Here is a 70993-nt window from a genome sequence, read left to right as displayed (position 1 = left end):
TGCAGACCAGATACCTCAAGACATATGACTCTTGGATTAAGTCCAGAGGGAACAGAAAAACATCTTGAAGGCAGGATGTGTGCCTGGAGGTGGGAAGCCATCATTAGACTGTTTCATGACCTGGAGTCTCTGAAGCAAACGTTTTTTGTATCTGGGACTTTGTTATTTAGACAGCAACCTAAATTATTAGTTAAAACTAAGTCTTAGTTAATCTTCATGTCACATTCCTAGCCTATCTTTAGCAGCCATATGGCTCCATATCCTTCTGAGAGCATGTTCTCCCTTGCACGTACTCCCCTGCCTGAAAACATATAATAAAGCTGACTTGATCAGTGTGGGCACCTTCACCTCGGAGCGGTGTTGGTCCCCTGACCCTCGCTTTCAATACTTGTGTCTTTCTCCTTCTTTCTCTGTATTGTGCTTTCGGGAAACCCTGGCTTGTTGAGCTGGACTCGACAAGTGGCGGCTAAACAGGGACCTGAAAGTGAAACCATCCTATGAGGCTCAGCTCAGAGCAGCAGAGAACACGGGGAAATCCAGCCAGTGCGGCAGACTGAAGTACTTGGTAAGTACACCCCCGTGGGTTTGTCAATCAGGGTAACAATGGGGGCAAAAGCCTTCTAAGTATGCAGAATATACGCAGGTCTTAAAGACTTTGCTGAAAAGCTCGGGAGTGCAAGTCTCTCAGTCTGTTGTTAGACTTATTTTCTGCTATTGAAAAACATTGCTATTGGCTTGATCCGGCGAAAGGAGCTTTAAGGTATAAAGAATGGAAAGAAGTAATGCATTGCTTGCGGCGAGCTTATCAAAGTAGAGGAAAAATACCCTTGTCAGTATGGTCATTAGGAAAGCTCATTCTCATGGCTTTGGATTCACTACAGTCCGGGGTCTCCGAGTCTGATGATTCCACTTCTCAAACAGAGACACAATTAGAAGAAGAGTTACATATATATGACAACAATGATTCACAGGAGAAAAAAACCTTTAAAAGCAAAAATTAAAGGAGGGAAATGTTATGGAAGTAATGAACAAATTTTGTTTGCTAGAACAGCTCGCCCATCTGCACCCCTGGCTGAGCCACCTCCTTTTGATCCGGAGACTCCTTGGGATAATGGCTTTATGTTAAAGCCACAAGTAACCGTTCCCAACCCGATCTCTCCATTTCATAGGGGAGTTCGTATGGCTCAGTTACAAGGTGATGAAGATGCTTAACTCTTCCTGTAATAGTGACACATGTTCCACCCAGACCTCAATTCCCACATAGATGATTAAATTATGATTATAACCCTTTACCTTTCGAAACTATTAAAGAGATCAAACAGGCTTGTACTCATTATGGAACTAATTCTCCTTATACTATGGGATTGATTCAAGGTTTGTCACAGGCAGAAAGATTGACCCCTCATGATTGGAAGATGGTTGCTAGGAACTGTTTAAATACTTCTGAATTTCTACAATTTAGGACATGGTGACAAGATGAGGCTAGTCAGCAAACTCATAGGAATGCAGCCGCCAATCCCCCCACCCCTAGCCCTGTTAACATTTCTTTAGAACAATTGATGGGATCTGGTGCATGTTTTGGAATCAGGCCCTTAACAAAAGAAAAACCAGAAGGTTTAACCACATTAGTTAATGAACAAAAAGAATTGGGACATGTCATAGAATTTACTAGCCTCTGGAATTCCCCTGTTTTTGTTATAAAGAAAAATTCAGGAAAACGGAGAATGTTAACAGAAGCTATAATTGAATGGGTATTTTTACCTCATAAACAAGTAAAATTGCTAACCACCTATATGGATATGATCAACAAACTGATTTTTAAAATACGTAATCATACTCAACATCTTTCCGGATATGATCCACATAATATTATAGTCCCTCTTTCAAAGGAATAAATTGAAATTTATATATGCAAAATATTGAAAGGCAAATTGCTCTCTAATTTTATAGGTAATATTGATTGTCATTTTCCATCATCTAAACTTATTAATTTTTTAAAAAATTTTTATTTAATAAATGGTACAAAGCACAATGCCAAAAACATCAACAGTTAAAATTTCACCAAATGAAAAAATACTATAGAATACACAGTTGTAAAAAGCTCCATTAAGTTATTTTACAACTGCCTCAGGCTGCAAAAAGAAAAAAAAACCCAATGCCATACCTAAGTTATCCCTCTCTCAAAATAATGCCATTTATGTTATTTATTTTCCATCATCTAAACTTATTAATTTTCTAAAAAAAAATACCCTGATACTACCCAAGATTACTAAATCAGACCCTATAAAAGATGCTGATATTTATTTTACAGATGCAAACAAAGATTTTAAATCTGGATATTTCGGCCCTATAGAAAAAATTTGACAATCCCAATATTATTCTGTACAAAAAGCTGAATTAGATGCTATTCTTACTGTTTTGACAGATATAAATGCCCCCATTAATATTGTTTCTGATTCCCAATATGCTATAAAAGTCACATCTCGGATTGATTACAATCCCTACATCCAATCTAATAATATATCAAATATTTAAAAATTAAATATTTGTAATTAAAAAATTACAATCAGTAATAAATAATAGGACTTATCCTTTCTATATTACCCATATTCATTCCCATTCCCAACTTCCTGGACAATTAGTGGCTGATAATGAGACAACAGATATCAAACTTATCTCTTTTATGACACCTACTCAATTCTGTCAATTAACTCATACAAATGTAAAAGGATGACAATATAAATTTCAAGTTTCACGGCAACAAACATCGTTGCTGTGACATCATCCTACAGTGCCCTACATGTCAACAAACTAACTTCACCCCATCTTTACCAGAAGTCGTTAATCCTTGAGGATTATACCCCAATGTTATATGGCCAACAGATATAACTTATATGCCATCTTTTGGAAATTCTGGACTGATTCATGTATCTATTGACACGTTTTCAGGAATGCTTTTTGCTTTACATCATGTAGGAGAGACTACTCTCCATTGCATTTCTCATTTTAAATAAGCTTTTGCATATATGGGACTCCCCAAAACTATAAAAACAGATAACGGCCCAGTGTATAAAAGCCATACTTAAAAATTATTTTTTGAAGATTGGTCAATTCAACATATAACTGGAATTCCCCATAATCCTCAAGGTCAAGTGACAGTAAAAAGAGACCACCACACATTAAAACAAACATTATTAAAATAAAAAGGGAGAGAGAGGTATGGATCAGGGCCTAACTCCCCTAAAAATAAACTTGCTATAGCCTTTTTTATATTAAATTTCTTGGATATTAGGGGAAGTAATGAAAAGCCAGCAGCCGAAGTACATTGGGATGAAGTACAAACATCTCATGAAATAATTGGTAAAAAAGAACAAACACAGTTCACCAAAAAATAATGTGGAAGGATGATAAACAGTGGAAAACAGGGCTTATGCTTAAACAAGGACAAGGTTATGCTCTTATTTTGACAGAGGACAATGAACATCTGTGGATCCCAAAATGAAAAATCCGGTATTGAAAAGAAAAGAACATGGTTTGACATAGATCCCCTGTTTGAGCCACCAATTGGAGCCATGTCTCAATTAATACTTATACCAGGTCCATCCAAAACTAGACACAGAGCGTCACTCTACTAACATGGGGACAAATAAAGAAGCTATATCAAGAAGCTGAAAAGATAGTACATAGGCGAAAACTTCCTAAAACACCTGACAACCTGTTCTTGGCCATGGTAACATTGTTAACAATGGCAGTAAGTGTACAGGCTAATTCCAGTTATTATTGGGAGTGAGCTTCCCTGGTGGCTCAGACAGTAAAGGTGTCTGCTTGCAGTGCGGGAGACCTGGGTTCAATCCCTGGGTGGGGAAGAGCCCCTGGAGAAGGAAATGGCAACCCACTCTAGTACTCTTGCCTGGAAAATTCCATAGAGGGAGGAGCCTCGTAGGCTGTTACAGTCCATGGGGCCGCAAAGAGTCTGACGTGACTGAGCGACTTCACTTTCTTTCTTTCTGTGTTCCTAACCCACCTCAGATATGCAGATGACACCACCCTTATGGCAGAAAGTGAAGAGGAACTCAAAGGCCTCTTGATGAAAGTGAAAGAAGAGAGTGAAAAGTTTGGCTTGAAGTTCAACATTCAGAAAACGAAGATCATGGCATCTGGTCCCATCACTTCATGGGAAATAGATGGGGAAACAGTGGAAACAGTGTCAGACTTTATTTTTCTGGGCTCCAAAATCACTGCAGATGGTGATTGCAGCCAGGATATTAAAAGACTCTTATTCCTTGGAAGGAAAGTTATGACCAACCTAGATAGCATATTAAAAAGCAGAGACATTACTTTGCCAACAAAGGTCCGTCTAGTCAAGGCTATGGTTTTTCCCGTGGTCATGTATGGATGTGAGAGTTGGACTGTGAAGAAAGCTGAGCGCCGAAGAATTGATGCTTTTGAACTGTGGTGCTGGAGAAGACTCTTGCGAGTCCCTTGGACTGCAAGGAGATCCAACCAGTCCATTCTAAAGGAGATCAATCCCGGGTGTTCATTGGAAGGACTGATGCTAAAGCTGAAACTCCAATACTTTGGCCACCTCATGTGATGAGTTGACTCACTGGAAAAGAGTCTGATCCTTGGAGGGATTGGGGATGGGGGGAGACGGGGACGACAGAGAATGAGATGGCTGGATGGCATCACTGACTCGATGGAGGTGAGTTTGAGTGAACTCTGGGAGTTGGTGATGGACAGGGAGGCCTGGCGTGCTGTGATTCAGGGTCGCAAAGAGTCGCACACGACTGAGCGACTGAACTGAACTTAGTACATTTGGTAATGAATCTTTGATTTTGCATGGGGTAGGATTTGCCCCTCCCTTTCCACATCTAGTCACCATCCTATTCATAAGGAGATCTGGAAAATACCTATGGCTTTGAAAACTCTTGAGACATGGAATGGTTGATATACCAAATATATTTTAAATGATCCTAAAACAACTTTTCCAAAAAACTCTACTCATAATATCCAAGCTTGTGTTAGACTTCCTTTTGTATTCATGGTCGGTCCAGCTAATTATGATAAAATTACAGGACTTATAAATTGTTTACAGTGTTCCTTTTACTCATGTTTAAATAATACTATCCCATCCAGAGACAGCTTACAGAGTATTTACATTCTTAAAACTAGAATGGACATTTGGATACCAGTAGATTTACAAAGAATCTTGGCAAGAAAGTCCTACACTGTATGCCATTGACGAGATTATTAAAGGTTTAAAATGTGCCAAAAGATTCATTGGAGTGCTTACGGCTGCTATTTTAGGTATTATGGCTATCACTACCACTGCCACGGTGACTGGAGTAGCTTTACATCAATCTGTTCAAATAGTACAGTTTGTACAAGAATGGCATAAGGATGCTGACATTTTATGGTCCACTCAACAAAAAATAGATGGAAAATTAGCTTCTCGGGTGGCTGATCTCCAACAGACAGTAATACTATTGGGAGATCAACTGGTTAGTTTACAGAAGCAGCTAAGATTAAAATGTGATTGGAATTACACCTCTTTTTGTGTTACAGCACATAAATTCAATCAGTCAGGTTTAATTGGGACAAAATCAAGCAACATTTATTAAATCAAGAAAATATTTCTCTAGATATTCAAGATCTACAACATGATATATTAAAAACCTTAAATAAAAAGTTGGATATAATTTCTGGATCTAATTTCCTTGATACTAATGGTATATCCTCTCTGCTGCTGCTAAGTCGCTTCAGTTGTGTCTGACTCTGTGCGACCCCATAGACGGCAGCCCACCAGGCTCCCCGGTCCCTGGGGTTCTCCAGGCAAAAACACTAGAGTGGGTTGCCATTTCCTTCTCCAATGCATGAAAGTGAAAAGTGAAAGTGAAGTCGCTCAGTCGTGTCTGACTCTTAGCGACCCCATGGACTGCAGCCTACCAGGCTCCTCCGTCTGTAGGATTTTCCAGGCAAGAGTACTGGAGTGGGGTGCCATCGCTTTCTCTGATATCCTCTCTAAATCCTCTCAAACAGATCAAGGCCTATGGATATTGAATTATGTTAACCTGTGCTATAATTTTAATTGTTTTGTTTTGCTTTTGTGTAGTCTGGAGAAGAACAGTGAGATAACAACATCACCAACAATTAGCCTTTCTTACAATTACTTCGCCTGCTGAAAAACAAAAAGGGGGAGATGTAGGAAGCAAGTACCAGGGAGAAAAAGCAGACCCCAGGAAAGGTGTGCAAAAGCATTCAAGACATACAACTCTTGAATTAAGTCCAGAGGGAACAGAAAAACATCTTGAAAGCAGGATGTGTGCCTGGAGGTGGGAAGCCATCATCAGACTGTTCCATGACCTGACATCTGAGTCAAATGTTTTTTGTATCTGGAGCTTTGTTATTTAGACAGCAACCTAAATTGTTAGTTAAAGTAAATCTTTCTTAATCTTCATGTCACATTCCTAGCCTACCTTTAATAGCCATATGGCTCCATATGCTTCTGAGAGCACATGTACTCCCCTGAATGAAAATCTAATAAAGCTGACTTGATCAGTTTGGGCACCTTCACCTCGGAGCAGTGTTGGTCCCCTGATCCTCACTTTCAATTCTTGTGTCTTTCTCTTTCGCTGTATCGCGCTTTCAGGAAACCCTGGCTTGTTGAACCAGACTTGACAGGTACCTTGGGGGAGCCACTGCTGCTGGGAAAAATGATGACTGCAAGGACTGTGGGGTGAGATGCCTCCTTCTGAGTGCTCTGGAGTGCTTACAGAAAGAAAACACGCTCAGCCCTTTAACATCTCAGCTCAAGTCCCAGTCAGAGAACTAGAGAGGGTCGATGACAGCCCCTAAAGGTATCTCAGATCCATAAGAGTTACTAACTCAGACACAGGATTTCATTGTGAAGGTTGCAGAATTTCATGTAGATTGAGTTCACAGCTGATGTCCCTCAGTGAAAGGATTGGGGAAGTGTCCTCAGGACTTGGAATTAGGACGTTCAGGTGGACGCAGATGAAACTGAGAATCTTAACTCCTAAGTCACTCTGAGCCTTCCCCTTCTGTGTCTGAGATTAGGTTTCCTTTGCTTGAAATCCCTGTAATACCCTCACCTGAGACAGGTGACTGAAGGAGATACCTATACTCTTCAAGACCTACCTTACTGCTCTTTGCTGCCACTAGACCCATAACTAGGGTCAGATCCAGCATATTCCAAGGCAACAAGTACAAATTCTGAACCTGGAAGAAAGAATGTATAATCCAAAAGAACTACAAGATTTTTCTAATTTATACAGGCAGAAACCTGGTGAATAGATGTGGGAATGGGATTCTAGGAGCGTTAGACCAAAAAAGGCAGGATATAACAGGCCAAATGCACTGATATGGGTATACTTATCAGGGATTCTGGACTTAGTTAGCTTGTGTAAGAATTCACTTACTTGGAGAACTTGGACTCAACAGTGACCTACAAATAATGAGTTTGAGATCCCAGAACTTCCCTGGGACAATGTAGAGAAAGGAATTCAGAGACTTGGGGAGACAGAAATGTTGGTAAACTTGTATGTATGACCTTGGAACTTCCCTCACCCACTACCCCCAGTGCTGTATGGTTCAAGAGGGCCCAGAGGACACCCCTTCCCTGAGATACTGAGCAATACATTAGTGAGGAGATCACTGATATCCTCAAAAATCTCTGTGGTGGCTGTTCTCTGGGGGCTGGTAGGATGGCAGAAGGTGATGCCACTGAGATGAGTTCATGGCTTTTGGTGGGGTCTATAGGATCCTGGAATAGCGAGGGCCACATGGCAGTGTTCAGTCATGAGGGATAAGGTGGATGCATTTACAGCACAGCAGAGACAAAATGGAAATCACAATGTTTTGACCCACAGGGATTTTTGATAGTAGCTGTGGTGGTTAATTTTATGTGTTGACTTGGCTGGGTCACCAGGTGCCCAGATATTTGGTCCAACATTATTCTGGGTGTTTCTGTGAGGGTGTTTTTGGATGAGATGGACATTTGGGATGAGGTGGGCTTTGAGTAAAGCAGACTGCTCTCCAAAATGTGGGTGGATCTCATCCAGTCAGCTGGAAACCTGAACAGAACAAAAAGACTACCCTCATGCAAGAGAGCATTCTGGAGATGGCTGTCTTTGGACTGCAACTGCAGCACTGGCTCTCCTGGCCCTATGGTCTACTGGCTCACCCTGTAGACTATGGACTTACCAGCCTCCATAACTGTATGAAACAATTCCTTTTCATAAATCAATCAATCCTACTGATTCTGTTTCTCTAGAGCACCCTGACTAAAACAGCAGCTAAATGGTATGGTACATCTAGGAATGGAATAGATAGTCTTCTAAAGCACTGCTTGATCTTTGTAACAGAAAAAGCACAAGGTCTGATGCCCAGAAATCCGACTGAAGTCACTATGGAGAGACTCAGAATCTCTCCTCCAGTTTCTAGACCTAAGTCAGTTGTCAGATCCAGAGCCCCTTGTTTGAAGGACATGTTGAGTTCCCTTAAGAACTCCACAACAAAGCTTCCCTGGTGGCTCAGTGGTAAAGAATCTGCCTGCCAATGCTGGAGATGCAGGTTCGACACTGATCTGGGAAGATCCCCCATGCCGCAGAACAACTAAGCCTAGAAGCTGCAGCTGTTTAAGCTTGTGCACCCTAGAGCCTGTGCTCCACAACGAGAGAAGCCACTTCAGTGAGAAGCCCTCACACTGCGAAAAATAGCCCCCACTCTCAGCAGCTACAGAAAAATCCGTGCAGCAGTGAAGACCCAGCACAGCCAAAAAAACTTTTTAATTAAATTTAAAAAAAACTGCCACAACACTGCCACAAGTATATACTAGAGACTTCCTTCAGTACTTCCTCAGAGACCTGTAGTCTTTAATAGGTGACTTAGTATTATGAAAAAAGGAAATCCTCAGATCTTTTAGGGATTAAATAATAGGCACTCTCCCTGAATTAAGGCTAATTCCTGGGGCAAAATTCTACAATGGTCCTCCAGTTGCAGTGAGAACTGGTGGTGGTCAGGTAATAAGTAGAGTATTGGCCCAAGCTAAAATTACAGAGAGCCTAGTAGGTCTGTGAACCCAGTGGTTATATCTCTAGTTCGTGGATATGTAATTGGAATAGACGTACCAATTCCTGGCAGAATCCCCAGATTCACTCTCTGATCCATGGAGTGAGGTCTATTATGATAAAAAGGGCCAAGTAGAAGTCCCTAGAAAGTCCCTGCCCTATCAGGGTGTGTGTGTTTAGTCTCTCAGTTGTGTCCTACTCTTTGCCACCCCATGGACTGTAACCCGCCAGGCTCCTCTGTCCATGGGATTCTCCAGACAAGTATACTGGAGTGGGTTGCCATGCCCTTCTCCAATATATCTTCCTGACCCAGGGATCGAACAAGAGTCTCCTGCATTGCAGGCGGATTCTTTACCATCTGAGCCACCAGGGAAGCCCCTCCCTACCAGATTAGTAACCAAAATCAGTAACCACATTCCTGGAGGAAAGTGCAGAGATTAGTGCCACTATCATAGGCTTAATTGGAGAAGGCAATGGCAACCCACTCCAGTACTCTTGCCTAGGAAATCCCATGGATGGAGGAGCCTGCTGCGCTGCTGTCTATGGGGTCGCACAGAGTCGGACACGACTGATGTGACGCAGCAGCAGCAGCATAGTCTTAATATGTATCACATCCCCATTTAAATTCACCTGCTTTTCCTGTGCATAAAGTTGTTGGATCTGGACAATGACTATGGATTACTGTAAACTGCACAGAGTATGACTCCAATTGCAGCAACTGTTTCAGATGTGTAACTCTACCAAAGAGAATCAGCATAACCCTTGGCATATACCAGTAGTGATCTGGCAAATGCTTTATCCCTCTATACCAATTTAACTCAGATGACCATTATATCTACTACTGTGGGCAAGAATCCCTTAGAGGAAATGGAGTAGTCCTCACAGTCAGCAAAAGAGTCCGAAATACAGTACTTGGATGCAATCTCAAAAATGACAGAATGATCTCTGTTCGTTTCCAAGGCAAACCATTCAATATCACAATAATCCAAGTATATTCACTGACCAATAATGCTGAAGAAGCTGAAGTTGGATGGTTCTATGAAGAACTACAGGACCGTCTAGAACTAACATCCCCAAAAGATGTCCTTTTCATTATAGGGGACTGGAACGCAAAGGTAGGAAGTCAAGAGATACCTGGAGTAACAGGCAAATTTGGCCTTGGAGTACAAAATGAAGCAGGGCAAAGGCTAACAGAGTTTTGCCAGGAGAACACACTGGTCATAGCAAACACCCTCTTCCAACAACACAAGAGAAGACTCTACACATGGACATCACCAGATGGTCAATACTGAAATCAGATTGCTTATATTCTTTGCAGTCAAAGATGGAGAAGCTCTATACAGTCAGCAAAAACAAGAACAGGAGCTGACTATGGCTCAGATCATGAACTGCTTATGGCCAAATTCAGACTTAAACTGAAGAAAGTAGGGAAAACCACTGGACCATTCAAGTATCACCTAAATCTAATCCCTTACAATTATACAATGGAAGTGACAAATAGATTCAAGGGATTAGATTTGATAGACAGAGTGCTTGAAGAATATGGACGGAGGTTTGTGACATTGTTCAGGAGGCAGTGATCAAGATGATCCCCAAGAAAAAGAAATGCAAAAAGGCAAAATGGTTGTCTGAGGAGGCCTTACAAATAGCTGAGAAAAGAAGAGGAGTGAAAGGCAAAGGAGAACACCCACCTGAATACAGAGTTCCAAAGAATAGCAAGGAAAGATAAGAAAGCCCTCCTCAGTGATCAATGCAAAGAAAGAGGGGAAAACAATAGAATGGGAAAGACTAAAGACTCTTCAAGAAAATTAGAGATATCAAGGGAATATTTCATGCAAAGATGGGCTCAATAAAGGGCAGAAATGGTATGGACCTAACAGAGGCAGAAGATATTAGGAAGAGGTGGCAAGAATATACAGAACTGTACAAAAAAGATTTTCATGACCGAGATAATCACGATGGTGTGATCACTCACTTAGAGCCAGACATCCTGGAATGCAAAATCAAGGGGGCCTTAGGAAGCATCATTATGAACAAAGCTAGTGGAGGTGATGGAATTCCAGTTATTTCAAATCCTAAAAGATGACGCTGTAAAACTGCTGCACTCAATATGCCAGCAAATTTGGAAAACTCAGCAGTGGCCACAAGACTGGAAAACGTCAGTTTTCATTCCAATCCCAAAGAAAGGCAATGCCAATGAATGCTCAAACTACCACACAATTGCACTCATCTCACACACTAGCAAAGTCATGCTTAAAATTCTCTAAGTCAAACTTCTACAGTACGTGAACCATGAACTTCCAGATGTTCAAGATGGATTCAGAAAAGGCAGAGGAACCAGAGATCAAATTGCCAACATCTGAAGGATCATGGAGAAAGCAAGAGAGTTCCAGAAAAACATATACTTCTACTTTATTGACTATGCCAAAGACTTTGTGTGGATCACAACACACTATGGAAAATTCTTAAAGAGATGGGAATACCAAACCACCTTACCTGCCTCCTGAGAAATCTGTATGCAGGTCAAGAAGCAACAGTTAGAACTGGACATGGAACAACAGACTGGTTCCAAATTGGGAAAGGAGTACGTCAAGGTTGCATATTACCACCCTGCTTATTTAACTTAAATGCAGAGTTCAGTTCAGTCGCTCAGTCGTGTCCAACTCTTTGCAACCCCATGAATCACAGCACGCCAGGCCTCCCTGTCCATCACCAACTCCCGGAGTTCACTCAAACTCATGTCCATCGAGTCAGTGATGGCATCCAGCCATCTCATTCTCTGTCGTCCCCTTCTCCTCCTGCCCCCAATCCTTCCCAGCATCAGAGTCTTTTCCAGTGAGTCAACTCGTCGCATGAAGTGGCCAAAGTATTGGAGTTTCAGCTTTAGCATCAGTCCTTCCAATGAACACCCAGGACTGATCTCCTTTAGAATGGACTGGTTGGATCTCCTTGCAGTCCAAGGGACTCTCAAGAGTCTTCTCCAGCACCACAGTTCAAAAGCATCAATTCTTCGGTGATCAGCCTTCTTCACAGTCCAATTCTCACATCCATACATGACCACGGGAAAAACCATAGCCTTGACTAGACGGACCTTTGTTGGCAAAGTAATGTCTCTGCTTTTTAATATGCTATCTAGGTTGGTCATAACTTTCCTTCCAAGGAGTAAGCGTCTTTTAATTTCCTGGCTGCAATCACCATCTGCAGTGATTTTAGAGCCCAAAAAAATAAAGTCTGACACTGTTTCCACTGTTTCCCCATCTATTTCCCATGAAGTGATGGGACCAGATGCCATGATCTTCGTTTTCTGAATGTTGAGCTTCAAGCCAACCTTTTCACTCTCTTCTTTCACTTTCATCAAGAGGCCTTTGAGTTCCTCTTCACTTTCTGCCATAAGGGTGGTGTCATCTGCATATTGAGGTTATTGATATTTCTCCCAGCAATCTTGATTCCAGCTTGTGCTTCTTCCAGCCCAGCATTCCTCATGATGTACTCTGCATAAGTTAAATAAACAGGGTGACAATATACAACCTTGACGTACACCTTTTCCTATTTGGAACCAGTCTGTTGTTCCATGTCCAGTTCTAACTGTAGCTTCCTTACCTGCATACAGGTTTCTCCAGAGGCAGGTCAGGTGGTCTGGGATTCCCATCTCTTTCAGAATGTTCCACAGTTTATTGTGATCCACATAGTCAAAGGCATAGTCAATGAAGCAGAAATAGATGTTTTTCTGGAACTCTCTTGCTTTCTCCATGATCCAGCGGACGTTGGCAATTTGATCTCTGGTACCTCATGCAAAATGCTGGGCTGGATGAAGCACAAGCTGGAATCAAGATTTCTGGAAGAAATATCAATAACCTCACATATACAGATGACACCACCCTTATGGCAGAAAGTGACAAAGAACTCAAGAGCCTCTTGATGAAAGTAAAAGAGGAGAGTGAAAAAGTAGGCTTAAAACTCAACATTCAGAAAACTAAGATCATGGCATCCGGTCCCATCACTTCATAGCAAATAGATGAGAAAACAGTGGAAACAGTGAGAGACTTTATTTTTGGGGGCTCCAAAAATCACTGCAAATGGTGATTGCAGCCATGAAATTAAAAGATGCTTGATCCTTGGAAGAAAAGCTATGACCAACCTAGACAGCATGTTGAAAAGCAGAGACATTACTTTACCAACAAAGGTCCATCTAGTCAAAGCTATAGTTTTTCCAGTGGTCATGTATGGATGTGAGAGTTGGACTATAAAGAAAGCTGAGCATCGAAGAATGTATGCTTTCGAACTGTTGTGTTGGAGAATACTCATGAGAGTCCCTTGGACTGCAAGGAAATCCAACCAGTCAATCCTAAAGGAAATCAGTCCCGAATATTTATTGGAAGGACTGATGCTGAAACTCCAATACTTTGGTCTCCTAATGTAGAGAACTGACTCATTGGAAAAGCCCCTGATGCTGGGAAAGATTGAAGGCCGGAGGAAAAGGCGGCAACAGAGAATAAGATGGTTGGAGGGCATCACTGTCTTAATCGACACAAGTTTGAGCAAGCTCTGGGAGTCAGTGATGGACAGGGAAGTGTGGCGTGCTTCAGTTCATGGGGTTGCAAAGAGTTGGACACTACTGAGTGACTGAACTTAAATCAATTTCAATGAATACCACAAGGAAGTTGTTTTCACCTTGCAGAACCAAGAGATCACTTTCACAGTTCTGCCCTAGGGCTACATCGACTTAATGTCTGCAATAATCTAATCTGCAGAGATTTTGATGATCTTGCCATTTCACAGATCATCAAATTTGTCCCCCTCACTGATGACTTACAGAAGGATCTGTTAAGAACGCAGAAGAAACTATTTTAGATGCCTTGCTGCTGCTGCTAAGTCACTTCAGTTGTGTCCGACTCTGTGTGACCCCATAGACGGCAGCCCACCAGGCTCCCCCGTCCCTGGGATTCTCCAGGCAAGAACACTGGAGTGGGTTGCCATTTCCTTCTCCAATGCATGAAAGTGAAAAGTGAAAGTGAGGTTGCTCAGTCATGTCTGACTCGTAGCGACCCCATGGACTGCAGCCTACCAGGCTCCTCCGTCCATGGGATTTTCTAGGCAAGAGTACTGGAGTGGCTTGCCATTGCCTTCTCTGTTAGACGCCTTAGTAAAATGTATATGTGTCAGAGAATGGAAGCTAAACCTCATAAAAATTCAGGGACTCATCCACTTTGGTGAAGTTTCTAATGTGCTAATGGTCTGGAGTATGTTGCAATAGTCTATTCCTTTTTTAAAAAATTATCTTAAAAAAATAAAAAGCAAAAAATTGTCTTTTTTAGTTGAAATATATTTTGACATAACATTGTAAATTGGGATTTCACTGGCAGTCCAGTGGTTAAGACTTTGCCTTCTGATGCAATCAATCCCTGGTAGGGGAGCTATGATTCAGTATGTCTCTAGGCCAAAAACCAAAACATAAAACAGAAACAATATTAACAAATTCAATGAAGGTTTTTAAAATGTTCTACATTTTAAAAAAATCTTAAAAAAATAACCTTGTAAGTTTAAGGCTTACAACATGGTGATTTGACACATTTATAAATTATGATTGCCATTGCAGTGATGTTAGCACTTCTGTCCTGTCACATAATTACCATTTCTTTTTGGCGGTGGAATGATTAAGATCGAGTTGCTTAACAAGCTGATGATTGTAACACAACACTGCTGTCTGTATTGCACTAGTCCTTTCAAGGGACCACTCTTGCCACTACAACAGAGGCACAATGCTTGATGGGCCTTTTTGGTTTTTTCAGGCAACATATAGCACATTTAGGTGTTATTCTGACCCACAACACTGCCCGGTTGAGTGGAGACCTGAGTGCCAAAATGTTCTGCAGCAAGCCCATGCTGTAGTGCTTGCTACTCCACCACCTGAGACCCAGCAGATCCAGCAACACCTGAATGTGGCAAATAAGGCTTCTGTGTGGGTTCTTTGGCAAATGCCAGTAGGGGAATGGGAGCATAGACCCTGAGGATTTTGGAGCAAGTCCACACCTTCTCTTTATTTTCACACCCTCTTTTGAAGATTGCTAGTCTCCTTTTGAGAAATAGCTCTTGGTTTGCTACTAGGGCCTGTCAGAGTGAACACTTTACCATGGGATTGGGTGCTGTGTGATCCAGCAAGTCATAAATTGGAGTGTGCACAGCAGTCATCTCCCGTGAGCTGGAAATGGTATACAAGGGCTAGAGATCAGGCAGGTTGGGAAGGCATAAGCAAGTTGCTTGAAGAGGTAACCCAGCACCTGTGACAATTACTCTTCCTGAAAGCCTTCTTTTCCTCTCAGTCTTTAACTCCTGGCTGCGTGGGGAGTTCCTTAGGACTAGCTGACTAGGACGGAGAAGGCAATGGAGACCCACTCTAGTACTCTCGCCTGGAAAATCCCATGGACAGAGAAGCCTGGTAGGCTGCAGTCCATGGGGTCGCTAAGAGTTGGACACGACTGAGTGACTTTACTTTTGCTTTTCACTTTCATGCATTGGAGAAGGAAATGGCAACCCACTCCAGTGTTCTTGCCTGGAGAATCCCAGGGATGGGGGAGCCTGGTTCGCTGCCATCTATGGGGTCGCACAGAGTCGGACACAACTGAAGTGACTTAGCAGCAGCAGCTGACTAGGAAGAAGTAATTTAGGTCTGGTTTACAGTTTATTCTGCCCAATATGCTAGAATCAGCTGATTGCTGAAAAAACTTCTGTAGAAGTACAATTCCAATCAGGTATGTCTGTGAAAGATTCTACTGAAGGGAATCTTCTCAGGGAGCAGGATTTTGAGCAGTACATTTGATTGTCTATGCTATCTAAATTGAGCATGATCCAGAAGTATGGATCTAAACTCTAGTATTCAAGGTCAGTTACTCGTGTTTGGTTGTTTTTTTTTTTTAATATTTATTTCGCTGCACCAGATCTTAGTTGTAGTACACAGAATCTTTAGTTTTGGTATGTGGCATCTAGTTCCCTGACCAGGAACTGAACCCAGGTCCCCTGCATAGGGCTTCCCTGGTGGCTCAGATGGTAAAGAGTTTGCCTGCAATATGGGAGACCTGGGTTCGATCCCTCGGAGAAGGCAATGGCAAGCCACTCCAGTACTCTTGCCTGGAAAATCCCATAGATGGAGGAGCCTGGTAGGCTGCAGTCCATGGGGTCGCTAAGGGTCGGACACGACTGAGCGACTTCACTTTCACTTTTCACTTTCACACATTGGAGAAGGAAATGGCAACCCACTCCAGTGTTCTTGCCTGGAGAATCCCAGGGACGGGGGAGCCTGGTGGGCTTCCGTCTATGGGGTCACACAGAGTCGGATACGACTGAAGTGACTTAGCAGCAGCAGGGTTCGATCCCTGGGTCGGAAGATCCCCTCGAGAAGGAAATTGCTACCCATTCCAGTGTTCTTGGTGGAAAATCCCGTGGACAGAGGAGCCTTGCAGGCTACAGTCCATAGGATTGCAAAGAGTCAGACACGACTGAGCGACTTCACTTACTTTCTTTTTTTCACCCCTGCATTGGAAGCATGGAGTCTTAGCCACTGGACCACCAGGGAAGTCTCACTCATGGTATGATGGATGGTGAGGGTCTTGGAAAGAAAAGACTTAGAAGACAAGTGACAAGATGGTCTGGGGGTGAGATATATGGAAGGACCTCTCAGTAGGCAGAGTTGAAGGTAATTGTGCTCTGGGAGAATGTTCACCAAAGGACTGTGCAAACATGAGAATACACTCTGAAGACATACAACTACAGGGAACACAATTAACCAAAGCCCTAGCTACTGCCCTCCGATGCACACCACTGCACCTGGGCTGGCTCACACTTCCCGTGAGCTGTTCCCAGCAAGTGACTGAGAGAGGCAGGGATACTCTGTTCAGTTCAGTTGCTCTGTTGTATCTGACTCTTTGTGACCCTATAGACTGTAGCACGCCAGGCTTCCCTGTACATCACTAACTCCCGACTCAAACTCATGTCCATCGAGTCGGTGATGCCATCCAACCATCTCATCCTCTGTTGTCCCCTTCTCCTCCCGCCTTCAGTTTTTCCCAGCATCAGGGTCTTTTCTAATGAGTTGGTTCTTTGCATAAGGTAGCCAAAATATTGGAGTTTCAGCTTCAGCATCAGTCCTTCCAATGAATATTCAGGGTTGATTTCCTTTTGGATGGACTGGCTGGATCTTCTTGCAGTCAAAGGGACTCTCAAGAGTCTTCTCCAAGACCACAGTTCAAAAGCATCAATTCTTCGGCGCTCAGCTTCCTTTGTAGTCCAACTCTCACATCCATACATGACCACTGGAAAAACCAGAGCTTTGACTAGATGGACCTTTGTTGGTAAAGTAACATCTCTGCTTTTTAATATGCTGTCTAGGTTGGTCATAGCTTTTCTTCCAAGGAGCAAGCGTCTTTTAATTTCATGGCTGCAGTCACCATCTGCAGTGATTTTGGAGCCCCCCAAAATAAAGTCTCTCACTGTTTCCATTGTTTCCCCATCTATTTGCTATGAAGTGATGGGACTGGATGCCATGATCTTAGTTTTCTGAATACTGAGCCAGCTTTTTCACTCGCCTCTTTCACTTTCATCAATGGCAGGCCTATTCCTGTGACAGCTGCCTTTGGCTCAACGACTTCCTATTGGCCTTGCTGAACCTACATTATTGAAGAGGAAGCTCTCAGTAATCAAGAGGACAAGATGATGTACATTAGTCAGCCTTTCTCCAGTCATCCTAATCCCCATGGGCCCACGTAAAGCAATGGCCACATTGGCCAGAATGGAGGATCAACATGGACTTCCCTACTCCCTGTCCCACTGAGGGCCTGAGCTGCCAATTGTAGAGACCAATACTTAGCCCCAGACATGGGCACCTGGTGGTAGATTTATTACATTAGATTCCTTCTATCATGGAAGAGGCAGCTGCTTAGTCTCACTGGAAAAAGACACACCATCTGGATGTAGCTTCGCCTTCAGTGCCTCTGCCGGCCTTACAGTGTCCTTGTATCCTGCACCACACTGCACCTTATCAAGCAGCAGCAGAGGAGTGTTAGTCTGCTTGGGCTGCCATAAGAAAATACCATAGACTGACCGGCTTAACCAACAGAAACTCCTCAGTTATGGAGGCCAACAAATCCGAGATCAAGGTGTGGCAAGATAGGTTTCAGTCTGACCTTTCTTGGCTTGTAGGAGGCTGCCACCTTTCTGTGTGCTCACATGACTTCTTTGTGTGCCAGAGATACAGAGCAAGACTTTCATAAAGGCATTAATCCCATTGGGCCAGGCTTCCACCCTCAAGACTTCATCTAAACCTAACTTACCTCCCAAAGGCCACACCTTCAAATATTACGCATTGGGGGTTATGACTTCACCATATGAATTTGGGGGTGGACACAGACATTCGTAACAGAGTGTGGCAACAGATTGACACCTATGGAATTTATTGGTCTTGTCATGTACTTGATCACTCAGAAGCACCTAGTCTGTTAGAATGACAGAATGACCTACTTAATACTCAGTTACTTGCAACTGGGAAAAACTAATCTAAAAGCTAAGGTTCTTATAGGATGCAATTATGCTTTGTATTGGTCACCAATGAATATACTTTTTTTATCCACCAAGCCAGAATACATTAGTCTCTGGGAATCAGTGGGTGAGCACCTAATAATTCACAGAATTTTTGCTTCCCATTGCTGTGATTGTGGCTCCCTTGCTTCCCCTGGGAGGAATGTTTTCACCAAGGGACCTAACACTGTTTCTACTGAGTTGGGAGTTGAGACTACTATTGACCTTATTTGGCTTGTGCTGTGGGGGTTAATGCCAGTGGGCCTGAAACTGGTCTGGTCAAGGCATGGCGTATCCTGATAAATAGTGTTGTTTTGTAACCATGTATCTGAGGAGTTTTAGGGTGGTTTGCACCAATATATTTTAGTGTCTATTTTAACAGTGAGATAGATGATTTATACCTGGAGACTTCTTTTTGCCCACTCAAGCCCACACAAAAAAGTTGGTTGTTGGGGCTAGTTTTTAGGCAACAGAATAATTAAATTGCACTGTTACTAAATGTGAGAAGTTAAGCCTTCTGTTTCCTCATTCTGGGGAGAAGGTAAAGCATTTTTATTTGTACAGAGGACAGTTACATCTTAAGAGAACCACAAAGCTTTGTTTATTGTATAGAGATTCAATTATGGATAGAAGGATGAGCAGCCTAAAAGATGGGCTGTGCGGGTTACTAAGCTATTGTCTTTCAGCTTCAAACCCACCCTCTCTGCTTCCTGTCATTTGCTTTGTCATGCTGGGGCTGGGATCTCACAAAGTACACTTCTTTATCACCCAGCTTTCTGTTAGGCCCTGTAAATATGGGGTAAACACGAGACATGGTGGAAATCTAGAGGAAGGACGAGGGACTTGCTTCTTCCTCTTTTGCTTCCGATGCTGACGATATCATCTGTGCAGCGATTCTTCACCCTGGCAGTGAGTTGGTTTAGGAGCAGCAGCTGGTTTAGGTTTGCAGTGTTTTCTGGAGCCAGCCTCATCATACATGCTTAGAGACAGCAGCACCAGCAGGCTGACACCCATTCTTCAGACTTTTGAGCTCCTAAGACATTAATACCAGTCAGGGCCTCTTCCTCAGGCCCTCATTTCCAAGGGACCCCTCATTCAAGCATGAGTTTTAACAATGTCAGCCTCTTTTCTTCTTTATCTGGCCCTATTGATGCTCGCTGTTTTGTGCATTTATTATCTCTGTGACACCTCAGTATCCCCTTTTGGCTTTCCAGTTCTCTAGTAGCAGGTCAGTGATTCTTCATTGTAGATACTATTTAAAAATTGGTACAGTTTCTGTTCTTACTGGACCCTGCTGGATACAGGGACACCTATACACTTATATAAACAGATGAATATAGCAACATGTTAACAGTTTTTGAATCTAGAAAATAACCATATGGGTGTCCACTGTATTACTCGTCCAAATTTTTGGTATGTTTGAGACCTTTCATAATACAGCATTAGAGATAAAGGTCTCTTGAGTATTTGGATAAATATCAGTACCAGAATAAAAAAGTAAACCTGATAAAGGGGAAAGTGTCCAAAATTCTAGGTTATGTCTTTTGTTAATAGAAGGAAATGATACACAGGAACTGTGACTGCTCCAGAAACCAAGCTGATGCCATTACCAAAAAGAAAAAAACAACAAAAAGTCTATTTCTCTGTTTATATCTAGGAAAGGGTCTACTATGTCATACCACCAAAATTCAAAAATTAAGCAGATGAAATAGGACCTGTGTAGAAAAAAATTGCGGAGAAGGCAATGGCAAGCCACTCCAGTACTGTTGCCTAGAAAATCCCATGGATGGAGGAGCCTGGTAGGCTGCAGTCCGTGGGGTCGCTAAGGGTTGGACACGACTGAGCGACTTCACTTTCACTTTTCACTTTCACACATTGGAGAAGGAAATGGCAACCCACTCCAGTGTTCTTGCCTGGAGAATCCCAGGGATGGGGGAGCCTGGTTGGCTGTCGTCTGTGGGGTCACACAGAGTCGGACACGACTGAAGTGACTTAGCAGCAGCAGCAGCAGCAGAAAAAAAATGAAAAGGTTCCCTAGGGAAAACTTGTCCAATTGTTTCATCTTATAGGGAACATGTAAGAGTTGTCCAAAATTCATAGTAAAACTAATGGAGTCAAAACTTTCCTGTTAGCCATTCATAAAAGTAAGACTGGAAACCAAGTATATGAAGTCTCTCGGTTGCCTGTGATAGGAAACTGCAGAAGAGGGAATTAGTTTATAGAACTAAAAAGTTAAAAAAGTATAATGCATTTAGGTGTGGAAGCAACGTCCTAAGGAATCTCTTTCCTTTTCTTGGCTTTGTCTCTGCTGGCTTCACCCTCTGGCAGGGAAGTTGACAACTGGAAGCTCCAGACTCACATCCCTTTTCCAAAGATGTTGAAAATCAGATATTTGGGGAAATTTTAATAAGAGTAAGTTTGCTTTTAACCAGTCATGCACTAAGAGTGACATCTGCTGGTCATAAAATTATGTCTTTATACATCTTGACTTTTTGCAATTATCAATGATCTCACATTGTGCAAATACAAGAAAAGCAATTATTTTTTCCTTGGAAGAAAAAGAAACAACATATAGGACTTAAATCTGCCAATATATGTACCACTGAAGACTTTTTAAATTAAAAAAAAAATTCAAGTTTTCATTTTAGCAGACACTGCAGTCTCTTCCATTTCATTAGAGGAAAATGAACTGCTCTAGAATTTAAAAAAGAATGAAGAACTTGGTTAGCCGCTTTAAAATGTCCTTTGGATTTTTGTTACAGAACAAATTAATGAATTTAGTCTAAAAGAAAATTCTAGTGGACTAACGGCTGGCTATCATAAGTCATTTGCTTTTGGCATTTCATCCTAATCTTGCTATTGTATTGTTAGGTCCCAGGCTTCATTCATGCCTTTGCTCCCATCCCTACTTTGTTCCTATCTTTAGATATGCATACATATTAAACTTCATATATACTCTTCCAGAATTTTTCCTGTATTAGCTTTGGAAATTTCTCCCACTGTTCTTAATGTTAGATTATACTAGGAAAAATTAGGACTTATATTTTCTGACTAAAATTTTTATAGAAAAGAAGGGGTGTATTTATATTCATTGATAAAAGTATTTTGGTGGATAGTGATAAAGTTTAGTTTTGTGTAGGAAATATAAATTTCAATTTGCATACTCAAGTGGCATCTAAACTTGACAGACTTCACTCCCCTTCAAGTTAAAAAATTTCTTTTCAAAAATGCTATGATTACCCACTTTATAAACCTTGTGGACACCCCTGATTCTTTCCATGTGAGAAATTCCTAGAGGGAAAAAATCCTCAATCAAAAGGGCTATGAAGAATCAACAGAGGAAATAAAATTAATACTGCCATGACAAAAAACTGGAAATAGTAGGAGATGGATGCTTTAGAAATTCAGTTCTTACATATTTTCTAGAGGAGTCAATATATAACTCTGACTCTTCTAAGTCAAAACTGGCATATATATATTTGGTGTAACATATTACTTAGATATTTTGGGGGGACTATAAATTGTTAAAATAGCAATTGTTAACTGGGTAGGAAGGGGACTTTGGCTTTTCATTATACGACAGATTTCTTCTCCAGCCTTGAGCATACAGTGCTTGGATAAAACTGTATGATTTTTATTTTTTAAATAAAAATCCTAGTTTCTTTACATTTACAAACAAATCTAGCCAAATTATCATCCAGGAAAGTATATTAACCTAGAGTCCCATGGGGACTTTTTTTTGGTGGCCCTGAATTACTACAGTGACTTCATGTTAACTTCTCTACTATTTATATTTTGATCCATTCAAAAGTTTTGATCTTAGAAAAATACATATAGCATAAGGTATAAAATAAGTGAAGAAACTGGGGCAAAGGACAACCAAGTGTAGGAAAAATAAGATGAGGTGAGAGGGCCAAAGAATCCATTGGAACCGTCTGGAAAGCTGGTTGAGAATGAAGCTCCTTGGACCGCGCCAGTTAAATTAGAATCTCTTGAACAGGGCTCTAGGATCTCCTCTTTAGCTGCTCCGATGACTTGGAGTCTAGATGTAACTTAAAAGAAGACAAGGAGGGACTACCAAGATATCAGGATGTTTATTAGTGTCATGGAATTTAGAGCACAGAACCAGAGGAATGGACATTGAGACTAACTCCAAATAATACATTTAAAAATAAATCTTACATTAACTAGGATCATCCTTTCTTTCACTATAACATTTCATAATCCTCTTCTGATAACATTACCTCCCTAAAACAACCCTTAAGGACATGGGAGGACTCAGTATGTCGTTTCATCCTTTGACTTTTAACGTGAGATGGTGTGTTCTGGGAGGTCTTCTCTTTTTCTTTTGGCTCTATTCATAGCCTATTATACCAGGTAGCTTGGATATTCCAGTGCTTGGGTATCTTTTTTATATGTATCACATCAAAAGGTTAAACAGATACTTGGAAGAATCCTATGTATTAGTAGCAATTAATCTTTTCTGCTGCTTGTGCTCTTATTCTCAAAACATATTTTCACATCTCACATGAAAATCGAAAGTTAAAAATGCTAAACTTTAAACATAGGATTTGGTATATCATAAATATAAAAGAGAGAGAATTATAGCTTAATTTTACAATGGACTTAAGAATATGTTAAAAATTATACACAAAACATTTGTCATTTTACAGTGACTTCTGCTGTAGCTGTAGTTTTTGTTCAATGATATCTGAGAAACGAGGAACTTTTTTTGAAATAGCCACACGGATGTCATCACTCATATTCAAGCAGCTTCTGGACTTTGTTTTAAAATGCAAAAGTGATGAAAATCCCAACTCACAAAGGTATGTAGTTGCAAATGGTATAAGGATTTCTAGCGCTGTCTTTGCCAGGCTGGGAAACACTGTGAATTGAGCACACCAGAAATCCTCAAGCTTCATTGTCTCAAATTCCATTAGGATTTGGCCACTAGCTCGTAATTCAGCAAGATAATTTTTCACTAAATAACCATCATCGACAAAGTCCAGATTAAAAAGAAATGGATCCAGTATCCATTTACTTGCCTCATCAAGATCTCCAACAGAGAAATAGCCATGGAGGAAGCTGCTCAGCTGTTGCAGGTGCAGTGTTATTTCAGCTGCGATGCATAAAGCTTCATTATCAGAAACAACAATTTCTTCAAGAAAAGGAAAGTTGGTAAAATTTCTTTTCTCAATCCGCTTTAGCCAAAATGAAAACTTCCTGACAAAGGCAGACAACTTCTCTCTAGCTGATACTGTGTTCATTCCAGTCCTTTGCATAGATGCACTAAGTTCATTTAGGTGTTTGAATAAATCTGCAAGGTATGCGAGGTGAATTTTAAACTCTTTGTTTTCAAAGCCATCAACTAAATTGCTGCTTTGGTGGTGAAGAAACTGATTTATTTCTTCATGCATTTCAAAAATATGAGTAAGTATCTGGCCTCGGGAAAGCCACCTCATTTCAGTATGGAAAAGGAGAACACTATACTCTATTCCAATTTCTTCAAAAAAAGCCTGAAACAGGCGATGATTTGGAGCTCGCCCTTTGATAAAATTTATTACCCTCACCACAGTAAAAAGAGCATCCCTCAGTTTCGTAGGCAATGTCTTTGTGACAAGTGTATGAGGGTTCAACAAACAATGTGTGATCACGATATGAGGTACCTCTTTTTTCACACAGCAAACAAACTCCGAATTTTCTCCTAGCATGGAAGAGGCACCATCAGTACAAACAGAGCCGCATACATCGAGTGCTATCTTATGTTTCAAAAAGAAGTCTCTGAACAGGTTAAACACATCTTTTCCCTTCATTGTTAATTGCAGTGGTTCACAGAACAGGAATTCTTCTACAATCTCTCTCTCTCTTATGTATCGCACAAATGCCATCAGCTGACTGCAGTCATCCATGTCTGTTGTCTCCGCAAGCTGAATACCCACTTTAAGAGGACTGGCTTTGATATCTTCTAGAACTTGCTGTAAGATATCCTGGCTCATTTCATCAATTCTAGAATGGATCACATCATCTGATAAGGGTACCTGCTGAAGCTTCTTTTGTGCATCTGGTCCCAAAACTATTTGTGCTATCTCCAGTGCACAAGGTTTCACTAATTTTTCAGCTATTGTATGAGGATTCTTCTCCTTGGCACATAAATATGCAAACTGATATGATGCCTGTAGTAAGGCATCTTCCTGAGATGCAACTCCAAATGTTTTCAGGGTTTCACTCTGATCAGCTGGTGTTGGCACATGTTTCAGGCTACTGAGATCGTGCCCACCTATACCACCATGCTGTCTGTTAAAATGGTCAGACAGTCTTGATGGTCGGAGGTCAGCATTTGAAAATACCGAGTTACACAATACACACTGTGGGCGCTGAGTTCCATCAATCTCTGTCATACAGGTGAACCAGTAACGAACATAGTCATCGTCCCATTTGCGTTTCTTCGACATGGCACCCCAAACTTCTCACGCAGTTTTCCACAGATGTTGAAGATTTTTGCTTGGAAGTAAAATATAACCCAGACATTAAAAACCAGTGGCTAACTGAATGAAAACAAAGCCACTTCTCATGCCATCCTGTCATCTGTGTACATGTCAAGAAATATCCTGTAACATGTCAGTTCAAAGTAAGCCATGACAGTATGACAACTTAAATTAAGCAAACTCACAGCTAAAGCCCTGGAACAAACACTTTGCCAGTAAGTTATATATGAGAGATTAGGGCTTTATGCAAGTTGTGAATACCCTGTAAATTCTCTACTGGTGAGCTGCAGTTATGGCTTACTCTGTTTTCAATGATGTATATTCCAAACAAATCTGGTACATTTTGTGTCCCCAGAAAAGGCATCTCACTGCCATCCCTTCCTTCCATTCTATGCCAGAGATGCATGCATACCCCCCAGTTATGAACTAGTGAATGGAGAAGGAAGTCTTCACTAAATACTCTAAGGAAGGGCAGATTTTGACATGGTGGCTAGTTCTTTCTAATATGTAAGGATTTAAATCAAATAGTCTATAAAACTATTTGATCCTTGAGTGGCTTTGACTCTAACCTAGGCAGAGAATTTCAAACAGGTCTGCCTAAGCCACCTTTGACACAGAAGCAGGATATGCACTATCAGTCCATGACTCAAACTGTCATATGGAAAAAGCAAAACAAGTGGCTCAGGAGAAACACAACCATCTTGTTATTGAAATTTCAGAAAAGGTTTTCTCATAGAAGAAAAGCCTTAATTATAGTAGGAAAGGATGTAGAAGGCAGGTATTCTCTAGTTTAGTAAATAAATGGAGGAATCATCTAAGTCTCTTGCTAAAATACATATTCTTGCACCTTACCCTCAGATATTCTGATTCCCTAGCTCTGGAGTAGGGGACCCAAGTATGTACTCTAAATAAAGTGTTTTAGATAATTTTTCTGAATAGTACCCAGAACAGGAATCTCTTTAAGAGACTGCCTATCACAATCACTGGGAGCACTTCTGAAAGAAAATATGTCCCTGTACCACCTCGGAACTAATACATCATCATTCTCCAGAAGAAGGACAAGAGAATCTAAAATAAATTTTTCCAGGTGATTCTGATACATATCCAAGTACACAGACAGATTTAGAGGAATGAACACATCCCCAGGCCAATTCCTAGCCTTATAGATATTCTAGGTTGCTAAGTAAATACTAAATGCTTTAACACCCATTTACCTTTTCTGAGTTGATGACAACTTCCTATGAAAACTGAGGGACCTAAAAAGAAAGACAATGTTTTTTTTTTCTCTTTCTCCCTCCTGAGCAATGAGTAATGGTATAATCCACATGAAGGCTCAAATATACCTTAGAAAACAATTCTATCTCCCATATAAATGATTCCCAAAGTTCTGTGCCACAGAAAGTGGCTGAAATAATGTAACGGGTACATTGAAATCCAAATACCCACTTTAGCCATAAAAAAATGACAGTAAGCCAAGAACATTAACTTAAAGCCCTAGCTTGCTAGAGGCTCTGCCAAGAATAATTAGTTGTAAAATGTACTTCTATGTAACTAGTAAGTTGATCTACCATATGGTTACTATTGACCAGTTTAAAATTGAAAGATATCTGCTAGTCGGTAAAGACAATTTAGAGTTGATCTTAAGCTTTCTTTTGTCAAGTGAGGAGACCATGGGCAGACTGTGTTTAGAACCTCTCTTAGCTGATAATGGAATTATGAGATGAACATAAAAAAATGCTTATCTTTCTGTATATTGTTATGTATATTTTGGGGGTACAGAGAAAGTGAAGGAGAAAGCTTTACTTCAAACGATTTTCTTTACTTCAGGTTTACTTCTAATGACTTCCAACTAGAAATTATAGGATGAGGTAAGAGTACATTCCTATCCATTCTATGCTACTCACATATATATTGATTGAAGATTTACCTGTTTGGCACAAGAGAATTTTTAGAAAAATTCTTCTCCCTCCCCCTCAAAAAGGGAGAATAGGTAGCAAGAAGTTTTAAGATCCTCAAAGATGAACTTACCGCCCAAGAGGCTTTCTTGTGTTATAGAATGTCACAATTCTCACTTGTTCCTTTGTGGTATTTAGCAATCACAATACCCTAAAATATGTAAACATTAAAAAAAGCATCATCTTACTAAGGAATTAGTATTAACTGAAACAGTGTGATAATGGTATGGTTGTGTTTTTAAAAAGTCTTCATTATTAGAAATTCAGACTTAATTATTTACTGGTGGAATGATGTCTGGGCTCTCTGAAATACAGTACTTCAGCACACACACACAATGGGGGTAGAAACGAATAGGACTGGTCTTGAGTTGGCTGGATGATGGGCACACATCATTATACCATACTCACTCTATGTATGCTGGAAATTTCCCATAATGAACAGTAAAATAAACAAAAAGGCTTACTTACTAAGATAGAAATAATTAGTTTTCAGAAAGATTCTTTTTGAGAATTTGTTGAAAGCCATCTGAAGATGCAGAATTAAAGAACAGATGCAACACAGTAAAATGTTTTGCAAGTTTATGAAGGGTAGATATGAAACAGCATCACAATTGAGAGAAAAATCAGTCAGTTACAAGTAAACATTCATGTAAGAGAAATACCCGGGGAAGGCTAAAACATCTGTTTCAGCAGTGACAACACCAAAGTGCAGCAATAAACCTTAAACACCAAACCAAACACAATCAAACTTCTACCTGGCCTCTGCCTATGCCAGTCCATGGTAGGTGCAGGTATCCAGGGAGGCAGAGGATTGAAAATCCACTATCTTTACGTTATTAAAAGCAAAAGCCAAGAGAAAAGGTACGGGAATGCAATAGCCGAGCAAACGCTGCAGAGGCAAACGCCTGGGATGCTGGCTTTGTCACTTAGAGGCTGGGACCTGTCCAAGCTTCAATCCCTTAACTGGGGATGACAACAGTACCTACCTTTTAGGGTTCTTGGGAGGTTTAATTGTGAGCGTGCATGTAAACGACACGGGCTCGTAACTGGTAAGGCTTGTTGGTGTATTATAACGGACGGAGCATTTAGGAGGCTGCCCGGGAGAGCTAAGGACGCCGGTGGCGCGGGAAAAAGGCTGCTCGGTCTCCGAGACACACGCGCAGGCCCAAGGGATGCTCGGGCTTCTTTTAGGCGCCCGTTTCGGGCTCCATTTCCCTCTCCGCTCAGGCTGGGGCTCAGCCTCCGGGCGCTGGAACCAGTCTAGGGGGCGGCTTCTCGGGTGCGACCCCGGAGCTGGACCGTGCGGAGCGCGGTGTGATGGCTGCGCCCGCAACGTCCCCAGCTCCAGCCGCGCCGGGCTCCATCCGGGTTCTCCTGGAGGCTTCCCGCCCGCAGACAGGGCGAGGCGAGTCCCCGCACGCAGGCGCACTGGCAAACGGTTAGGGCCCCCCACCGCCTCCAGGAAGGAGCACGCGCGCTCCTGGGAATTTTCTGCATGTTGTGTCTGCAGAGAAGATGCGTTGTAGAATCTCAGGGACGAAAAGCACTGTAAAGCCACATAGTTCTACTTTTTAACATTCAGAGCACTAGAAATAAAAATGTATATTGTCAGGCTTTGATCTTGGAGATTATAAAGCGCCAATAATTAACCATTTTCTTTGTGGAATCAATGAGGAAGAAGAGAAAGAAGTTAATTCTACTTCCAAACTAAACATACCGGCAAATGAGACAAGCCGTCAATTCTGTTAAGATAAAATGGTAGAGGATGAGCTTGTGTCCTCTTGCCCATGCTGGTTGCCCCCATCTCCCCATTAATTAGAGTGTGTGGGTGAGTTTGCTAAGAATCATCATCCATCTTAGAGAAATGACTTTTAAGGTTCTTTTAAACAAGACTTTTAGAGAAATAAACCCATATCAGATTTTAGAGAAAAACCCTAAAGTAGAAACTAGAAAATGTTGAATGAAAACCTAAATACAGTCCTCTTTTCTATTTTAAGTGTTTTTAATGACATCACATTTTATTCATTTTTGTATAGTCAGTCTTGTGAGAAGCATCCCATAAGCCTAGGGGAGGGAGAGGTATCAAAGAAGGTGGGACAGATGCCTCATTTTCAGGTATTGAGGGTGAACCTGATAAAAACACTGAGAACCGGCCTAAGGTTTCTGTCAATAAGAAAAACTGCAAAAGACCAGCCTTCCTGGTCCAGAAATCTGGGCCTTAAATGTTAGAGAAAGGAACAGGCTTCAAAGACTTTGGTTTACGTCCTGACCCCAACCTTTTACTGTTAGGACCTGAGCAAGCTACCTGGACTCAATGAGTCCTTATGCTTATTGTGAAATATGGATATCATCCTATTACTCACCCCATGAAAGTCTTCTGAGGGATAACATGTGCAGACTATTGCACATAGTTCCAGCACTCAAGTCATCTATAACTGAGATAATAAAATCAAAGCTCATATCTTGAGTAATGTTCTAGGTGTTACCTTTTATCCAAAATGAAACAGAAATAAGACATGATTTCAGATATTATAGAATTCTTCCTAAAATCAGCATAAATTAGGTTTCACAAGAGAAAACAGAAGCTCCAAAATGTTAGGTGACACATTTTTTTGAGTTAAAGTGTCCTGAAATTTTCTAATTCAAATGTGCAGAAGCTAATTCAGCCTTCCTGCCAGTCCTATAAACTACTTTTCTGCCAAATAGTTGAAATAATGCTACAAACCACTCATATTTCCAATTATATATCTTTATTAACAAAAGATAAATAAAATACAAAATAGACACTAATATCAGATTTTATGGTGAACCAGACTATATTAAGGTAGGAATATGAAAACAAAAATTTTTGACATTCTTAAAGTAGGTAAGAATTAGATTTGTTTGCATGACTGTTTCATACTGGTCTGAATTTAGATACAATGTATATCCACAGTACTTGACAGTCTGATTCAGTTACTTTCCCATCAGCAGTATTTCTGAGATGTTAACTTAATGGAATATTCTAGTGGGTTTTGGTAGTTCAGAAAAGCCAGTGAACTGTTAAAAGTCAATGTACTTGTGTCAGGGGTTTTAAACAGGCTGTTTTCACCGATCCCACTCTGTCAGTATTATCTTCCCAATGTTATTAGAAGAATCTTAAAAATCATGTCATTCTCAGATACTAATAGCCCTACAGGCTATGCTTCTAATATTCCAAAGAAACCTTCAACTTCAGGTTTCACTTTTTGCAAATTTTACCGAGAGACACCTGCTGGCTATAAAGATTAGGTACAACAGATACTCTACAATCTTTAAAAAATCTAATATTCATGACTGTTATATAAAGGCAATCACAATTACAATAGCAATTAGTATCACAAACCATATTCTCTGTGACAAAGGAGAGGATTTCGGTGTCTGACTACTACTGTCCAGACTGGTAAAAGACCTAGGACTTATCAGTTAACACTGACTCAGGGTGAAAAACATTTTTCCCAATTCAAAGGCTAACACATTTAGTTCTGAGCATAAGATACAAGGAAATGTTTTGAAAATCAAAATTTTATAACCAAGTGGGAAACAGAATTGTTACTACACAGACTGACATCAGGGATACAGTTATTCACATGTCCTACAGATTTCCTTCCAGTAACCTAAAGCTCAAGATAGGTTATCAGTTTCAGATCAGAAAAATCTGAAAAGGCAAAAAGAAGTGATTATTAAATAACTAGTTATAGTTACTATTAATTAAAAAAAAATGAAGCCCCTGTTTCAAGAAATAGTAATTAATTGCCTTCACAATGAGTCCTAACACTAGATAAAGGGCCATAAAAATTGAGGAAATAAAGTTTGAAACTTAATAAATAAATGTTGAGAAGATATTCATGATAGGTGGAAAACTTAGATCTTTTCCCACATCACTAATATAAAATCTGAAATAAAATCTTAATCTGTACTTAATGTACAACTTTATTTCTTCTTCTTTGTTCTTCACTGTGTAAAGGAATGAATTTACTGTGAGACTTCTGGATACTTTATTAAAGTCAGGTAGTCTCCTTGCTTCCTGACTTTAACGAGAATAGATATGGATTTTTCCATCGATAATCAACAGCAAGAATCTAAAAGAATGTATCAGCAGAGTCTATCTTGGGTCACTGTCAGTGACGAGTTACTACTGTCCGAGGAAGGAGGCCATGGGGTCATCTGGCCTCTGACGTTTCATTCTGTAGGCCTCCATTTCCTCTTCAGTGGGTTCCCGAGTTTCATATATGCTGTTGTAAGGTCGCTTCCTCTCATCGATCTGCATGATCTCCTTGACGTGAAGAAGACGGGCCTCCTCTGCGTTCAGTGCCTATAGTGAGAAGAAATACGTGAGTGCCATGGCTGAGTCCGATCCCTTCGGAAGTGGCAGAGTACCAAAAGACCCCACTGACTATGAATTGTTACATCAAAAACCTAGACTGCCTCTGCTTGGGAGTCAGTTCTATTGCTGTCAAGCTGCAACTAATCATTATTTGGCTCAAATCATTATTCACAGAGCACAAAACATTCTATGACATTTTCAATGTTAAAGAAATTTTATTTACCAACAAAAACTGAATGAGATTCATTTTACTGACAGAAGCTGGCAACTGACGCTTTTGGTGGAGAATACAATTCTGACTTTTCCCAAGACTTGCTGAAGCTTACAGTTATAGTTAGACGGCAATTCTCTCTGGGGAACCTGTCAATAACTCTAAAATAACAGCTGTATCAACCATTTTTCTTCTCTGCATTAGTGATATTCAACGAAAGTTCAAAAGGCAGGCAATATGGAGACACACAAAAATCTCCATTTGTATTCTAGACCTGACAGGTGACCCAAGCAAATCACCCAGGCTTGGGGTTTGTTTGCTCATTTTTAAAATGAGTTTGGGAATGAGACAAGATAATTTTCTAAGATTCCTACAAATAAAGAAGATTGTGGTCACTTTTACTATTTATTTAGCCTTCTCAAAGTACCTTTTTCAACTTTTCATGTTTCTTTTCTTCGTCATCACTCTCTGAACTGCTCTTTCGATGCTTCCTCTTCTTCTTCTTCTTCTTTTTCTCTTCTTTTAGTTTTTCCTGATGCATCTGATATGGAGGATTTACATATAGTGTTATTAATGCAAAACCAAAGTTCTAGTCCAAGTTTTAAAGTCTTCCCTTTAACACTTAAAAATTCAGGACAACTGATCAGGGACATACCTCCATGAGGGTTTGAGGTTTTTTCACAGATTCTTCTCCAGTTGCATCATTTATAATACATTCCTCTGAATTCTGTGGAAAAATATATGTAATCTAACTTGAGTATCATAGCTACCAATCCATCTAAGAAAAAGTTAAAATTTGAAACATAAAAGTATATGTTTCATACATATTTTTGACCTAAGAGCTTTGGCTGTTTTTACGAACTAGAGGACAATTACTTACGGCAATCTCCTTCCCAGCTTCTCCAGTACAATAGGAATACTTGAAAAAAGAGTGACAGCATTTGTATCCCCATCGGCCTTCTTTCCAGTAAGATCCCCAGATATGCTGCAGAGAGAGACAGAGAGGTTATTTAAAAAGGAGCCTGAAACTAAGGTTTCTCATATACCGTTTTTCTTTGTAAAAAAATCCTATCTTTAATTAATCGTATTATTTTAAAAAAACTGAAGTATAGTTCATTTACCATGTCATATTAGTTTCAGGTGTAAAGCACAGAATATATACATATACATATATATATATACACACATATTTTTTTCTCTTTCAGATTCTTTTCTCTCATAGGTTATTAAAAAATATTGAGTATAGTCCCCTGTGCTATACAGTAGGTCTTTGTTGGATCAGTCTCACATGCTGGTGATAAACAGTGAAAACTATGGGGACTCCACTCCAGTACTCTTGCCTAGAAAATCCCATGGATGGAGGAGCCTGGTAGGCTGCAGTCCGTGGGGTCGCTCAGGGTCGGACACGACTGAGCGACTTCACTTTCACTTTTCACTTTCACACATTGGAGAAGGAAATGGCAACCCACTCCAGTGTTCTTGCCTGGAGAATCCCAGGGATGGGGGAGCCTGGTGGGCTTCAGTCTATGGGGTCACACAGAGTCGGACACGACTGAAGTGACTTAGCAGCAGCAGCAGCAGCAGGGTTAGCTAACAAGGACAGTGTGTGGTTACAACGGTCTTACATTCTATTCTCACTCTCCTCCCCCCAAATTAAAAAAATTAGGCTACTTGACTTCTCTTGAAAAATTCAGAAGGATTGGGAAATTCTAGGCACATTCACACTTGTCAGTAACTGCTTGTTGCTGACCAGTGGATGCTCCTTTTAGACAGGGCTTGTGTTCTCTAGTTTGTAAAATTTGCCTGACTCATTTCACTCATACATGATTACTGGCCTGGCTCTTATTAGGTAGCTAGGTTTTTGACTCTTATTTAGACAAGTGTAGTTTGGGTACTATAAAAGTACAGCAAATTAAATAAGCTTTATCATGTGATATAATATGCAATATAACTGCAATACTTTGGCCACCTCATGCGACGAGTTGACTCCCTGGAAAAGACTCTGATGCTGGGAAAGGTTGGGGGCGGGAGGAGAAGGGGACGACGGAGAATGAGATGGCTGGATGGCATCACCGACTCTGTGGACATGAGTTTGAGTGTACTCCGGGAGTTGGTGATGGACAGGGAGGCCTGGCGTGCTGTGATTCATGGGGTCGCGGAGAGTCGGACACGACTGAGTGACTGAACTGAACTGAACTGAACTGATGACATATACTTTGTCATCTGTAAAGTGTCTCTGTCAAAATATTTAACTTATATCAAGCCTTTGTATCTGAATCCCTGTTTATAGGAAATACAGGGAATAAAGCAACAGTATTACAATAAAAATTAATTAAAACACAGATGAATGATAAAGATGTGGTATACAATGGAATACTACTCAGCCATAAAAAAGAATAAAATTTTACCATTGGCAGCAACATGGATGGACTTGAAGGGGCATTATGCTTAGCGAAATAAGTCAAAGACAAATACTATATGATATCACATGTAGAATCTAAACAAATACAACAAACTAGTGAATCCAAAAAAAAAAAACTAGTGAATACAGAAAAAAAGAAGCAGTGGTTAACAAACTAGTGGTTAACAATGGAGAGGAGGCAAGAGGCAGCACAGGGATTGGAAAGTGGAAGGTACAAACTACTGGGTATAAGACAGGCTACAAGGATGTACTGTACAATGCAGGGAATATAGCCAATATTTTGTAAAACCTGTAAATGGAATATAACCTTTAAAAATTGTTAAAAATAATAAAGTTAAAATACAAAAAACCAAAACACAACAATGATTTACTAATGAAAAATATAATCCAGAACAAAATGCTAACAAGGACACAATATAATTATAGTTCAACACATACTGTATGATTGTTGATCTTCACATCTTCCTCGTACTTGGAGCAGGCAACAGCCCGCTCCTGTCCTTTGATGACTGTCCCATGTCTTGAGTACTCCACATAGTCTTCAGTCTGAGCTAAAAGCAATTCAGCTGGAGGAGCATCCAAGTGTTCTTGACCGCCATACTAAAAGGACATTGATCATTATTAAATATATTTTACAAAGATTTGCATTCAAATCTCTACTGAGGGGTTTATTTCAAATCACAAAGATTACAGGACTATTCTTCATGGGCTTTGTTATATAAAACACAGTGAAAAAAACAAAGCCACCAAACTTTCACAGGCAAATAAAAGCTGTCTCAATTGCTAGTCATCTGTTGAGTGAATTATAAAATGAAATGTTCACATAAAATTCCCCTTATCCTGTGTGCCTGCCCATTTGCCACATGATTTTGGTGCTTCATCCCTTGCATCTGGGCCTGGCCATGCTACTTGCTCTGGCCTCTGGAATATTGGCAAATATGATGAAAGCAAAGACCTGAAAAACACTTGTGCACCAGGGCGCACTTTGTTGCTAATCCTGGTATCCTGAGAATGTCACATAAAGAAGCTGGGCTAGCCTATCAGAAGATGAGAACCCACGTGGGGTAGAGGTGAGGCCTCCTTGGGACAGAGGAGGCCTGCTACCTGCTAGAAACCAAAGGAAGGCTACTCTAGATCATCTGGTTTCAGGTAGGCAGGTCAGAATAGGAGATCTAGCTGATGTACAAAACGGTGAGAAATAAGAAATGTCTATTCAAAGTATTAGGTTTTGAGGTGGCCTGTTTTACTGTAAAAGCTCACTGATATAGTTACACTGATACTGTATACCAACTGCACCTAATCCCGATGGATTAAAACGGACTGTGTATCGTTTGGTCATAATTACCTTTTCCAGGATGCTTTCTTTCTGCTGTTCTTTGAAGTCTTCTTTCTTGACTTTGAAGGACTTATACAATAACTCTAATTTGGTAGGATCTGCTTGGAGATGCACTTCAGACCCTTTGTCATAGGCTTCCCAAGCAAACACTAGGGTAATTAAAACCATTGGAATAAGCTGTCAGCTACATTGTTTTCAGGCTTCTTGAAAACAAGCTTTAAAAAAAATGCCCCCAAATTTCTTATGAGCTGACACAAAATACCTTGACATAGAGGTAACACTTACATTGTGTCTGGGCCATTGATATGGTATCACCTGTGTATCTAACAAAGTTATCCCCTGCGTAGCTGACTCTGTTTAAAAAAAAAAAAAAAAAAACTGTTTCAGAGATTAATTTAAGGACATCTTTTTCTGACCCAACGATAGATGATACTCATTTTAATTCAGATTGCATTTTACTAATAAAAACTCCCTCCCCTACCCTGAAATCTTTACAGTGAACTTGTTACTTACTCATCTGGATTCTTTCCAGCATTCGCATAGGGATTCTCTCTCATCGCTCTAGTTTTGGGATCATAGTAAGCAGAATTTGGATCTAAATTCCGCAAATACTAGAAAGAAAAAATGTTTTAAGACTGTGTTAATGTTTACTTTCATCAAAGTTTTTAGCAGACTAGTAGGAGGAGACAATTAAGTGTGTGAGAGTGTGTGTGCGCGCGCGCATGTCTGGGGGTACAGCTGAAGAGGAAGAAATCCAGAATGATATACTTTGGAATGACTGAGTATATTACCCATATACTATCCAGATACCATGTGAGTAGACAAAATTTGGGTTGGGAAGACAAACGTTTTCTGAATATGTATGTTAAGTTGGCAATGCTTACTTTCGCAATATCTTCTCGAATCCTGAGATTCCGGACAGTAATTCGTCTCTTAGAGTCAAAATTCTGTCCAGGCATGTCAATATCATCTGCATATTTATCTTCATCCTCATCTTCACTGTTATGATCTTTTTCCTGAAAGAGGAAGAGAGAAGGGGAAAAAATTTTAAGAAAAAAAGAGTAGCATCTAGTTATTATTTTCCCTTTAACCCAACCCTTACTCCTGGTGTCCTTTAAGCCTATTATTATTATCATGAGTTATTACTAACATTAGCCATCAGAAATTTAAACCTTAGTGTATACCCTGATAGGACCTGCATGTATTACCGTCTGAGAATTCGGTTCCTCTTCTCCCCACTGATGTTTCGGAGAATTCTATGCCACAAAAGAAGAAAATGAATCTGTGATTTTATTATACTGAATCAAATGATTATTCAACACTTTTAAAAACATAGTTAAAATAATAAATTTAACTGAACAAATTCTCATATTTCTCACCTGTAGTGAGGACATAAGTTTTAAATACAAGTATGTCAATGATTTTATCAGACTGTCTACAAATCCAAAATTTTCATTGATGATAGGATTATAATCACAAAAATGTAATAGAAAGATTAAGTTGATCAATATACCTAATAAATATTCATTTCATACATGTTTATCTTCAGACATAACATTAAATTTCACTGTTTTTCTATTAAGGGCAAAAAGGAAAGTTACCAGGATCATGTAATAAGCATCTTCAGAGCCAAAACAGACTTTGTAAAATTTTGGCAGTGAAGAAATCTACTCAGGTGACAACATACTGTGATTTAAGGAGGTGTGAACTCCATGCCTCAAAGACACCCTTTCTTAATTAGCAGTTGGTCAGGATATTCTCTTAACTCCACAAAATGCCTGGAACAAAGTGCTCAGTATTTCATTATGTCCCTTTAAAAGGCTTCACATCTTATAGCTCAGTAGGCGGATGTGGAAATATGTATGTATAAAAATATATATATATAGTATATTGGTAAAAGCAAAAATTTTAGTATAGCCTTTAAAAATGCTTACTAAGTGATGTCATCAGATTTTATATATGCATATTCAGTGCATCAACAATTGCACTTTTAGGAATTTATTGTAAGGAAATTAGTATGTCTGTTTTAAAGATATATATATTACGTAAGACTCTAATGTTGTGTACTACTGTACAGATAACTGGGAAAAAAACAAATCAACAAGAGATGAATGGTTATATAAATTACTGCACTCAATAAACACTGAACAACCATTAAAGTGATTTGTCCAAGGTGCAGAAAAATATTAATATGTATACTTTGGGCTCCCTAGTGGGTACGATGGTAAATAATCTGCCTGTAATGCAGGAGACCCAGGTTCCATCACTGGGTTGGGAAGATTCCCTAGAGAAGGGAATGGATACCCACTCCAGTGTTACTGTTAGGAGAATTTCATGGACAGAGGAGCCTGGTGGGTTTTAGTCCATCGGGTCACAAAGAGTCAGCCACGACTGAGTGACTAACATTTTCCCTTTTCTTTTTTACTTTTCATACTTTGCTACCTTTTTTTGTTTGGGAAAAAAAGAGAGGGAAAGATGAGAATTAGACTATATATTTGTATTTGTTTGTATTTACACAAAAAACTCTGAAAGGATCTGTAAGAAAAATAAAAAAGATTATGGGGGCTGAGGTTTAGAGATAGGATGGACTGAGGCAGGAGTGGGAGACTTCACTGCAGATCTGTCTTAAATTATTTTGATTGTTGAACCATGTGAATTTATATAAAAATAAATGTTATAGGTCTACATTTAATGATATAGAAAACAAGTCCTCATTGTACTGTATATTATTTAACTGAAAAAGTAGATGATAAACAGGAATGTAAAGATGAATCCATTTAAAAAACATGTTGTATTACAATCATACACATACATGGACATATGTGAGGGAGTGGACTGGTACACTAAAAGGCCTACTTTAAAATGTTAATGGTTAACATAAGGAATATTTTTCCTCTTTATAATTTTCTACATATTTTTCTGAGTATGTGTTACTTTCAAAATTTGAAATTTTTTAAAGAATTTTTTTGAGTTCTTGCAAGTTGCTAGTTCAACAAAGGATATTTATATTGCTAAATCTCTACAGTAGACACAGTCCTACTGTATGTAGTTAATCTTCACATCCAAATGGGCAAAACTCAGCAGTCCCTTACAAACATTTAAGTATTCTTACTAGGAAAATAAATTATGTTTACAAGAAACAACAGAGAACACGTTAGAAAACGATACAAAAGCCCTCTTCTATCTTCCAGAGTTGGTAATGATGAACAATCACAACACTAGCTACCAATTACCAAGTGTTTACTGTGTGATATGTGTGTTAAGCCTCCTGGGTGTGTGTGTTGGGGTCGGGGGTGGGTAGGCATTGTTATCTCTGCTTTAGAGATGATAAACTGAGGCTCAGAGGAGCACATTAATTTTTCCAGGACCATCTTGCTAGCTAGGGGCACAGCTGGATTTTAACATCATCTCTCTGTTAACGTGTGCTTTGAACCTGCCTTTGTGACTGCTCACTTGGTGATTAACTTACCTAGTTCTGTTTGCTTTGCAATTATACTTGCTAAGGGTCCCTTTGTAGAGAAGGAAATGGCAACCCACTCCAGTACTCTTGCCTGGAAATTGCCATGGACGGAGGAGCCTGGTAGGCTACAGTCCACAGGGTTGCAAAGAGTCGGACACGACTGAGCGACTTCACTCATTAAGGGTCCCTTTTAGAAATTTAAACTTGATAACTTGAAAATGTTTTTTACTTACACCATAAATTTGTTAAAAAGAAACTTTCACAACTCAATAAGCATAACTTAACTATTAAATTGAGTGACTAGAGAAAAAAATAGGAAAAAACCTGCCTGCAATATATATATATATATATATTTTAGTTTGAGAATTCTTTTTGCCTTACATGTTCAAAGTGTAGGAAATACTAAAATAAATAAAAAGAAAAATCAACTAATTCTATACTAAATGAGAACTAGTGTTTTAATCTCTATATTAAATGAGAGCTAGTGTTCTAGTCGTCTTCCCTGTGAGGTAACATGATATTTTACATGTGTCATTAAAATATGTGTTATCCAGTGTTGTTACTAAGGTTTGATGAAAGCCATTTTAAGAGCTATGCAACATTCTCTCAGGCAGAGGAAGGATAGCTCACTTCACTAATTCCTTATTAAACTATTTTCAATTTCTTAGTGTTGTAAAAAGTGCTGAAGTGAACATTTTTGTCCAAAATGATTTTTCTGAATACTAGAAAATTTTTAGGATGGATGGATCTACTAATTTAATTCCAGAAAAGATATATAAATGTTTTATGTCAATATTCTCTCCAAAATGACTGCATCAATTCATAGTCCCTTGAACATTTAATGTGTCAGTTTTACTCTTTCCCCTTGACAGCACCTCTCTCTCTCAAATTTCTTCTAACTGGAGAGATAAAAAGTGAATTTTTGTGTTAATCTTCATTTTTTTGTTTACTAAGAGTTTGAAATTTTTTAATGATCATTTTATTACTTACAGCCTGTTCCACTAATTTTCCTGAGGCTAATTCTTCTTGGAGTTTTTGGGCTTTCAGCGTTCGTTTTGCCTAAGGAAAAAAGAAACATTTGAAATTTACTTTTAATATTCAAATGAACATTTAATTTTTTTCATATATTTATTTTCATTTATTTATTTGGTTGTATTGGGTCTTAGTTGTGGCATGCAAACCCTTAATTGTAGCATGTGGGATCTAGTTCCCTGACAAGGTAATGAATCCCAGCCCCCAGCATTGGGAGTATGGAGTTCTGGCCACGGACCACCAGCAAGTCCCATCAAATGAAGATTTAATATTTATACGAGTAGAACATGTAAGTTTACTGTTTTCAGAAAAGGTCACTGGACAAGGTTGTCTTGTAGCTCTAGACCTCTGGTTCCTGAAGAACACGAGTTCAGGGAAATTCCCTGGTAGTCAAATGGTTAGGACTCCGTGCTTTCACTGCCAAGGACCCAGGTTTGATCCCTGGTTGGGGAACTAAGATTTGACAAGCTACATAGGGCAGCCAAAAAACAAACAAAAATGCCCCAAACTACTCAACGCTATAGTGGCCTAAAAAAGGACGTATATATGCAACTGTTTCACTTTGTTGTATCGCAGAAACTAATACAACACTGTAAAGCAACAATATTATAATAAAAATTAATTTAAAAAAAACAGATGAGTGAATAAAGAAGATGTGGTATACAATGTACTACTACTTAGCTATAAAAAAGAATGAAATTTTGTCATTTGCAGCAACATGGATGGACTTGGAGGGCATTATACTAAGTGAAATTGGTCAGAGAAAGACAAGTACTGTGTGGAATCTAAAAAAATACAACAAACTACTGAATAAAACAAGAAAGAAACAGATTCACATATAGCAGAGAACAAACTCCGTTCAGTTTAGTTCAGTCGCTCAGTCGTGTCCGACTCTTTGCGACCCCATGAATCACAGCATGCCAGGCCTCCTTGTCCATCACCAACTCCCGGAGTTCACTCAAACTCACGTCCATAGAGTCGGTGATGCCATCCTGCCATCTCATTCTCTGTTGTCCCCGTCTCCTCCCGTCCCCAATCCCTCCCAGCATCAGAGTCTTTTCCAGTGAGTCAACTCGTTGCATGAGGTGGCCAAAGTATTGGAGTTTCAGCTTTAGCATCAGTCTTTCCAGTGAACACCCAGGACTGATCTCCTTTAGAATGGACTGGTTGGATCTCCTTGCAGTCCAAGGGACTCTCAAGAGTCTTCTCCAGCACCACAGTTCAAAAGCATCAATTCGTCATCGATCAGCTTTCTTCACAGTCCAAATCTCACATCCATACATGACCAAGGGAAAAACCATAGCCTTGACTAGACGGACCTTGGTTGGCAAAGTAACGTCTCTGCTTTTTAATATACTATCAAGGTTGGTCATAACTTTCCTTCCAAGGAGTAAGCGTCTTTTAATTTCATGGCTGCAATCAGCATCTGCAGTGATTTTGGAAGTGGCTACCAATTGGCAGAAGAAAGGGGGAGGGGCAATGGGCAGGTAGGAGATTAATAAAAGGGGGTTTATTATGGGATTGCATGAAATCGTGTGTGCGAAACTTTTGAAAATTGTAAAGCACTGTAGAATGTAAAGAATCTTTCATTTAATAAAAAATAAATTAAAAAAAAACCCAAAATGAAAATGAGTCAGATCCAATTGGCCATATTTAAGCAGGAGTTATAAAGTCCTGTTTGAGTCGGGCATTAATATAAACTAAGCTAGACAGCACCAGGGATAAACTGCAGAGAGCAAGCCTTTCTGACAAGGTGCCACTTGACTCCAAATGACTGACTCTTCCCGGCTGGCCCAGGATTACCACATATTTCATTGTTTGAGAAAAGATAAAATTCAGATTTTATTAAAATGTGAAATCCCATGGTCTTAGATGTTAACTCTACTTTAAAAAAAAAAAAGGAACACAAAACCAAAAAACAGCAGTGACTATGGTTTTTTAAAAAATAGGGGTGAGTAGGTGAAACCATAACAGAAAAAACTGAGGTTAAATTAAAATAAAATTCAGTTTCCTGAAAGGAGTTATCCTATTCTTCTTTTCCCCACCCTCAAATGCTATGTGAGACAACTATAAAACAGGCCCAAGGCAAGATACAGTCTGGGAGCCAAGAGTTTATAACCTCAGGAAGCCAAAAGTTTTGAACACTAATCTCTTCTCATGCTTCCAGTATTTCCTGCAAACTAAATCAGGGAGTAATGGACAATATGAGAATAAAGTAAAAAGAAACTGCAGCCAAACAGGGTTAGTATACTGTTTATTTCACTATTCAATTAGGCTTACTATTACTACAATAAAAATGCAATCATTTTTATACTGTATAAAGACAAAAAACAGAGTTGCTAAACTAGAGATATACCAAAATATACATTCTTTAAGGATAGCAGGAAAGCAGTGAACTGTGCTTACCAGGTCAACTTTGGCATACTCTTCTACAATTTTCATGTGTTCTTCTGGATTGTACCCATTCCACCGATCCCTCTTCCCATCATAGTCAAACATCAGCTGAGGCTGGACATGTTCATCTGGAGCTATATTAGTCCCTGTAAATTTTGCTCCAACTCGTCTAGGTCTCTGGAAAAAAGAGTAAGATTAAATTTTTCCCCTAAGTATCTGAAGCCATGAGGAAAATTTCATATAACCTTTCCAGAGCAGTGTGAACATACTGTGGGACTTTATGGTTTATTCAATTATCAGTTAGTCCTCCTGCAAGAAATTTTGATGGTGCTGAACTAATTTCAGTCAAGTTAATGTTTTCATTTAACTTGTACCTAAATATAGGTAATTTAAAAAACAGAATTAAGGTTTCTGACACAAATAAAGAAAGAGACTCTCTGACAGCAGTTTCCAAAATTCTCAAAGGTGAGCTTACCTCAAAACAGTCTTTCTTTTTGTGTGTCATGGCTCCACAGTTTTCACATGCTCCTTTTCGGTATTTAGTAGTTACGGAATTCTATAAGCAGATATAAAGAAAACCAAAAAAAATTTTTATTTAACTAAATAAGTTAAAAATAACTTTGGCTCTCATTACTGTACTGTCTAATGAAATGACTTATTTGTTAAGAGGAAAACCAGTTGAGAAAGCTTAAAAACTTTAGCAATATCAAACTTATAAAATATAGAAACTAAAGTAGTATGTATTGTGAATTTTAATACCAGATAAAAAGTCATGTAATCTGTTTATACTTTATGTAGTATTAGAGGTTCTTATATTAAGTTCTTAAAAATCTCCATTTCTACACACATATATACAGGTTGCATACCTACCTCTTTTACACCCCTCTTGTACCATTCTCCTGATGAGCTGTACTGCTTTTGTTTCTCTGGCTGTGGTCTCTGGTGCTTTAAAGTAGGCCTTTTTGATGGATCAATATACCATGGTACTGAAGAAATATACTGAGGAATATGGGGATTGATGTCTCTGTAAAAAAAAATTTTTTAACAAAGTTGAAGAATGTAAGGATATCCTTACAGAATATAAGGACAGATATATTGCAGTGGGAGGGGAAGACAGAATATACTTGCTATCACTATAATAAAAAGAATTAAAAATAAAGTATATTAGAGTGAAAAAATTTTAGAGAAACTAAAAGTAGTCATATAACTAAAGATGTAGGAGAGATGAAGGAAGATAGGGATATATGTTAGTGAGATTAATCTTTTATCAGAACAAGAAGTTAATTAATAACGTCGAGTTGATTATAATACTACTACTATCAGTTCAGTTCAGTTCAGTCGCTCAGTCGTGTCCGACTCTTTGCGACCCCATGAATCACAGCACACCAGGCCTCCCTGTCCATCACCAACTCCCGGAGTTCACTCAAACTCATGTCTATTGAGACGGTGATGCCATCCAGCCATCTCATTCTCTGTCGTCCCTGTCTCCTCCTGCCCCCAACCCCTCCCAGCATCAGAGTCTTTTCCAGTGAGTCAACTCCTCGCATCAGGTGGCCAAAGTATTGGAGTTTCAGCTTTAGCATCAGTCCTTCCAATGAACACCCAGGATTGATCTCCTTTAGAATAGACTGGTTGGGTATAGGTTTGTTATTTGGAGATTTGGAGGTATCAACCAGAAAAACTTAAAATAAACTGACAAATTCAGTCCTCGCTTGGTATCTGAGAGGGACTGGTTCCAGGACCTTCCTCGGATATCAAAACCTGTGGAGGCTGAAGTTGCACAGCTGGGCCTCTGTACCTATGGTCTGGAATCTGAAGATTTAACCAGTGGCAGATCTTGTGGCACTGCATGTACTTTCTGAGAAAAACATGAGTATAAGTGGACCGACACAGTTCAAATCTGTGTTGTTCAAGGTCAGCTGTAGTCACTTGTGTACAGTAGGACAGGGAGTGGGAAGAACTAAAAAGGACTATAGTTATCATTACAAGTCCTTTGTTATTATTTATTAAACTTTATACATATGAGTTTGATGCAATAAATGAAAACAAAAATGATGGAAATGGTAAAGATGGTTTCCTGTCAAAGCAAAGGATGAGAAATAGGTAAACTAAGTAGACATGAATTTGAATTCTGAATGAAGAGATCTTGCAAAAAATTTAAGTACTTACTTTCCTTCTTCATCAACTTCTGCAGGGGCATTACCCAATTTTCGCTGTTCTTCTAGCTCCTTCTTCTTTCTCCAGTCCTCTCTAGTCATCTTCTTTGGTTCCTCCAAACTCATTTCTTTGGACCCCGACAAGGGGGCTGCATTAGCTGCATCCACAGCTGCAGCTGACATGGTTATCTGGCCTCCTGCATGAAAAGGAAGAAATATCTATTAGAATGAACTAGGCCTTCCTGAATTCACCAGAGAAACTATCAAAAGTACACCCTAATAACACATACTGTGGGTTATATAGAATGTTTCATATGTTCTTTTTCTTTCACAGCATCTGTAAGGGAAAGGTCTCTTTCTCCTCCACTAAAGTCTTTATATACTGTTGCAGTTGTGCTTTCAACTCTAATTGGTTAAGTGGAGAAAGACATGCACATGCATTTAAAATTTCATGAGACTCATTCTTTCATGTATATATTCCTGATTTCCTCTCTACGTATGTGTCTCAAACTTTTCTACCACACTAATCCTTAATGAGTGCAACAGGGTCCTATCTCTGTTCCTCTTAAAAACTGGATGCTTTAAGATCACCTATATTCATTATCTCTAGTTCCACATTATCTGCTGCCCTTTTCAATCATTCCCCTCCCTGCGTCAAAGATACCTCTACGTTAGCAATGTGCTAAGTCCTCTGGACATTTTTCAGTTCTTTTTCTCCCCCTCTTGATACATTCTTATCCTTTGGCTGATATGAAACCATATTCTCCTGGGTTTTTTTGTATCCCTTCCACTGCTCCTCCTGTATCCTTCATAAGTTCTTCCATTTCTGCCCAATTACTTAATTTTGGATTCCATAAGGCTCAATTCCAGGCTTCCTTCATCACTCTAAACTCCACCAGAAGATAAGTTCATCTATTTCCAAGCTTTCAGTAGCCACGATATACAACTGTTGGCTCTCCAATTTATTTCTCTACTTCAGACCTTTTTTCTGAGCTTCAGATAAATACAGTCCAATTGCTTACTTCAAAGTACCTCCACTTAAGATGTTGCAAAGAAACGTGAACTCAACTAGTCTTAATTCAAATTCATAATCTTCTCTATGAAATCTAATTTTCTTCCACTGTTACCTCTCTTGATGAAAGATACCACTATCCATTCCTTTTCAGAAGTGTTCCAGCTAATTCCCATACCTATTTCATCAGGAAGTACTGCTATTTTCACTTTCTGAATATCACTCGAATTCATCTACTTCTATCAATAACAAGAGTGTATTACTTTTCCCTACTAGTCTCTTCTGATTCCTGCCAATCAGTTCTCCACACTGCAGTGTTATTTTTTCAAACACAGATTAGGTCAAATCATGTCCCACTACCCAAGCTGAAAACCCTCAAATGAAACGCTGCCCAAGAGAAATATACCACCAGCCCTATATGTCATTTTAAATATTCCATAAACACATTAAAAAAGCAAAAATAAACAAATAAAATTACCTTTTTTTTTTTGCAATATTTTGCCTAATTACCAACACATTTTCATTTCAACATAGGAAAAAAATAAACCAATTCTTTAAAATCTGATACGGACTTTACATGTATTCAGATTGGCCAACATTTCTAGTGCTTAAGAACTATAAGCACAGTTCAGCTCCAACAGCACCTTATAATTCTTACTTTAAAAACCACTGAAGACACAGTCTTGGTGTGACTGGGCACGAGTACCAACACTGAGGCCTAGGACAGCTGCTTCCTTGGTTCTCGGTCACCGTTCCCTTCTGGCGTTCATCAATCCCGTGAGGATATTCCTAAGAATTAGGAGCCTCTGGCCCTCTTCCCCGAGTTCTCCACCTTCACCCTCCTCCTCGTTCCAAGTCCTCACAAGATTCTCTTACCCGGTCCCAACGCTGCTGACCCTAGCACAGTTCGACAGAATTGAAGGCGATCGCCAATGTTTACTTCCTGACTTCCTCCCTCTCCCGGCAGCCACTGCGGCACTTTCCTGGCGACCCACACATGCGCACTTGGGCCTCAGGAGGCCTAAGCGAAACTGGTCTCGCGAGATCTCGAGCTGTTCCTATATCTCTACGGTAGGTCAGTAGAATGGGTTAGGTTTGAGCAGGTGCTCTTCTGCTCCGTAGTTTTCATCTCTTTAGACTCGACGAATATTACGACGTAAAAGAAAACAAAACAAATTTCATACGGAGAACAGACAATTGCGTAAGCATCGCTAGAGCGCTCCGAAGTGCGTGAAGTTAAAACAGTCAAAATCAGTATTAATTAGTAGCCAGGTAGTGTACTCTTGCCTGGAAAATCCCATGGATGGAGGAGCCTGGTGGGCTGCAGTCCATGGGGTCGCGAAGAGTCGGACACGACTGAGCGACTTCACTTTCACGCACTGGAGAAGGAAATGGCAACCCATTCCAGTGTTCTTGCCTGGAGAATCCCGGGGACGGCGGAACCTGGTGGGCTGCCGTCTATGGGGTCGCAGAGAGTCGGACACGACTGAAGCGACTTAGCAGCAGCAGTGTAACACGCTGGGGACAAGGTAAACACAAAATTGTCTTCCTCTCCTCGAATTTACATCATATAGAGTGAGAAAGACTGAATTATTTAAGTAATTTACAGTTCTAGAAAGCCGCTATGAAGGGGGTACTAGGTGCTTTGAAGACATAGGGCAATTCAGCAATTGTGACACCTCGCCCCTGATGTTGATACTGTATTGTACCATTAGGAAAAAAATACTGTAAAACGATTTCCATTGTGGAAAAACAATGTCATAGATATCTCAACCTTCCTTTAAAGAATAATATGAAATAAAATACTAGAAAATAATAATTTTGGAGTACAGTCCCCCCCCCCTTTAAATCCTATCTGTTCTGGTAACGTTTTATTTTTCAAAACAATATGTGTTCCTTTTAGATGTCAAAATGACATCCTTGCCTCTAAGAGAATCTCATCATACTCATTAAGAATTTTAGTGCATAGAGCATAGGAATATAAATATTAATTTTGATTTTACAGGGCAAAAGTTGAAGGAATGGAAGTTGTCAGAAAATAGTCTGAAAGTGAGTAGTCTGTGAATCAATCACACTTAATTTTTATCTCCTTAATACAATTCCTGAAATTTGTTTGAAAGTGTTAAGGTCTGTTTAGTTAAAACTACAAGGCACAAGTCAGGGAACACATCTCCCAGTGGAATTATGGAATATGCTGGACAAGTGGGAAGAACTTTTTGTAAGGTTCAGATTCCCCCTGGAGGATTCTGAGGAGGATCTGAGGAAGCAGGGATCAGTTCTGGACTGGATGGCTCTTTGATAAGCTGGGATCAATTAGGATCTTGGTGTGGTTGTGAGGTGAGGGTAGTTTAACAATTGGATTTCACCAGTAACAGTCCAGGGCAGAGCAAAGTGAGTTTGGGGCATCATTAGTAAGAAAACAAAAGAGTTGGTTGTGGCATTTTACAGTTACCTTGGGAAACAGTGCTTCCTGTTGTAGGAGGGGAGACTTAGCCTAGGGAGATAGAAACTTTGCATCCAAAAATCTCAGGAGATAAAGAATTCCCACTTGGAAGCTATAGGTGCTGTTAAACAGAAAAGCCACAGGCCCAAAATAGCTTTACTTGTGCTAAAGCCCAATAACTAACCTAATCACAACTTCAAAATACAATCACTAGAAATGTAATCCAGTCAACCAGTTGGGAATTTCCTGGACAGTTCTGAAGAAGTAATCTGGCACCTGACCCCTTTCCATTATCCCCTCACCCCGACCCTGCCTCTCAGTGGAAGAAGAGGCAATTAGCTGTGAAAACCTTGCTGTTTCTTCCTTTCTCCCCTCCAAAGAGGTCCTGGCCTATAAATAATCCTTTCTTTTATTTTACTAATAGCTCCCCATGCCCCACCCTTTTTCCTCTAAAAACTTCTCAGTTTGTACAACCCCTTGGAGCACCCTTCTGATTTCTAGGTGGGAGGCTGTCTGATTCTTGAGTCATTTAGTAAAACCAATTAGATCTTCAAATTTACTCGATTGAATTTTTTTGACAGTGTTGTGCAGACTTGGTTTCAATATGAATATTTTTGTGTGCTAATGATGTAATTCATAGCTGAGGCACTTAGAAGGAGATATAGGGAAAAAATAATGGGAGGGTTACAAAGGTCTGTCTAGTCAAAGCTATGGTTCTCCCAGTAGTCATGTGTGGATGTGAGAGTTGGACCATAAAGAAAGCTGAGTGCTGAAGAACTGATGCTTTTGAACTGTGGTGTTGGAGAAAACTCTTGAGAGTCCCTTGGACAGCAGGGAGATCAAACCAGTCAATCCTAAAGGAAATCAGTCCTGAATATTCATTGGAAAGACTGATGCTGAAGCTGAAGCTCCAATATTTGGCCACCTGATTCAAAGAACCGACTCACTGGAAAAGATCCTGATGCTGGGAAAGATTGAAGGCAGGAGAAGTGTTCGACAGAGATGGTTGGATGGCATCACCGACTCAATGGACATGACTTTGAGCAAGTTCTGGGAGTTGGTGATGGACAGGGAAACCTGGCATGCTGCAGTCCATGGGGTTGCAAAGAGTGGGACACGACTGAGTGACTGAATTGAACTAATAAAATACGGATGAAAGGCAGAGGATATGGAACGGGTAAAAAGATATGCACTTTTCCCCCTCTTCTTGATGTCTAGCACAGTGACTAACATTTAATAAATATTTATGGAATGAATGAGTCATTCAGTGTTTTGGCCCTGAAATGCCAGGGAAGAAGAACTGGTATATATTTCAAACCATAACTCTGCCAGATGTAGTGCTAAGGCTTTTGTGAAAAAGTACTGTAGGCTTAACTCCTCCCTCCCAACTTACCTGCTAAGTTAAAAAGTATCTGGTGACCTGTTGGGAGTAGAGTTTGGGCACAGATCATCCTTGGTCTTTTGAAGTGATTCCTTAATCTTGTTTAATATATTTCCATTTACCATAGAAGGGCTTCCCTTGTGGCTCAGCTGGTAAAGAATCCGCCTGCAATGCGGGACACCTGGATTCGATCCCTAGGTTGGGAAGATCCGCTGGAGAAGGGAAAGGCTACCCACTCCAGTATTTGGCCTGGAAAATTTCATGGACGATCCATGGAGTTGTAAAGACTCAGACAGGACTGAGCGACTTTTACTTCACTTCACCATAGAAAGGAAAAGGTCACCAACTTTTTAAAGCAAAATTTTTCCACGTCTTGGAAATTGGAATTCATTTTGTATGTCTTTATAATTCCTCTCTTCTTTTTCTCTTGTTCACCCTTCTGTCCTTCCCCACCAGCTTTGATGAATATATTGCTGAGATGTTAAAGGTTTAAAGTAAGTATATTAGTACTTGCCTGGCAGTCCAGTGGATAAGACTCTGCTCTTACACAGCAAAGGGCACAGGTCCCATCCCTGGTTGGGGAACTAAGATAGTGCATGCTGCGCAGTGCAGCCAAAAACAAAGTCCTTATTAATTGATAGAATTTTAAGTTCAGAATTGTGTACTCATTAGATCATTGTTTTGTTCCTAGGGTTGCAAAGAGTCAGACACGACTGAGCAACTGAACAACAGATTCTGTATAATGGAGACAGCATCCTAAGCTGAAATACTGATAGTCTTACAATTAGGAAAAAATCAGTACACTTAAAAAAAATTGAAGTCTAATTGACTTACAACATTGTATTAGTTTCAGAATCACTCCATTCTTAATCATAAGCACAACAGAATGACGCAAACTTGCCATTTTATCTATCTGTACTTTCATTTCTTCTTAATTTTTAATTCTGCTCTGCTAATATTCTCTAGATCTAAAATGGGTTTTTCCCCCACCGACTATTTATTGACTATATATGTATTTTTTATACCTCTAATTGAAATACTGTTGTTACGTATCCATCTTCTGTAGTCATTTCCCTGATGACTAAAATGCCTTTCCTCCCATGCTTCCTCTTTTTAATTTGATCTGGTGTATCTACTCTCTGGAAAAACAGTTTATTACTTCAAGACTTTAGGAAAATAGTTCTGTCACCATCTCATTTTGACTTTTTTTTTTTCCTATTTATGGTATGATTCTTTTATTAGCCTCACTTTGACTTTTTGAAGTTCACTATCTTCTCATTAAAAAATGTTTGGACACCAAAGACTTGGTCTTCCCTTGTGGCTCAGCTGGTAAAGAATCCGCCTGCAATGAAATTGTGCTTTAAAAAGTTGGTGACCTTTTCCTTCTATGGTGAAGTGAAGTGATAGTGGCTCAGTCCTGGCCAACTCTTTGCAACCCCATGGATAGTCCATGGAATTCTCCAGGCCAGAATACTGGAGTAGGTAGCTTTTCCCTTCTCCAGGGGATATTCCCAACCCAGGGATGGAACCCAGGTGTCCTGCATTGCAGGTGGACTCTACCAGCTGAGCCACAGGGGAAGCCCTTTTTATGGTAAAGTGAAAGTGAAAATCACTCAGTCGTGTCTGACTCTTTGCGACCCCATGGACTACATAGTCCATGGAATTCTCCAGGCCAGGATACCGGAGTGGGTAGCCTTTCCGTTCTCCAGGGGATCTTCACAACCCAGGGACCGAACCCAGGTCTCGCATTGCAGGTGGTTTCTTTACCAGCTGAGCCACAAGGGAAGCCCTTTTATGGTAAATGGAACTATATTAAACAAGATAAAGGAATCAATTCAAAATGAGGGAGACCTTGGTTCGATCCCTGGATTGGGAATATCTGGAGAAGGGAAAGGCTATCCACTCCAGTATCCTGGCTGGAGAATTCCATGGACTGCATTGTCCATGGGGTCGCAGAGTCGGACACGACTGAGCGACTTTCACTTTGGACACCAAAGTGTCTCAGGAAAAAAACAAAAAATCGCAAAAGCCAACTCTGTATCTTGGTATAACATTAATAATAACTTTCTTGGAATTAAAGACCGTATTTACTCTCCTCTATCTCTCTGGGAGGAGATTAAAAAACAACCGTTAGTAGACATCCACGGGCAAGCTGTGAGAGGGTTTTTTTTCCTCCCGGGGAACAAACGACGAACTTGCAGGGTAAAGCTTTTAGGGCGGAGCCCAGGGAGCTTAGGTTCCTCCCATTGGTTCTTCCGGAGCCTCCGCCCTGCCCCCGTCCCGCCTCCTGAACGGATGCACCAATAGGGGCGTAAGTTGTGGTTTAAACGCGGAGTCTGGCGCGTGCGCTGGAGATGAGTCGTGCGAGAGTTTGACTGTTACTCCGAACGTGGGTGAACCGAGCGGTACCGAGTGGTTGGGCGGGCACGGTCCGGCGGCGTAGGAAGGGGGAGTAGGCTTTGTGTGTGGCGGGTTCGGGGCCTGGGAACCTGGGTCCGGGTGTCTGGGAGCCGGGGCCTGGGATTTGGGGACTGGGACTTCCCTGGAACGTCAGACGCGCTTACCCGTCTTGAGCCACCGTCTTGAATTGCGTGCGCGACCCACGGCAGTTTGGTTCCAGAGAGTACCAGGGCCTGTGCCAGTCCCAGACCGCCAACTCTTCAGGAACTTCGGGCCCCTGACGCAGCCGTCAAGAATTAAGAACTGGATTAAATGCTTGTTGGCTCAAGATCCGGCTTCTACCTCTGCTTAGCTCCTGTTTTTGCGTAGACGTCCCCAGGGTAGAAAGTTGGGTCAGTGCTACACTTTAGCTTCTTTCATCTAACCTAATTCCCAAGGTTTAATGAGTGTTTCACACCTCTAGTTGATCCAGAATGGCTACTCTGATCTATGTTGATAAGGAAAACGGAGAACCAGGCATCCATGTGGCTCCTAAGGACGGGCTGAAGCTGGGGTCTGTGCCTTGTAAGTATACATGCGGCTATCAAGTACACAGGTATTGTGAATCAGTGGTGGGTGTGGCTTGGAGCTGGGGGACGCCCAAATATACTTCGTGGGCAGTTGGAGTCGTGCGTGCTAAGTCGCTTCAGTCTTGTCCGACTTTTTGCGACCGTATGTACTGTGTAGCCCGCCAGGCTCTTCTGTCCATGGAATTCTCCAGGCAAGAGTACTGGAGTGGGTAGCCATGCCCTGCTCCAGGGGATCTTCCTGACCCAGGGATTGAACCGGAGTCTCTTAAATCCCTTGTATTGCCAGGCGGTTTCTTTACCACAAGCGCCACCTGGGGAGTCCAGTTGGAGTCGAGTTTACCCAATACTGTTACTGCCAAGTACTTATGGGTCTCTTCATGTTCAGTATCTTTTTTTTAAAAAAATTATTTATTTATTTTTGGCTGTGCTAGGTCTTTGTTGCTGCCTGGCCTTTTCTCTAGGTGCGATGGGTGGGGGTTACTTTCTATTTGTGATGCCCAGGCTTCTCATTGCAGTAGCTTGTATTGTTGCAGAGCGTGGGCTCTAGGGGATGTTGACTTCAGCAGCTGAGATACGTGGGCTCGATAGTTGTGGCTCCAGAGCACAGGCTCAGTATTTGTGGCACGTGGACTTAGTTGCTCTGTGGCATGTCGGGGTTCCTGGGTCAGGGATCAAACCCCTGACTCCTTTGTCGGCAGGTGGATTCTTTACTACTGAGAAACCAGAGAAGACCCCATGTTCAGTATCTTAAAGAGATTATTTAAGAGGGTAGTGAACTGAAGTGCTGTTAGGCATAGGACCATGCCACTGTCAAAAATGGGGGTTAAGTTTGGCTGTGAGAATTCGGCCAAGTTTATAGGCACAGTCAGTTTTCAAGTTGCACAGGTGTTTACTGCTGGAATGATCTTACAGTAAGACTTTTTCTTTAGCAGTCAAAGCTTTAGATGGGAGATCTCAGGTTTCAACACCACGTGTTGGCAAAATGTTTGATGCTCCACCAGCTTTACCAAAACCTGCCAGAAAGGCTTTGGGAACTGTCAACAGAGCTACAGAAAAATCAGTTAAGACGAATGGACCACTCAAACAGAAACAAACAACTTTCTCTACCAAAAAGGTAAGTGTTGGCTATAATTAAAGACTTCAGTACTTTGACTCTTAAAATGACTACTGGCATCTTACCTGACACTTTCCTCAGTGAATGGAAGGAAATAGAGACTAGCAAAGTAGATTAACAGAAGAGAATCATCACATAGTCTGTATGGACTTCCTCTGTACCTTGAGATCACATGTATCAGGAGCAGCTGGTTAATATTTTTGCCTCACCTGTCTTTAACAAGTGTCTTGAAACAGACTACTGAGTACTGTGAGGGAGGGTACTTTGCAAGAGGTCATGATGCTAATCTAACAGCTTAGGTGCTGCCATCCTCTTCCCCTCCTTTCAGAGCAAGCACTAGCTTTGTAAGTTATAACTTGGTAGCATGTTGACCTTTGTACATGTGTTTACAAACTGTAGGTCAATGCATTGCAGACTGAGAGGACTTGGCTGTGAAAGATAACTTCAGCATGTGAATTAGCACTGCATTTCAGTAATTGTTTTAATGTATATTAGGAAAGAAAACAACTAGTATACTTGATGTCAAACTGTTACGTGTGGTTTTAGGACAAAGATGTCTTTTTTTTAAAAAAACTGAGTAAGAGAATGCTAAGTGTAAGTATTGCAAGGATATAGCAAAAATGATGAGAATGTGACAGAACTGAAATGTGGGAAGCGTTGTCCTAGTAATTTCCTCTAGGCATGCCTGTGTGATGTAAGATAAATCAAGACTCTACAAGCTTCCATCTTGGCCCACCACCATCATGGACTGCCTACCAGTTCCAGACTAGAGAATTATCCATGGTGGGCGTCTAAAGTCCTTGACTGTCTTTGCCTCTTACTCTGTGTATTTGAGGAACACAAATTAGTTTTTAATATTAATCCAATAATTTAGGTAACACTGATGGAAAATCACATTTCCAAAAGCCAAAAATGGTTTCTATTCTGGGTGATTTATGCCCATTTTCTCTTCTATTAGGTTAGGTTGGGCAATTGAGTCAATTAGCTCTGAATTTACTCTGGGGCTTCCCTGGTGACTCAGTAGTAAAGAATCCACCTGCAATGCAGGAGACTCAGATTCGATCTCTGGGTGGAGAAGATCCCTTGGACAAGGAAATGGCAACCCACTCCAGTATTTTTGCATGGGAAATCTCACGGACAAAGAAGCTTGGTGGGCTACACAGTCCTTGGGATTGCAAAAGAGTCGGATACGACTTACTGACTAAAAACAGACTCTGCTCTGCATTTTGATAATTTATGCTAACAGGTGCTAATACTTGTATTTCAGCCTTAACTTTTGAGCTATGATACTAGAGTTGATTGCTGAATTGTATTTGTGTGTGATTTTGAGAATGAGGGATTATGGTATTTTAGAAATTGAGAACAAATTTAAAACGTGGTGAAGCAAGCCCATGTCTTGAAGAATCACTCCAATCTCTTGTACTAGTCAGTTGACAAAGTTTCCACTCTTACTAATGGATGTTTTCTTGGGTTTGTTTTAGATTACTGAGAAGACTGTTAAAGCAAAAAGTTCGGTTCCTGCCTCAGATGACACCTATCCAGAAATAGAAAAATTCTTTCCCTTCAATCCATTAGGTAATCTTTTGGTATTGTTCAAATGCTTTAGCTTTCAGTTCTCTTAGGATCCAATTCAACTGTAACTTGATATGGCTCTGAATATGATATGTGATCTAAAACTATAACAAGGCTGTCTGAATCTGGGGTGCTTTGGACAAATAACTTGTGGATTTATTTTTAAGGCATCATCTTAAGTCAGAAGAGGAATCAGAGCAAAGATGGGAAAATATTATTCTTGTCCTCAAAAGCTAAAACCACCCAGGGGGAGATTACTTGTTCAGTGTTAGCAGACAGCCTTCCTAGCAAGCCCAATTTTAGAAAGTGGACTTGATGTCAAGTTGAACAATGAAAAGCAAGCCTGAAAAATCCACATAGCCAGTGAGAACATGGGCTTTTTGACTTCTTCAACCTCCTACATGTATCTGAAATATTTTCTATTATAGAATTGGCTTTTTTTAAGCTTTAATGTGCTCACATTGAGGAGAGTAAAATGTGTGCCAGGCGCTATTGGCTTTGGATGTAGTGGTTAACAAGGCAGGCCCCACCCTGAGGAAGCCTAGGATTTGGAGGCAAAGTCAGACACTGAACAAATCCTTTCACTTTGAGTGTGAGCCAAGGAGAAAAACAGGGCTTGTTAGGGGGAACTGAACCTAGCCTGGAAGAGCAGGGAAGTGTTTTCTCAGAAAGTGACATTCAGTGGAGGTTTGAAGGATGTAAGGAGATAGTTGGGTGGAGAAGGGGTAGGGCTGGGCGCCAGCACTGTAACAGACAAAAGATCTTGAGGCAGAAAGAAGGACTGGAAAACTGAAAAGCAGGGTGAAGGATGACACTGGTGGGGGGTTGGTCAAATCACACAGGGTCTTTGAGATTTCTGAGCTGGGTTTTTTGCCTTTTGATCCAAAGAGCATTTAATTATTCCACTAGTATACATCTAGACTGTTTCTGGCTTTTATATATATTACAAAACAATCCTGCAATTATTATTGAGAGTTTGTGAGTATACCTAGAGAGTAAACTCCAAGAAGAATTACTGGGTCTCAAAGCTATGTGATTAAGATTTGATAAAATATGGTGCATCTCATCATTTCCATTCAGGAAAATGAGATAGATTTATGCTTATTGAGGGCTTCCCAGGTAACTCAAATGGTAAAGAATCTGCCTGTAATGCGGGTGACCTGGGTTGGGAAGATCCCCTGGAGAAAGGCGTGGAAACCAACTCCAATATTCTTGCCTGAAGAATTCCCCCATAAACGGAGGAGCCTGGTAGGCCACAATCCATGAGGTTGCAGAGTTGGACATGACTGAGTGACTAATACTTTCACACTTTAAGCATATTGGCCAGGAAAGAGGACTGTGTACAATAGCTGTGTTGGGGGAAGAGATATTGCTAATCTGCCTTCCAAAATAGCATAAGTTATTGAAACCGTCTTCAGTGGATGAGGATGCCCGCTTTCCCCTTGTTCTCTAACTGCAAATGTTTTAAAATTATAAGAAAGATAATTGGTATTTTATTGTTTAAAATTGTGGTATGTGAGTGTGTCTGAGCATACTTAACTATTGGTCATTTATAGTTTTCAAATTTTCTGTTTGTATCTTTCTCTTGTTTTTTGTGACTTTTTTACACTCTGTGTCTCTGTGTGTAAAGAACTCTCTGGATCAAGGTAATTAGCCCTGTGTGTTGCAGACTTATTTCCTCTGGGGCCTTTTGCCTGTTTGTTTTCCTTTACAATTCAGTGGTTTAAGTAGTCACATATACTGTTTCTTAAGTTTGTTTTAGGTCTTTTACACTCTTAAAAATTAGTGAAGACCCCAAAGAACTTTTGCATGTTGTTTGTATATCCTATATTTTAAATTAAAATTGAAAAGTTAAAAAGTATTAATTTGTTAAAATACAATAAATCCATTACATTAGTGTACATAGCTTAAAACAAAATTTAATGAGAAGAGTGGCGTGGTTTTATGTTTTTGAAAATTTGCTTAATCTGGCTTAACATAAAACAGCTAGATTCACATGGGATTGTGTATTCCATCTGTTGAATCTGTTTTTGGTTGATGTATATGAAGAAGATCTGGCCTTTTGCAGCCATGGTTAGGAAAAGAGAAACATTTAAAGTCTTCAGATAAGTATAGATTTCTTTGCTGTTACACTAAAATTCAACTTGTGGCTGCTTCTGTATGCATAGTTGCAATGTAGAATCTGAAACCGTTTCAGTAAGCATTGTATTATTCTCTGACACTTAAATCTGTTGGTCTGTTTTGGACTTTGAATGTATCTTTCATCCTGCATTTATCACCATTGATCATTTAGAAATACTGGTTTGCTGGGAAATGTAGGTCGTCCACAAGTTGAAATGTTTCTTCATGCATGTCAAAAGCATACTCATTAATGCCCACCACTGACCTCATCAGAAAAGTCTTTAGTATTAGGAAGCTGTCAAGCTAATGACTGCAAATAAGTTTTCTGAAATTCTAGGGTTTTTTTTCCCCTTGAAACTATGGATTTTATCATTGGCAACAAATATTGCTTCTCTTGAACTGGTAGACTTTCATTGCTTGGAGAAAATGTGCAACACATATCCAAGTCTGTATTACCAAAGTTGGTTTTCCAGTTCTTTAAACAATGTCCAGAAGTAACACCTCTGGTTTAGCTTGTAAATCAAATAATTGCACATATCTTTTTTCTTGGAAAACACCATGGTTCTTCAGTATATGATAGAACTGTTTAATGGCATACTTCACAACTTATACAGAAAACTAAAAACACATGTTTTCAAGGGTTGAGAGCTCATAAAATTAATACTTTTTTTTTTTTTTACTGCATATGGTAAAGTAATATGTGAAACAGTCATTTTTTTTAATACCAGTGAATGTTAGTGAGAAATATACTAAATAGAATTTGTTGCCACTGCCTTGATTTGTGCTAAGGCACAGAAGTTTTATCCTGTTGCTTTTGGACCACCATTGCAGATGTCAGCACAATGGGAAAAGGTGTTAGTATTATTATGAGAATAGTTTGAGCTCCTGGGCCCCGTGAAAGGGTCTCAGACTGGCAGGGTGCCACTCACCACCCTAAGAGCTGCTGCCCTGACAAAGTGCTTTCTGTGGCAGATTTTGAGAGTTTTGACCTGCCTGAGGAGCACCAGATCGCACACCTCCCCTTGAATGGAGTGCCTCTCATGATCCTGGATGAGGAGAGGGAGTTTGAGCAGCTGTTACACGTGGGCCCCCCTTCGCCTCTGAAGATGTCTCCTCCGCTGTGGGAGTCTAGTAAGTGACCAAGTGCCCTTCTAGAAGGGCTGTAAACAGTCTCTGTCATAACACTTCCATTACTGGGAGGATAAGGTTGTGCAGAAGGCTAGTAATTTCTGTCCTTCAGACTGAAGGGATAAGGTTTCAGGATAATGGAAACTATTCTCAATTGGTACTGTTTTTTAGTTGCAAATGCCCAGTAAAATAAAATTAAGTCATTCTGGAATCTGGACAGTCTTACAAACAAGCAGACCAAGGTGAAATTTAGTGTATAACTTTTTATATTAAGAGTTGATGTAAAATAAACTTGCTTGAAATGAGAGTTCCAAGTTAATCCAAAGCTCATGTAGGATCAAGACCCACACAATAAAAAAAAAAAAAAAACAATAAAAAAAAAAAAAAGACCCACACAATAGCAGGAGCTTTTAGGTCCTGGTTCAGACTGGTGGTCAAAAGCTATTATCAGCATGTTTTCTATTATATCTGATGGAATAACTTACATTATTTGCCAGATTACACTAGTGATAACTGTTGGCAGTTACTTGGGTCTCTAAGAGAATTTGGGGTACTTCTATGATTTATTTCATAATGAAGGTTAATTCTGGGACCATAGCCACATTCCAGGAAATAAGTGAGAAAGTGTATGTGTATATATGTAGGTGGGGCAGGGGTAATTCATGAGACAAAGGGAAAAATAAGAGGTCGAGTTCACGATTAAAGTGAAACTAATGTGTGTGTTGACAGACATGCAGATTTGCAGATACTGAATAAGAAATTTGTTTTCTAGATGTGTTGCAGTCTCCCTCAAGCCTTCTGTCAACTCTGGATGTTGAATTGCCACCTGTTTGCTGTGACTTAGATATTTAAATTTCTTAGCACTTTATAGTTTGGGTATGTATTAATAGTTTGTATTAATAAAGCAATTCTTTGTTTAACAGACTCTTCCTAATATTGTGGTTGGTGTTTAGAATTTGCTTAAAATGTAGCAGGCTACAGGCTGCACAGCCCGTAGCCTGCTGTTGCTGTTGGTGCCTGCTGCCTTCACCTTGCACCCTGTCCAGGCAGTGGTGACCATGAGACTTACTAGTGGTCCTGCTCAGCCATTGGTTTGTACTGTGGTGGGCCCCTCCCCCAAGCGACCAACTGTCAGTGAGTGACCGTTAGTGGTCTGCTCAGCCATTGATTGCAGTGGGCCCATCCCCCAGGTAACCAGCTGTCAATGAGTGACTGTTAGTAGCAGAAGTAGTGGTTGTCAGGTGGAGAGGTAAGAGAAAGATCCTGGCCTTTTCTCTGCGGGCCTCCAACTCACCCACCCTCAGGCCAGTGAGTGACTGAGGGGCCCAGGGAACCGGCTGGGAGCTGTCTGTGTCCTGCAGGGCTCCAGAGCCCTCACCAAGGCTGGCCACTGGCCCGGCCCAGACCTTGAGGAGGCGATGAACCTCTCCCCATCCCTGTCTCTGTGACCAAATGGCAGCGGCCGTCTGCCTGGGTCACAATTTTTGGGACCTGCCCCTGCCATACGGGCAGCCTGAGGAGAGTGAGGGTCAGTTGGGTCCTGGGTGTCTGGCTCCCTTGGCTATGACCAGGGTCTCGGGACCTGGCCCTGAGGGAGCCACAAACTAAGCTCTGCCTCCTCTCAGCCAGAACCCAGACCTTGGAGGGTGAAAGTTGTACCTGGGACCTGGTCCTTTCTTGTCAGAACAGAGAATAACTTTTATTCAATGTAACATTTACTGGACCATGACCTGACTTTAAGAACAAAGGATCTGACACAAGAAGTTCACAGCAATTAACCATTCCCTTTCCTAGAAAAGGGCTTTGCTGAAGGCTTTTGGGGAGTTTGGGGTTTTAAGGCATGAGCCAGCCATCTCCTTGCATGGCCCTCAGTGAACCTTTCTCTGTACCATGCATACTCCAACGTTTTGGTATTGTTTGGCTCACTGGGCGTAGGGCACACGTTTGTATTTTGGTAATAAAAACTGAAAACTAGTAGACATGTTTAACAGATGAGACTCTATAATGTGATGAGAAGTTTGTCTAAGTTGAAAAACTTACCCTAAAACCCTCTGATTTAACAGCTTAGCTTAAAAGCTGTCACTGTTTTCCCTGAAACATACACCTCTCCATGTATACTTTACTCCGTTTTTGTGGCCATTAACTGGTGACAGTTATTAGACCTCTTAATTAGAAGAGCCACTTCCAGCTCATTAAGTGTCTTTTGCTAGGAATTCTTTAATGCTGTTTCTATCTAGTTTCTAATGACTTCAACACCGTCTTCAGTGATCAAAATTTGAAAGGCTTGAAATCTCCTGAGAATTCTACCTTCTTAAGCTCTTCAACTGGGCTCTTTGAAGACCACAACAGATAATTTACTGGTAGTGAGATCCACTCTTTAGCTACAGGAAACTATTTAGTTGCTAACTCTGTGTTGGAAATTGTTTTTAAGTCTTTAATAAGCATTATGTTTCATGTTCATGATCCCGTTTTTCAGATGAGGACATTGAGGTTTAGAAGCTTCATATGCTGAAGGCATGAAGTGCTAGAAAATGATAGAACTGGTATTTTGATTCCATAACTGATACTGGAATCAAAATATCAGATTGCTAATGGTTGCCTCTGGATTTTTTTTCTTATTGGGCAGAGAGAGTTGATGATGATTTTAAAAAATTAACTGTTGCCACCATTTTAAATTAGAGTTTCACATATAGTTGATTTTAGAGATTCTCTTTGAAAGGCAGACCTGTAAAATAGTAGGCCCTTGTTTCCAGCAGTTGGTCGAGTGCTGGCTGCCTTTTGGGTGGAGTGGGTTTTCTCACCTCTAGAACCTATGTGAGATGGCTTGAAGGGAGAATTGAAGTATTCCTCTTATTCTGTCTCTTCTGTGACCCAGCCTATTTAACTCACTTAACTTGCCTGGCCAGATGGTCAACTGAATTTGATCCTTGCTTAATACTAACCTATACAGGAAATCTTTCTCCTGAAATGTCTGTAGCATCTATAGGCAAGTTAGAATGTGAGCCCTTTCTTTCCCATTATTATTAGAGGAATCTACAAGATACTAGGCATGAAATGACAGGAACATACACGGTCACTGGTCCTGACTTTAAAACTTTGACCCTCTAAACATTACTGAATCAGTCTGGATTTCTGAAATCAGTAGAAAGATTTTTAAAAGAGAATAAGACAACTTGGCACTTGATTTTAAAGAAGAGGATTAGACCTCACATCCTAAGGTATAATCAGGCCAGTTTGAAAAGCTGACCCTAATTCTGAGTGGCTTTCATACCCTACAATACATTTAGAAACTTTGGAAAGTGGTTTGTTGTGGTGGAGGAAACAAAGATCTGGGAGCAAGGTGACAAGTCAGTTCTTTACCAAGTCCTTGGTCAGACCTGAACACAAATGATCTTCTCTTCACTGTTTATCAGAAATCAAAGTGCTTAATGTTTGTTGACTTTGAGAATTTTAAACAGACGCTTCTTTACTCCAGATAATTCTTTTTGTGGGTATTGTTGCTGTTTGTAGCAGTTTACTAAGTATCACGTCTTGTTTGGCTTCTCATTAAGAGAAAGCTTATGAGAAGGTTTGTTTGGAAATACTGTCTGTCCTAAATGTAGAATTAAAGTTTATTTCTTTCAGTCACATCATTCCCCTACACTGCATTCATCCACAACTAACTTATTTATGCATTGGCATTTTTTCAGGTTTCAAATTCCAATTAACCTTCAATAGGAGCGCAATTAGAATTTTTAAAAAATATATTGTTAGTATTCTCTATTAGACTAATTCTGATCTAACCTGTATAGGAAGGTTAATCCCTATACCAAGTCCCCAAAGGGTTAGTACTATGATAGAAATCCTAATTTGACTTTGTTCTTCCCAGTAATGTAATCATTTATATTTATTAGGCCCAATGTGCTAGAAACTAAGTCTACCATGGTTAAATAACAATATTGCCCGTGCCCTCAGATGCCTGGCATCCAGTGGGGGGAGAGGTATCAAATGCCATTGTGATGCAGGAAGATGCACACGGGGTGGGGAGGACCAGGACCTGGGGAACGCTTCCCAGCCCAGTCTCTGGAAGGCTCCCTGGGGAGGTACATGTGGATGGAGCCTTGACAGGAGAAGTGTTCTGAGCAGAGGGAACAACTTTTTGCAAATGGCAGGAGGCAAGTGAACACAGCTTGTTAAATGAAAATTGCCTTTGTTTTTTCCTGCTTTAGGTTTGAGCAAACAGTGTGGTTGCCAACAAAGGAGAGTGAAGCAGGGCCCATATGGCTATTTGAACTGTGCAAGGGGTTTGGAGTTTGGCACGGGGGTGTTGGGTGCCATGGAAGGATTTTCTTTTGTTTTCCAGTTATCATTTATTTAATAGTATTCTGCAAAAGCATAGCAAACTATTTTCAGCAGTGAATATGCATATATCTTAAACTGTATACATATACCTCAACTGTATATAAAACAGAAAACTATCATTACAGAAAAATTTGAAATTTTGACAAGATATGTAGCAAAATCCACTTACTGAAAAGAGTATATATGGGGTGGTTAGTTGTGCCGCCTCTGTGTCAATATACACTTTGAGTATCATCCTTCTGTACTATTGATGCGTTTAATTTTTTTCTTGTATCTGCAAATATAAATTTCACTAATATTTTCCCTTTGAAATATACAAACAGTTCTGCAGTGTTCTAGGGATCCCATAACGAGAAATGCTCTTTTGTATATACCATCTTGAGTTCTTACAAGTTCTTTTGCTCTCATAGGAACCATGTATACTATTTCCAAGGTGCACTATACATTAAAAAAATTTTTTTTTATTTTATATTGGGGTACAGATGATTAACAATGTTGTTACTTTCAGGTGTAATGCAAAGTGATTCAGTTGTACATATATATGTACTCTTTTCCAAATTCTTTTCCTATTTAGGTTATTACAGAGTATTGAGCAGAGTTCCCTGTACTATACAGTAAGTCCTTGTTATCTGTTTGAAATATATTGGTGTATACGTATCCTAAACTCCCAATCTATTCCTTCTCTGCACCTTCCCCTCTGGTAACCGTAAGTTCTCTAAGACTGTGAGTCTTTCTGTTTCATAAATAAGTTTATTTGTGTATATATATATATATTTTAGATTTCATGTATAAGTAAAATCATATGATATTTCTCCTTCTTGGACATACTTCACTTAGTATGATAATCTCCAAGTCCATCCTTGCTGCTGCAAATGGCATTATTTCATTCTTTTTAATGGCTGAGTAATATTCCATTGTGTATATGTATCACATCTTCTTTATCAATTCATTTGTTGATGGACATTTAGGTTGCTTCTGTGTCTTGCCTATTGTAAATAGTGCTGCAGTGAATATTGGGGTGCATGAATCCTTCTGAACGGTGTTTTTCTCTGGATATATGCCCAGAGGTAGGCTTGATGGATCATATGGTACCTCTACTTTTAGTTTCTTCAGGAAACTTCATACTGTTCTCTATAGTAGCTGTACCAATTTACTTTCCTACTAACACTGTTGAAGGGTTTCTTTTTCTCCACACCCTTTCCAGCATTTGTTATTTGTAGACTTTTTGCTCATGACCTTTCTGACCAGTGTGAGGTGAGGTATGGTAGTTTTAATTTTCACTTCTCTAATAATTAGTGATGTTGAGCATCTTTTCATGTGCTTCTTGTCCATCTTTTTTTTTTTTTCTGCCGTTCTGTAGGTTGTTTTTTTTGTTTATGGTTTGCTTTGTTGTGCAGAAGCTTTTGAGCTTAATTACATCCTATTTGTTTGTTTTTATTTCCATTACTCTAATAGATGGATCAAAAAAGATATTGCTGTGATATATGTCAGGGAGTATTCTGCATATGTTTTTTTCTAAAAGAGTTTTATAGTATCTGGTCTTACATTTAGGTCTTTAATCCATTTTGAGTAATTGTGTATGGTATTAAAGGCTATTTTAATTTCATTTTTTTACTTGTAGTTTTCCAATTTTCCCAGCACCATTTTCCATTGTATACTCTTGCCTCCTTTGTCATAGACTAGGTGACCATAGGTGGGTTTATTTCTGGGCTTTCTACCCTGTTCCACTGTTTTATACCTCTGTTTTTGTGCCAATACCATACTGTTTTGATGGCTGTTGTTTTGTAGTATAGTCTGAAGTCAGGGAACCTAATTCCTCCAGTTCTGTTTTCCTGTCTACAAGTTTCTTTGACTATTAAGAGTCTTTTGTGTCTTCATAAAAATTCTAAGATTTTTTGTTCTAGTTCTGTGAAAAACACCATCAGTAGTAATTTGATAGGGATTGTATTGAATCCTTAGATTGCCTTGAGTACTATCATCGTTTTGACCATACTGATTCTTCCAATCCAAGAACATTGTATCTTTCCATGTCTATGGATGTCCATGTCTACATATGTAGATCTACTTTATCCTTTTTAATGAACATATTTTATTCCATTGTATAACTGTACCATATTTTCTAATTATAAACTATGCAACAGCAAACATCCTTGTAGAAACACCTGAGGACACTTGTATGAGGGGTCTCCTTGTACATTTTTTACTCTTTCTTGTCTTTCTTCCTACCACTTGTCATCCTTCCAGTTTCAACTCCTTGATTCCTCCTGAATCCTTAGTCTTGTTTCCACTGACATCTCAAGATTGTTTCTTCATCATCATCATGTTCTGCAAGAGAGTCCAAATTGGTCTCCCTACTTCCAGAGCAAGTATGAAAATATCTGTAAAGCTATGTGTTCATCTTCTACCAGGATTATCTTGAGAGTGTGTGTGCATGTGCATTTGAGACTAGCATAGTCTAAATTTATGAAAATTTGTATATTAATTGGTTTATACCATTGAAAGAAAGAAAATGCCCTTCCCTCTGGAACCTTGAGGGCCTGGAGGTTTGAGAGATTGCCTTCCTATTGTTGATTACCCACTGACCTCATTGTGGAGTTGGGAGCGTCAGGTTTTAACCTTGCCTTGACCTGCTCCGAAGGTTGTAGGATGTCTGAATACCCAGTTTGTGACTTAAGTTGGAGATTGGGCAGCGGATTCTGGGACAGCCTCAAAAGAGGCTAGGGATTGGATGCAGTACTGTGGTAAGTTAGTGTCTTTGAGAACTGAGGAACATTCCCAGAGAAAATCATCTTCTGTAGCCAGTTAGCATCCCTAAGGATTCAGGATCAACAAACTTTGGGAGCTGACCCCATGCAACGTGGCCTGACAAGTTTTACACTCATACTTAACCTCCTACTTTGAGTCAACTGTTTTCATATCTCCTCTCTTTTTTTTTAAAGTGGCAAAAATTTTTATTTAAAATTTTTTTATTTTATATTGGGGTATAGTTGGTTTACAATAATCTGTTAGTTTCAGGTATACAGTAAAGTGATTTATTTATACATCTATCCTTTTCCCATACAGGTTATACTGTAATCAGTGTATTGAATAGAGTTCCTTGTACTATATATATATATAGTAGGTCCTTGTGGATTATTCACACCTTCTCTACTCTCTAAACTTTTACCTTTCTCCCCAGCACCCCTGACTCTCAGGTAGTGTACCTCTCTGTAGCAGAGGAAGGCTCCTACCAACAGTCATTTATTCTATCAGCTGCCCGAATCTTGCAAAAGAGGTGTCCTTCCTGCTATCATAGGGCGATGTCTCCACATGTGCTCTGGGTCACTTCCCCTCTTCAGTTATCATCTTCCTCTCCATTTTATTTTGTTTATTTAATTTTTGCAACTTCTTTAGTCTCAACTGCACCTCTAAAAAATGCTTATCTCCATATCTTTCTTAAATGTCACATTGTAAGGGCTCAGTGTTGGCCTCTCTTCTCACTCTACAAACCTTCTCCTTGTGATCTTATCTACTGCTGTTGCTTGGAATCCCAGCTCTGTGCTGTGTTTGTGTCTGTAGCCCACTTCTCTCCCCTGAACTCTGAGCCCCCTGTTTATAGTTGCTTACCTCAGATCTCATCTGATATATATAAATTAGAACTCTTGGTTCTCCCCTCCCAAATCTGCCCTTTGCTAGCCTTCTCTACCTCCATAAAGGGCATTTACTCATCTCAAACCAAACGTGATGGTTCTGCTTCTAGTATACATTTCTAGTTTTAGTTTGCTCACTTCTTTCCCACCCTTCCAATGCAAGCTGTTATCTCTCATGATGACCAAAGGCCTCAAACTGGTCATTCAGCTTCTGCTCATGCCACTTCCAGTCCATTCAAACCCTCGACCAGAGTGACAGTTGAAAGGCCAATTTAATTGTCAGTCCACTGCTTAGACTGTAATCTAAGTAGATTCCCATCCTACCTCAGGTGACATCTGAATTGTCTCCCTGGCCCTGTAAGCCCTGTCTGATCTGGGCCCTACCTGGCCTTCCAGTGTTCCCCTTTTCTGTCTTCCCTCTCCCCTGAAGCCAGCTGTACCCATCTTTCAGTTTTTAAGCTCACTGTTCCTGTTCCCGGTGTGGCCCCTGCAGGAGGCATCACCTGGTTTCATGGCAGATACCTCCTGAATTGGTCTTCGCAGGTGGCACTCATGATAAAGAACCCACCTACCAATGCAGGAGACATAAGTCCCAGTCCCGGGGTTGGGAAGATCCTTTGTCGGAGGGCATGGCAACCCAACTCCAGTTTTCTTGCCTGGAGAATCCCATGGACAGAGGAGCCTGGCAGACTGACATCTGTAATGTCACATAGAGTCAGACACGACTGAAGTGCGCAAGCACACCTCCTGAGGGCTTCCCTTGTGGCTCAGCTGGTAAAGAATCCGCCTGCAATGCAGGAAACCTGGTTCAATCCCTGGGTTGGGAAGATCCCCCTGGAGAAGGGAAAGGCTCCCCACTCCAGTATCCTGGCCTGGAGAATTCCATGGACTGCATAGTCCATGGGATCGCAAAGAGTCAGACACAACTGAGTGACTTTCATACCTCCTGAATTGCATTTCCATTACCCATTGCTGATTCCATGTAAGGCACAGCTGATGCTCCCTGACCTCACCTCAAGTGGAGAAGCTGCTCACTTCCCATCATCTTAACGTTTCACATGGTCACCTTCAGCTTCCTTACCTCGCACACCTGAGCACTCTGCCTCATCCTGCCAAATCCTTCTCATAAATGCTTCCCAAAGGCCTGCTTCTTGCAGTGCTTGTCATTGCTATGCAGACCACCATCTTTTCTCACCTGGGATGTTCTAACAGCTTATTCCTACTTTAATATTATTTTCCTAAAACCATTCTCCAGGTGGCACCCAGAACAAATTTTCCTACTCAGTGAATGTTACGGTATCACTTAACTTCAGACACTGTAGTTTTCACCTCTAGAAATTTGATTACAGTCTGTTTTTTCTATATCTTCTCTCTAAGCAATGTTTTGAAAATACAGGATACAGTTATCTCTGTTTTAATGTTCTTGACTGCTCATTCTGACATCTGTGTCAACTCTGGGTTGGTTTCAATTGATTTTTTTTGTTTTTACCCCTCTTTATAGTTCATGGTTTCCTACTGCTTGACAATTTTTAATTAGGTGTCAGATGTGAATTTTACTTTTTTTTAACGGAGTGTTTTTACATTTCTAGAAACATTCTTAAACTTTGTTCTAGGATATAAATAAGCTATTAATACTTGGAAACAGTTTGATTCATTTGAATCTTGCTTTTAAGGTGTTTTAGACAGGACTATTGGAAGGACTGATGCTAAAGCTGAAACTCCAATACTTTGGCCACCTCATGTGACGAGTTGACTCACTGGAAAAGACTCTGATGCTGGGAAAGGTTGGGGGCAGGAGGAGAAGGGGACGACAGAGAATGAGATGGCTGGATGGCATCACCGACTCGATGGACATGAGTTTGAGTGAACTCCGGGAGTTGGTGATGGACAGGGAGGCCTGGCGTGCTGTGATTCATGGGGTCGCGGAGAGTCAGACATGACTGAGCGACTGAACTGAACTGAACTGAGGGTTAATTTCCTCTTAGTACTGAGGTACAACTTTTTTACTATGTGTTTTCCCATGTGTCTTTATGAAATGAATCTTTGTATTACAAATGAGGAAGTGAGGCTTCCAAAGTTTGTGAAACAGATGACAGGTTGTTGGAGCCTAGAGTCACACTCATGTCTGTCTGGCCCCAGTCTCTGGTTTTTCCTTCAGCTTTATTGAAACATAACTGACATAAAGCACTGTGTAAGGTGGACAGTGTGTTGATTTGAGACACATATATTTCAAAATGATTACCACTATAGTGTTAGCTAACACCTCCATCACATCACATGTTTATCTTTTTTATGTGGTGAGAACATTTAAGATCTGTTAGCAACTTTCAGTTGCATAATACAGTATTCTTAGCCATAACACCATGCTGTACATTAGATCCTAGGAACTTATTTGTCTTATAACAAAGTTTGTACCCTTTGACCAACATCTCACTCTACTTGTTTCTATAAATTTGACTTTTTTTAAATCCACATATAAGTGACAACATACATACAGTATTAGTCTTTCTCTGGCTTATTTCACTTATCATAATGTCCTCAAGGTGTATTCATGTTGTTGCAAATGACAGGATATCCTTCTTTCTCACTGCTGAATAATATTCCATTGTGTGTGTCTGTTCACACCTTTTTAATCCATTCATCTGTTGATGGACACTTAGGTTGTTTTTGTATCTGTGAATGATACTGCAGTGAACATGCAGCAGACATCTCTTCGAATCCTGTTTTCATATTCTCTGGCGGTGTACTAGATGTGCTGGATCATATGGTAGTTCTATTTTTAATTTTTTGAGAAATGTGGTTAAGACTCTTAGTAGTCTATTCACTGTTCCATAAATTGAGGTTTTACAGCCTAGCTGTTGTCTGTCTGGGCTCTGGCATTCTTCCCTTTAATCCAGTGTCTTGCATGTGTGTGGTGGGCTCTGGAGGGAGCCCTTCTCCAGAGTTTCAGGTTCTCTCTTCCTCTCTAGCGCTCTAGCTGCCGTGGTCTTCCCTGAGTTTCTGCTCTGCTTCTTCTCCTCCGGGGGCTGGCCACTTTGTGGCTTTGAAGCCCTCAAAGCAGTATGCTGGGGCAGTCCTAGAACTCACTTCATTTGTTTCCCATTCCTCAGGGATTGCTCTCTTTTCTTGCCCAATGTCTATTCTCCCGGAAACCATGCTTCTTAGATTTGTCTTGGTTTTAGTTGTTTCTGGCAGGAGGGTAAATTGGTCCTTATTCCATTTTACTTGGTTGAAATCAAAAGTTCCGTCCAGGTATCATCTTTTCTTTTTTTTTTCCAGGTAAAATTACACACATCTAATTCACCATTTAAAAATTTTAACCATTTAATGTGTACAATTCAGTGGCTTTTAGTACATTTGCATTGCTAGGCAGCCACGACCACTCCCTAATTTCACTGCCCATTAGGCAGTCACTCCTCATTTCATTTACTTTTTAATGAAGCCCATTTGCCCTTGGGGTAGAGTCTACATGGCTCCCAAGGTTATGTGGTGGCTACCAGGGACATGATGATGTGAGGAATCACCTGGACATCTCTTCCTAGTGACTCAACTCACACCCATCCATCCTTCAGCTCTCCACAGAGACGCTTCTTTTACCAGAAGCTTTTCCTAATACCCTGATATTGAGTTAGGTTCCTTTCTTTTTGCTCAATTAGCCCCAGACCCTTAAACTTCTAGTGCTTATCAGACTAAGGTGTGTCTGGCTGTCTCTTCTGCTACCCTGGCAGCTGGCTGAGGTCTATCTTCTGTCTTGCCTGGAATGTGGTAGGTGTTCCAGTATTTGCTGAAATGAGGGACTGTGTCCAGGGAGATCTGGTGACTGCACTGCGTCCAGTGTTAGCAACATGCAGAGTCAGTGCTGAGGAGCCTTCCCTCATCAAAGGCTTCCGCAGAGGGGTGTGGGCAGAGCACAAATATGGGGGCTGACCTCCCGTTCCATCCTCCCTTCCCCCTGCCCTGGTAGATGATTGTTTGTGTTCTGAGAAGTTCCCAGCCATCAGGGTAGAAATGTGAACTGGTTTTCTTTCTTCAGTAGTTACTACCAGTGGTGTTTTGTTGACCTTGCCTTTATGTTGTTCACTCACTCAGTTGTGTCTGATTCTTTATGACTCCATGGACTACGCGTGCCAGGCTTCCCTGCCCTTCACGATTTCTTGGAGTTTGCTCAAATTGATGTCTATTGAGTCGATGATGGCATTGAATGAGCTCATCCTCTGTCACCCTCTTCTCCTGCCGTCAATCTTTCCCAGCATCAGGGTCTTTTCCAGTGAGTCGTCTCTTCACATCTGATGGCCAAAGTATTGAAGCTTTAGCATCAGTCGTTCCAGTGAATATTCAGGGTTGATTTCCTTTAGGGTGAGTGGTAGGTGATGCTTAATAGAATTTCAACAGATTCCATAGCTCTCTGGTTACTTTTGGCTAAAATGAATTTGGAGCTTGGAATATAAGGCTCGATCCTATTTGTCTAAAAAACTCCAGTCTCAAACTCATCGCAAGCCTTCTCCCTGTGGCCCAGCGCAAGCTAGAGCTGGGACTGAACCAACACTGCATGTTCTTCTCTTGACCTTCCTCCCCTGCCCCGAAGCTACCAAGGCCCTCATGGGTGTTCTGCAGCCCAGTGCTGCAGGTGGGGGTGGTGGGCAGCTGGAAGCAGAGAGACTCTCCTTGTGTGACTGGCCATGTGTTGGTTATGGGGAGAGTCCTGGCTTTGCTCCGGGTGTTGGCTCAGTGTAGTGCTGGTGGCCACTGCTGTCTGGGTCGTGTGTGTGATCACATGCTCCTCCATGGCTGTGTATCCCTGCCCTCCTGAGAATGGCAGCCATGCCTCTTC

The 70993-nt window shown here is 40.4% G+C and overlaps 3 protein-coding genes across 16 annotated transcripts; 1 reads left to right on the top strand and 2 right to left on the bottom strand.

The window, feature by feature from the left end:
- Positions 1–22731: 22731 nt before the first annotated feature.
- Positions 22732–28459, bottom strand: ZBED8 (zinc finger BED-type containing 8). 2 transcript variants are annotated; one of them, XM_055431047.2, is made up of 4 exons: positions 28083–28459; positions 27170–27247; positions 26356–26397; positions 22732–25157 (listed from the first exon to the last, which is right to left on the bottom strand). In XM_055431047.2, exon 4 carries the CDS (start codon positions 25106–25108, stop codon positions 23324–23326), a length of 1785 nt encoding a protein of 594 aa, XP_055287022.2. In that variant the 5' UTR covers positions 25109–25157; positions 26356–26397; positions 27170–27247; positions 28083–28459; the 3' UTR covers positions 22732–23323. The 2 variants fall into 2 exon arrangements, with proteins under 2 accessions (XP_055287022.2, XP_055287021.2); XM_055431046.2 differs by lacking the exon at positions 26356–26397.
- A 1381-nt stretch (positions 28460–29840) lies between these two features.
- Positions 29841–46453, bottom strand: SLU7 (spliceosome associated SLU7). 2 transcript variants are annotated; one of them, XM_055430655.2, is made up of 16 exons: positions 46341–46453; positions 44466–44649; positions 43167–43320; positions 42772–42852; positions 42309–42473; positions 39861–39929; positions 36619–36666; positions 36295–36426; positions 35924–36021; positions 35696–35763; positions 35420–35559; positions 34513–34674; positions 32533–32637; positions 32308–32379; positions 32080–32193; positions 29841–31429 (listed from the first exon to the last, which is right to left on the bottom strand). In XM_055430655.2, exons 2-16 carry the CDS (start codon positions 44633–44635, stop codon positions 31250–31252), a joined length of 1758 nt encoding a protein of 585 aa, XP_055286630.2. In that variant the 5' UTR covers positions 44636–44649; positions 46341–46453; the 3' UTR covers positions 29841–31249. The 2 variants fall into 2 exon arrangements, with proteins under 2 accessions (XP_055286630.2, XP_055286629.2); XM_055430654.2 differs by lacking the exon at positions 46341–46453 and adding an exon at positions 46123–46327.
- A 79-nt stretch (positions 46454–46532) lies between these two features.
- On the top strand, positions 46533–59111 carry PTTG1 (PTTG1 regulator of sister chromatid separation, securin). 12 transcript variants are annotated; one of them, XM_055431020.2, is made up of 7 exons: positions 46533–46993; positions 47470–47513; positions 52152–52252; positions 53187–53371; positions 54853–54946; positions 58037–58195; positions 58965–59111. In XM_055431020.2, the coding sequence occupies exons 3-7, from the start codon at positions 52162–52164 to the stop codon at positions 59042–59044; spliced, it is 609 nt and encodes a 202-aa protein (XP_055286995.1). In that variant the 5' UTR covers positions 46533–46993; positions 47470–47513; positions 52152–52161; the 3' UTR covers positions 59045–59111. The 12 variants fall into 12 exon arrangements, with proteins under 12 accessions (XP_055286995.1, XP_088694647.1, XP_055286991.1 ...); XM_088838521.1 differs by lacking the exon at positions 47470–47513 and having other exon boundaries at positions 53190–53371; XM_055431016.2 differs by lacking the exon at positions 47470–47513.
- Positions 59112–70993: the final 11882 nt, after the last annotated feature.

Source organism: Moschus berezovskii, chromosome 8 (genome assembly GCF_049115385.1).
Source record: "Moschus berezovskii isolate FMDL1 chromosome 8, NW_MosBer_1.0, whole genome shotgun sequence".
Classification (NCBI taxonomy): Eukaryota; Metazoa; Chordata; class Mammalia; order Artiodactyla; family Moschidae; genus Moschus; species Moschus berezovskii.
Note: the sequence above shows the minus strand (reverse complement) of the source record. Positions and strands in the feature narration are given on the sequence as shown.

Bases quoted from the DNA above. Each gene is read 5' to 3' on its own strand.
- ZBED8 (XM_055431047.2), bottom strand. From the start codon at position 25,108: ATGTCGAAGAAACGCAAATGGGACGATGACTATGTTCGTTACTGGTTC.
- SLU7 (XM_055430655.2), bottom strand. From the start codon at position 44,635: ATGTCAGCTGCAGCTGTGGATGCAGCTAATGCAGCCCCCTTGTCGGGG. The intron at 43,321-44,465 runs GTAAGTACTTAA...TTTTTTTTACAG, and splicing joins GAAGTTGATGAAGAAGGAAA to AGACATCAATCCCCATATTC. The intron at 32,380-32,532 runs GTAAGTAATTGT...ATTTTTCCACAG, and splicing joins AAGCTGGGAAGGAGATTGCC to AATTCAGAGGAATGTATTAT.
- PTTG1 (XM_055431016.2), top strand. From the start codon at position 52,162: ATGGCTACTCTGATCTATGTTGATAAGGAAAACGGAGAACCAGGCATC. The intron at 53,372-54,852 runs GTAAGTGTTGGC...GGTTTGTTTTAG, and splicing joins CAACTTTCTCTACCAAAAAG to ATTACTGAGAAGACTGTTAA. The intron at 54,947-58,036 runs GTAATCTTTTGG...TTTCTGTGGCAG, and splicing joins CTTTCCCTTCAATCCATTAG to ATTTTGAGAGTTTTGACCTG.